This window comes from Dromaius novaehollandiae, chromosome 21 (genome assembly GCF_036370855.1).
Source record: "Dromaius novaehollandiae isolate bDroNov1 chromosome 21, bDroNov1.hap1, whole genome shotgun sequence".
NCBI lineage: Eukaryota > Metazoa > Chordata > Aves > Casuariiformes > Dromaiidae > Dromaius > Dromaius novaehollandiae.
The window spans coordinates 12,914,266-12,985,399 of NC_088118.1; positions in this window are offsets into that span (position 1 = coordinate 12,914,266).

The window sequence follows — 71,134 nt, forward strand, 5'->3', positions numbered from 1 at the left end:
GGCAGAAGAAACGTAAGCCGAAGGATCAGGGCAAATAGCTGCTTGTCTAGGTTTGTTACCTAGCGACGCACTGGCAAAGCTTTTCATGAACACTCCTACTTGATCGAGTGCATATTCATTCCGTGAATATTACTGCCAGAACGCGTACGTCACTGATCCTTTAAAGCAAGTCCGTGGCACTGGGGTAGCACGTGTAGTGGAGACTAAATGCAATAATACCTCATTTTGATGTCGTTCTCTTCTGCGAAAGCACTTGGAGCAGATGACAACATTTATCATACTATTTTGTTTATTGAGTGGACCCTGATACTGGGGAGAAGGTGGTACTGCACCGAAAGGGAGCACGCATGCGCATTGTGTTCCGCCGCGCTCACTGCTGCCATCGCGGGTCTGAAAAGCGGCACTGCACACTCATCGGCGTAGCGCATGCGCACTGCGTTCCGTCCCGCTCACCGCTGTCCTCGCGTGTCGACAAGGCAGCACTGCAGCCGCCGCCGGCCACCGCTGCGTACGAAGAACAGTGCAGGCAGCCGGCGCACACGTGTGCGCTGCCGGTCACCGTGTTCACCGCTACTCTCCGCTCTCTCGGGGAGGGGTAAGCGAAGGCGCTCGTCCACCCCTGCCTGGTGCTCACGGACTGGGAGCGCTTTTCCCGAGAGGGCTTTTCCTTCCCGGTGCTTCCTGGGGGTGCGGGGATGGGCAGTGCCGTCTCAGAGCTGCTCCGCGACCGGGGCAGCCCCAGCGCCTGCTCGCTGATCCCCGCCGCTCTCTCGGGCACGGGCAGAGCAGCCTCGGGGCGCTCGCTGCTCGGCCTGAGCACCGGGCTGGCGCGGCGGGCTGCGGGTCGCCCGCGGGAGCCGGCCGGCTGCAGCGCCGCGCTACGACCACACGAGGGCGCCATTGCGGTCTCGCCTCCCCCCCCCCCCGCTCCCGCTCCCGCTCCCGCTCGCCCCCGCCCCTCCCGCGCTGTCCGTAGCCAGCGCATGCGCGGCGGCGGGGAGCAAGATGGCGGCGAGCAGGGTGGGTGTTTTCGCTCGGGGGCTGCGGGCGAGGGCCGAGGCCGCCTGGAGTCGAGCACGTGGGGATCCCGGTGAGGCGAGCGTGTGCTTTCGGGTGGCCGCGGGCGTCGGGCTGTGTCCTGCCCGCCGGGGCTGTCGCTTCGTGGAGGCGGCGGGGCGGGGGGGCGGGGGGTTCGGACCTGGCGCCGCGCCGCGCCGCGTCTGCCGGAGCGCGGCTCTGACTCTGCCTTTTCCGTGTGTCGCCTGTAGGGCCCCAGTTCCTCCCCAGCGCGGGCCAGGGCGTGCACTCACCGCTGTGGACGCAGCCTGGAGGAGCGGGGCGGGGGGGTGGTGTCTGCGCGGGGGTCTGGATGTGTCCAGCAGTGGCACAGCAGCCTGATGCCTCCTCTCGTCTGGGACGCGGGTTCCTTTGCAGCTTTTCTGGGATGCGGGGCCCTTGGTGAGTTCCCTGCTGCCTTCTCTGGCGTTCTGTGCAAGCTCATAGATCCCTCCTCCTCCCCCCCCGCCACCCTATCTGATGGGGTGGGAGACCAGTGGCTCCTCCCGCCGAGCTGACAGCAACGTGGGGCACCCCTATGTGCTCCCTACACATCTGGGATGGCACCCCTGCCCTGAGGGCCCCGCAGAGTTCCACCCTTCCTGCAACCAGCCCCCCCAAAGCCATTAAACCACCCACAAATCCTGCCCCAACACCCCTACAGGCCCCAAAACATCTCCGAGCCCTGCCTCAACGTTGTCACTGACTCCAGACCTTCCCCTGAACTCTCTCCAAAGCCCCAAACATTCCTAAAACTGCTGCCAGGCCCAGTCCCCGCAGCAGTGAGGCGTTCTAACAAAGATGGGGTGTGATCTGCGTCTCTGCCTTGACTCAGTCCCGCTTTAGAGAAATGGGAGTTTACAGCGCTTCCTGGTGAAGAGTGTTGGCGGGTGGATGCGCTGATGACAAAGAGATTTTTCTCTCTTTTCTTCTGAGCCGCCTCTCAGAAGCCTCTGTACGTACACGATGTGGCTGATCTGGGATAATCGTGCTGTGCACAATGCTTAAGGAGAACATTGCCATGAAATGGCGGGCTAAGGAATAGCCTAAAAAACCTAAAAGGCTCGGGAAAAGCCAAAGAGAACACCGTTGGGCTCTGGGAAGCCCCAGTGATGCTACAGAAAACAGCATGGCTTTTAGGCATCTCCTCAGAGCAGCAGCAATGTCTTGCTCCAGCCTATGGGACAATGGGGACTCTTAATTACCTCCTTGAATTACCACAAGTGTTGCGAAAGCAGAAGGGACTAGGGAGCACACAGAGCAGGTTGTGGACTATATGTCAAGTTTAAACAAGCAACAAGCCCCTCTGCAAATAGGAACAGGTTTAGCCCTAAGTAATAGATGAAGGTAGCTGTGAGTAACGTGAAGCGAAGCGGTTATGTCAATCACCCCAAAAGCCTCAGAGAAGTGGTCCAAACACTGCCCCCAAAGTCTTCATTGCACCCTAGAGGCCTCTGTTTGATGTCTAGTCCCCTTAGGACTGCTCCAATCCCCTCAGAACCTCTCCATTGGACTTCATTGTGCACCAGGGGCTCAGTTGAGCGTGTAGAGTCCTTAGGACCCCTCTCGTACCCTCAGAACCCCTCCTGAGGCCTTTGTAGTGCTCCCAGAGCCCTTTTTTGGTCCACCGGCTCTCGTAGGACTTCTCTAATTCCTTCAATATCCCTCTTTTGGCCTTCATTGTGCAGGAGCCCTCCGTTGTCCTTCTAGCTCTCCAAGCACCTCTCTAGTCCCACCAGGACCCCTCCTTTTGCCTTCGTTGTTCCATATAGCATTTTTTTTCTTCCTTCTAGTCCCTTTACAACCCCCCGGTCTACTCTAGGTGCCTCTTTTGGCCAAAATTGTGCCCTGCAGCCCTCTTTTGGCCCTCTAGAACCAAGAGGACCCCTCTAGTCACCTCTGAATCCCTCTGGAGGCCTTTGTTGTGCCCCAGGGCTGTCTTCTGGCTCTCCTGACGACCCCTTTGGATCCCTCAAATTCCACCTAAGAACCTTTCTGGAGGCTGTCCTTGTTCCCCAGAGTCTTTTTTGGCCTTGTAGACCTGTTAGCACCCCTCCAGTGCACTCTCAAACACTCTCTTGGCCAAAATTGGGCCCCAGAGCTCTTTGGGCTCTCCAGACCCTAGCGAATCTCTCTCGTCCTCTCAGACCACCTCCTGAGCTCATCCCTGCTCCCCAGTTGATATTTTTTCAGCCAGGTAGACCACTTAGGACTCCTCTAGTGCACTTTGGACTACTCTTTCAGTCTCCCTTCTGTCCCAGAGCTGTCTTCTGGCCCTCCGGCCCCTTTAGCACCCCTCTAGTCCCTTCAGAATCCCTCCAGAGGCCTTTGTGGTGCTCCAGAGCCCTCATTTGGCCCTCCAGCCTTCTCAGCAGCCCTCTCGTCTGCTCTGCACTCCTTTTTTTGGCCAAAATGGGGCCCCAGAGGCTTTTTCTTTGTTCATTGGTTCCCTCAGGAAACCCCTAGTGTGCTCTCGACCCCTCTTTTGGCCAAGATTGGGACCGGAGTCTTCTGTGGGCACTCTAGACCCCTGAGGACCCCTCTAGTGTACTCTGGACCACTCTTTTGGCCACAATTGGGCCCCAGAGCTGTCTTCTGGCCCTCCAGCCCCCTTAGGGAACATCTAGTCTCCTCAGAACTCTTCCAGTTTTCTTCCTGGTTCACCAGAGTCATTTTTTGGCCATGTAGACCCCTTAGCAGCCCTCTAAGTGTGCTGTGGACTACTCTTTCAGCCTTTTTTATGCCCCAGAGCTGTGTTTTGGATGTCTAGACCCCTTTAGGACCCTGGTAGAGCCCTCAGAGTCCCTCCGGAGCCCTTCTTCATGCCCTGGAGCCCTCTTTTGGCCCTTTAGCAGCCCTCTATTCTGCTTTGGCTTCATTTTTTGACCTTTTATTTCCCCCCCACAGACCACTCCTGGCCCTCTAGAACCCTTAGCACCCTTCTAGAGGCCTTTGCCATGCTCCAAAGCTGTCTTTTGGGTCTCAAGTTCCCTTAGGACCCCTCTAGTGTGCTCAGAACCCCTCTGGAGGCCTTTGTGTCCCGGAGCCCTCTTTTGGCCATCCACATCCCATAGGAGCCCTCCTGTCCACTCAGAGCACCTCCTGAGGTCGGTCATGTTACCCAGTTTTGATTTTTTTTTTTCCCTGTGCCATTTAGTCCCCTTAGGAGCCCTCTAGTCTGCTCAGAACCTCTCCTGGGGTGCTTGTTGTGCCCCAGAGCTGTCCTCTGGCTCCACAGCCCCCTTTGGAACCCTCTAGTCTCCTCAGAAGCCCTCCAGATTTCTTCCTTGTTCCCCAAAGTCATTCCTTGGCCATGCAGGCCCCTCAGCACCCCTCTAGTGCACTCTGGACCACTCTTTGGGCTTTCCTTGTTCCCTAGAGCTGTCTTTTGGCTCTCTAGCTCCTTTAGAACTTCTGCAGTGTTCTCAGAACTCTTCCTGAGCCCTGTCTTATGCCCTGGAGTGCTCTGTTCATCGTTCAGCTGCCTGAGTACCCCTCTTTTCCTCTGAACCCCTTCAGAGGCTTTGCTTGTTCTCTTCTGGCTTCTTTTAGTTGCTCTCTAGTCTCCGTAAGAGATGTCTAATCTGCTCTGGGTTCCTCTTTAGAGCTTTGTTGTGCTGCATAGACCTCTGCTGGTCCTGTAGAGCCCTGAGGAACCCCTTTATTTCACTCTGGACTACTCTGTCAGCCTTCCTTGTTGTGCCCCCAGAGCCCTGCGTAGGTTCTCCAGCCCTCTTAGCATCCCTCTTCCCTCCTTGTGCCAGTCCTCCACTTAGAAATACAGAGCTAGTACTCCCCTGGGGAACTACCCATTCCACCTACTGACCCCTTTTTCTGAGCACTCTAGGTACTATACAGGAAGTACCCCTCTTCAGAAGTACTCACATTACAGAAGCAGCCTTGTTCCAGGAGTTTATTTTGATATCTTGGTTTGCCCTAGAGGAAATGCTGTCCTGCTACAACAGCTGTATTATATGCAGGTCTGAACCAATTAGAGCACTGTGGTGTAGTGTTCCCTTAACAGGTTATGTTGAATCTTGTAGCTTTCTTTCTAAGCATAAGCAGAACTGATTTTTAGTTTTTAGTGCAAAGGCTAGTGCTAGTTTGGGTAAAAAAGCTTAATAACATACCTCCTGATATTATGGGTTCAGTATATAAGGTTTCAGTAATAAAGAAGATGGTCTGTTTTATCAAAGAGGTCCGTCTGTCCTTTCTGTGCTCTCCCATCCAGATACTGAGTGGAAGCAAAAGGCTTGCTTCTGCTTAGCCCTATGTATTTATGGCTGCCAGTGGTTTGCCCCTCCCCTTCCAAGGGCTTGTGGGTAGGGCAGTGGGTGAGGCTAGGGTTACATAAACCCAGGGTGTTCACACAGTCTCTGCTCTCTTTGGGGGTAGTGCTCTGGAACTGCCTTGGGAAATAACAGCATTTGTGGAAGTGAAACTATCCAGAAAGACTTATTGCTGCATTTAGAGAAGCAAGGGCCATTCCTTAATGTTAGAGCAATGAGATGGCTGAAGGTGGAGTTGTGAGCATGCCAGAAAATTGCTTATAGCAGGCAGTTTTGGTTTTGTGTTGGTATCTTGGTGTGGGGTGTTCAGGGGTGGACGAGGGTTTCTGAGTGTGCAGTTGTATCCTCTGTTAATTGTCAGTATTGTTTTCTGGTGTTTGTGTGTTTACTGTGGAAGGGGCCTAACTTCCTCACTGGGCTCTTTGAACATGCTGATGCTTGAGGCGTTGCTTGTGCCTCTGCTGGACTGCAGACAAGAGAAGAGAGCAGGGGTCCTGGGAAAACATTTCCTTCTACACTTACACCCTAGGTGGTGGTTGTGTGTTTTATCTCCAGTAAGGTGGATCTGTGTGAGGTATTGCTCTCATCAGCTAGTCTGGTTTCTGGCTCGCTGGATGTTTTGCTGCTCCTCAGAAATACTGTCAGCCCTGTTCAGGGAGAAACTGTGTGGGGTTTTTCTGTAGTATGCAGACTTGTAGAAGAGTCCAGATTTTGTATGAAGAGGGAAGGAAGCCTTCTCCCTTCCTGTAACTGCAGTAGGATGAGAAAGGAAGTCACCTCGTCGGAAAGCAAAGCGGACTGTGAGTAAGCCCATGTGCCTGAAGAGCTCAAAAACCAACCTCCCCTCAGCTAATGAACTCACCTCTCTTCTTGCCTAAGCCTCAGTGCTGAGAGAGAAGAAACGGTTGTACTTCTCGGAACCACCAGGAACCAATTTGCAGTCTTGCCTGGCAGCTCCTTTCTTATATCCATGCCTGTGAACCTAGTGCCACCTGCCCTTCTGTGGCTCTGCTTCTGACCCCTACCCTGGCTTCTGGGGCTGCCTACTTTGCTTCTTCAGGTACTATGTCGGCCCTTTGCAGGCATGGCTGAGGATTTCAGGTGAGGTAGAATGGGTGATCAGAATGGTGTTTCAGTTGTTGTAGGGCTGGTCAGCGCTACCTGGCAGCATAGTAACTTTGTCTTGGTTTTCCAGGTGCCATGGGTGTCCCCACAGCAATGATGTTGGAGTCTGGAGTTGGTGCGGCACAGGTGAGCACAACATCGGTGGCGCTTTGGTGGAGGGTGCTCTTCAGCTGGAGCTGGCTGGCATGGGGGTGATCTCCCGTGCTCTGGTTTGGCAGGCAATGAAGGCGAATGTGGTGACCGAAGGAAGATCAGAGAGGATGTGGCTGCCATTGAGGATGCCTCTTGAGGACCAATGGTGTGACGCACAGCACTGCAAAAGCTAAGGTGAGGAGCAAAGTGTCGATGTGTCTTGGGTGTGTGTGCTGACATACAGTGTAGTATGGAGAACTCTTCTGGATGAGTGCTGTGTGTGAGGCAGAGGCAGTGGGGTGTGCATGGCAGAAAGTGAGGGTGTGGTAGGCAGAGCAGCTCCAGCCTGTGTCTGTGTTGTTGAGTAGTTTATGGGGTGTGTGTTGTAGCTGTGGTATCTTTTGCTCAGGTCTTGATGTCGCTCTTGTTTGCGCTCAAGGAGCGTGGCCCATGCTCTGCAGCGCTAGCGCGGCAGGCATCCATTGTCTTTTGCCTGGCCCGACTCATCAGCATTGTGCTAATGGATAGCACCTTGTTCTGTGCAGGCAGCTAAAAGGGGTGGCGTGTCACTCTGGTTTTGCATCGTGGCCATTTGCAGCCATCATTGAGGCCTCCTTGGCCGTTCCTCTTCTGAGGCCGCTCTTGTTTTGCACCTTCCTGGCATCCTTTCAGGATTTTCTTCCCTGCATCGTCAGAGCCTCAGGTCTTCCTTGCTGGCTTCTTCTGCATCACTCTTCCCAGCTTTGCTGGCCCCTTTCCATCACAGGCAGTAGCGTCTGACTCTTCCGTGGGCTCATCTGGAGCATCAGAGCTGTGTGGTTGTGGCATTGTAGGGCTTTTTGGCTGGCAGCATCTTATGCATGGGAATAGTTCTTTTTGCATAGGGCTTTCCTTCATGTTTGTGTCTGTGTGTCTGTTCGGGGCTGGAGCTGCCTTGCCTGTGGGTGTTGGGAATGATAGTGCGTGGAGTGTGTCAGTGATGGGCTGGAACAGTGATTGGTCAGCATCTGTGTGTTCCATTTTACATTGCTTTTTTGCAGATGCGGATTAGTGTTTGGATCTCTTGAGGGAGATGGAGGAAGGAAGGGGAATGCCGTAAGAAGGTGAGCTAGAGATTCCTTGTTGGAAGGAGTGTTGTGGTCAGTGGTTCCCTGGTTAATTTTTGCTTTGTGCTTGTAGGTGTGGAGCCTTGTGGAGAGCAAGTTGCTTGCGTCCGGGAGGAGCAGGGCAAGGTGAGTGTTGGTCTGAGAGAGGACGCAGAGCCCAGTGTAGGGCTGTTGTCTCGTTGGCGCTGTTCTGGTTTTACAGGTGCCTGGTGGGCCTTGGCGTGGCGGCCAATGGCCCAGCAGTCAAGATGGGTGAGCAGAGCAGGCAAAGGTGTTGTAGTGAGGTACTGTTGTGGTGGGGTGTGGTTTTGGCATCACCTCAAGGTGTGGTTGTCTCAGGTTTTGCAGGAAGTTGTGAAGAGGAGAAGTAGAGTGCTGAGAAGAGCCCGAGCAGGTAAGAGGGGGAGCTTGTTGGGTCAGAATCTGATGGCGTGGTAGGGTGATGCCGGGTTGCCTCTTGGTGATGTCTTTTGCTGTGCTTTTTCAGGTATGGTGTGGGCCTTTCCCAAGCGTGGCTGAGGATTTCAGGTGAGCGGATTGGTGTTGGGCATTGTAGGGCTGGTGAGCGCTGCCTGCCAGAAGAGTGGCTTCATTATTTTGTTTTTTCCAGGTGCCATGGGCTTCCCCCCAGCCAGGATGCTGGTGTTTGGAATTGGCGCAGTTCAGGTGAGCGGAGCACCCATGGTGCTTTGGTGGAGAGTGCTCTTGCAGGTGAGGCTGGAGCCAACTGGCACGGGGGTGACTACTTGTGCTCTGGTGTGGCAGGTGAAGGCAAATGTGGCAAGCAAAGGAAGATCGGAGAGGATGGGTCTGCCATTGAGGATGGCTCTTGAGGACCGATGGTGATGCAGAGCACCGGAAGAGCTAAGTTGATGGGCAAAGGGTGTTGGGGTGTCTTGACTGTGTGTGTGTGTGTGTGTGTGTGTGTGCGCGCGCGCAGGTGTGTGCTGACGTTCAGTGTAGAGTGGAGGGTGGTTTGGGATGTGTGTGTGCATGAGGCAGTGGGGTGTGCATGGCAGAAAGTGAGGATGTGCTAGGCAGAGCGGCTCCAGCCTGTGTCTGTGTTGTTGTGCAGTCTGTGGTGTGTGTTGTAGCTGTACTCTCTTTTGCTCAGGTCTTGATGTTGCTCTTGCTCGTTGTGCTCAAGGAGCACAGCCCGTGCTCTGCAGCACTAGCATGGCAGGCATCCACTGTCTTTTTGCCTGGCCTGACTCGTCAGCATTGCTCCAATGGATTGTGTCTTGTTCTGTGCAGGCAGCTAAAAGGGGGTGGTCTGTTGCTCTGACTCCACATCGTGGCCGTTTGCAGTCAGTCATCTTTGCAGCCATCATCGAGGCCTCACTGGCCACACCTCTTCTGAGCCCGCTCTTGTTGTGTGTCTTCCTGGCGCCCTTTCAGGGTGTTCTCCCCAGTGTTGTCACAGCCTCAGGTCTTTCTTGCTGGCCTCTTCTGCATTGCTTTTCCCAGCTTTGCCGGCCCTTTTCCGTCACGGGTGGTGGCATCTGACTCTTTCATGGGCTCGTCCAGGGCATCAGAGCTGCACGGTTGTGGTGTCATAGGTCTTTCTGGCTGGCAGTGTCTTCTGTACTGCCATTTTTTGTGTGTGTTTGTGGGGGGGGGGGGGAAGTTGGGGGGTGTGTAGTAATGGCAGTCACCAGAGCAGAATAATGTATCTATGAAACTTCTTGGGGGGGTTTCAGTAAGAAGTAAAAGTATTCTTTTCTTTAAACTCTTTTTTGATTGAGTGGCCATTTGGGGGGATTCTTATTTAAGCCAGTACAGTGTTACCTTTAAAAAAGGATGGAAGGAGATGGTTCTGTTAGTAGGGGTGATGAATGGCTGGGGTGGGAGTGAGTGGGCAGTTGTTTGGTTGTTGGGTGGGGTTGTTAGTGTGTCTAACCTTGTATGCATGTTCTTTTCTTTTTTCAGGTTCTAGTTAGAATTTCTTAGATTTTTTTTAAAAAAAAAACAAACCAGACAAAAAACCAAAAAAACCCAACCAACCAAACAAAAGACCCACACAGCTGGGGTTCTGCTCCCAGCTGGGTTTCTTTTCCCCCCTGAGTCCCCAATGCTCTGCGAGGTGGTGATCAATCATTGCCTGCGTGGGTGTGGAGCTTCGGCTCGGAGCTGGGTGTTTTCTAGGCAGGGCGGTTTTTGGAGGCGCTTGGTCACCCTGTTACTGGGAGCTGTCCAAAAACCTGGAGGTGCACTTGCCTGTTTCTGCAGGAATGTAGAGTATGTGCTGGCTGATGTATTGGTGAGATTAGAGATGGATGCTGAAGAGTATGTGCAGGTGATGTAGAGTGTGGGCTTGTTTGTTACGTTTTGTGTGTTGTGAGGATAGAAGCCCAAGAGTTGCTGATGATGCAACGACGAGTGTTCTGCTCTGCTCTCTGCTCTGTGCGCTGTGGTCTGTAATCTCTGTGGTCTGCACTTTGTGCTTTGCTCTTTCTGCTCTCCGCTGTGCTCTTTGCTTTTCTTCTTTGCTCTTTAATCTGTGCTTTGCTCTCTGTTTTCTTCTGTCTTCTTTTTCTCTAGCATACCAGCTGGGAGTAAATAATTATTACTCTACAATTAAAATAAAAAAAATTATTTACTCCCAGATAGTATCCTACTCTTGCTAATGAATTCATTAAATAAGCAAATTAAGCCTTCCCATACTTATTTCTTTTTAGACACATATACAAATAATAAAATGTGTATGCACTGTATATATACATACATACAGTCATACACATATACACCTTAGGCTTAGAGAGCTACCCTTAGCAGGTTACATAGCCAGTTTAGGGGTGACAGGGCAAGGAGTAAGGGTGACTACAAATTCAAGGTAGCAGGTCAGAGGTTGGGGTTACGCTCAGAGCCATCAAGGCAGAGTGGGAGGGTTAGGGTTAGAGCCATTTAGGGTTGGGGTTGGGTTTGGGGTTAGGGTTGGGATTAAGAGTTGTTAGGGGTTGGAGTTAGGGTTTTAGGGTTAGGGGGTTTAGAGGGTTGGAGTCAGGGCCATTAAGGGTTTAGGGTTAGAGGGTTAGGGTCTGCCATTTAGGGTTGTGGTTAGGGCTGGTTGGGCTTAGGTTAGGGCCAGTTGGGGGAGGGGGATTGGGGTGGGGTTGGGGGTTAGTTAGTAGGCAAAAAATGTATTGGTAACTGCAATACAGAAAGAAGCACTAGTGTTTCAGAGTGCTGTTGTTGCCTTTTAAATAAGCTATCTCATCTTTCTGGGCTTTCTTATCTGACCTGAAAAATAGGAACAGTACTCCCTTGTATCACAGGTCATTTCAATGTGTAATTAAAGAAGTCTGGTCAGAAGCTATGATGAAAATGCCCCATACTTGTGACTACTGAGAAAATAAATTGTGTGTTGCCAGTTTCCCATTACTTCTAGGGGTTGAATCAGTTTCTTGTTGGGAGATAACACGAGTGTGCTACCAGCATGCCTGAGAGGAATCACTATGAGGCCATTGAGGTTTATCCTCTCTGGACTAACAAAGCCAAGAGGTGAAGGTGACTTGCTTTTTTTTAAGCACATTAATAGGGAATCTTGGAATGATCACGCAGATCAAGGTTGATCCCCCGGCTTCATACACAGCGTACCTTTTCCTCGGTAGCTTGGCTTTTGTGGCTTTCTGTTACTGCTCAGCTATCTCCCCAAGGTTGCTGGTGAACTCTTCAGCAGTGAGGAGAGCCATTTCAATCAGTGCCTGTGTGGCACAGCTATTCACTTTTCTCCTCGGGGCTCGTGCTAAGTGTCTCCTGCTGGCAGTAATGGCATATGACTGCGTGTGGCTGTCTGTAACCTTCTACTTTATGCAACTGTCATGTCCTCAAAAGCCTATACACAGATGGTAATCATCTCCTATTTCATTGGCTTTGTCCATGCACTTGCACAAACTATCTCCACCTTCACACCCTCTTTCTGTGACTCCAGTGTTGTCAGTCATTACTTCAGTGACTTTCCCCCTATGATCCAGCTTTCATGCTCTGACACCTATAGCAACGAGATGGTACTTCATATTTTTGGTACATTTCATGGCATCTTCGCATCTCTGGCAATTCTAATCTCCTGTATCTATCTCATCTCCACCATCTTGAGGATCCACTCCTCCAAGGGCAGATGCAAAGCCTTCTCCACCTGTGCTTCCCATCTGAGAGCTGTCTTGTTGTTTTATGGGACTACCGTTTTTATGTATGTTAGGCCAATGTCCAGCTACTCATTGGACTGAGATAAATGGGCCTCTCTGTTCTATTCAGTGGAGACTGCGGTGCTGAATCCTATAATCTACAGCCTAAGGAATAAGGAGGTGAAGGATGCTCTGAGGAGAGTTTTAGGTCATAGTAGAGAAAATTCAGAAGAATTGTTAGAAAGAGAACTTTGGGGAAAATTTATCAAAAGCTTGATACGAAGAGTAGGACTTCCAAGGAAGACTTGATCAGCTTCTAAGGGTGAGATTTGGAAAGGTACTTAACTGTTAGAAGTGATTTTAGGTAGACTTTTAACTGGTTGTATCTTCAATTTTTATCTTGAAAGATTGTGTTCCTCTGCTACTGAAACCTGGAGGAATCCTTGCTTTCAACTTCCAAGTTCCAAGCACAAACAGGACTCCTGGCTGAGGAGCGTGTGGCACAGCATTTCAGTTCTCTGTTCTATTAGGAACGTTCGCCCTTATAGGAAAACCACCAGTCCATGGAGACGAGAAAAAGCTTTCAAAGATATTCAAGAGGAGAAAAGAAATGTGATTTGAATTTTATGGCCATTTCTGCTACGTCTTCAGTAAATGAAAGGAGTAGCCTCTTCCAGTGTAACACGAAGAACCTGAAGTTCTGGAAAGGAAGTCTTAGAGAATGGACACCTGTGTTTTCACCCCCCCCCCCCCCCCAACACTAGGGAAAGTAACTCTCCCTCTTCTGTCAAATCTCTCTCTTCCGTCAGTCATGACTGCCACCTTTTTTCCTATTCTGCCTGGAAACATGAAAAAATCACAGAAATTCAAGAAAGGTTTACTTCTAATTTTGCTACTATTGTAAAGTAACAGGAACTTATTCCTGCTTTTCACCTCTACGTATCATCAGTTAACTTGAGGCAACTGAGTGAACTGGTAGTTATTTTAAGGACATTGGACATAATTTGAAATTTAATCAAGCTGAAGTGTTCTTTCACTCCAAAAAAAGAATACTGAAATAAGATTGTGACTTACCAACTACACATCTGTCGTCAATGTGGCTTTGAGAATAAATGCCAAATCACTTCTGGCAGTTGAGAAAGTTGGGAAAGGCTTTGGCATCCTTTTATCGATTCAACTAAGCTAGCTCTAGGGATAGGTGTTCTATCACTAATAGATGTTCCATCCCTTCTGGCTGAGTTTATGAATATTGTCCCTCAGTTGGCAGAAGGAGTTTAGATCTTTATTGAGCTGAAAGTGATGGAATGAATCTCAGACAGGTGAGAGGTCCCTGCTTCTGCATGAATGAGGCTTACAGTCAAAGTGGGATGGAAAGAGGTCTTGCAGATTCCCTTTGCATTCCACTGCATGACTGCTAGGGCTTTTATTTCCCCGACTTCCTCTCCCTAAAGCTGTGCATAGAGATAGCAAAGCTTGTGTCCCTATGATCATCTATGGCACACTAAAGAAGGATTTTACAAGTCTCTCTTTGTCAAACTGCTGCCAGCATATTTTACACTGAGAGGTAACGTGACTGAGAAACATAATTGTTTTTGCCCAAAGACACATGGCTAAGGAGAAAACTTATCTTCAGTATGTTATAGTCTGAATTTTGATCAAGTAGTGATGATTAAAGGTCATTGCTATCTCAGAAGCCATTTATCTCAAGAATGCTAAAATTAGAATATGCACAGGGTAGTAAAAACATTTGGACTATGTGCACTATTATCCCACTGGCCTGACAGTCCTAAAAAGTAGGAAAAAGAATGTGACAGTGTAACCTTTTGGTCCTGCTATTTGTCATCCTTCTGTTGCTGCAGAGGCTGAAGCTCAAGGTTTATCTCTTGTTTCTGATTATTAAGTTTCATCAGATATGTGAAGTTCACAGTTTTTATACTTATCAATGTTGCACTGTCCTTATCTTGAACAGAGATGTGAGGTTTTTTTTAAGCCAGATTTCTGAGTTGTCCAAAACTGTCTTTTTCAGTGGACTGCCAGCTCAAAGGAAGGAAATAGCTTGAAAAGAAATCATAGACATCCTTTGGTCATCAAAGAGCTTACCTCCACAGCAGTGAGTCACATCTGCACACCTTCTCTCTCTGTGCTGGTGTTTAAGATATTCAAAGCCATCTAGAGCTAAGCCTCAGCAGAACTGGCAGCATGTTTCAATCAAGAATCAAAATCTCAAACCTAAATATGCTTTCTGACAAATATCATCAAAAAGAACAGATTTTCATAAGCCCTGCATTCATCTATCCCTTAGTCTCCACCTAGAGAAACCCAGACAAAATTAGGGAATTTAAAATGTTAAAGATCTGATGTCTCTTCAAAGCTACAGTTTGCTTTTCTAAGAAAGCCTTATGATCCACCATCTAGAATCCTGTTCTTCTTCTTTCCTTCCCAAAAATTTGAGTTCCAGTAGGAGATTTGGGAAAATTCCTGCCGAATGACTTGTCATGACAGCAATGCTAAAGTCAGTCAATGTGTGGTAGAACAGCATTGCCTAGAGTCAGGAGGTCCTAGGGGCATTTGGGGTTTCCCTGTTGCAAGCAGGTGAGGAAAACTCAATGAATCAAGAACAGTACTATTAAGAATTTTAGGAAAACTGTCAGTGTTCAGCTGGGACTTAGGTTATATTCCAGTATGGAGAGAGATTCAATCCCCGTATTTCTACTGGGATACCTAGTCCTTAGGTTTTTGTAGTGTAAAGCACTGGAGGACCGGCCAAAGTATGAAACTTCATCCAGTCTTTAAACAAAGCTGTGAAAAATATCCCGATAATTAAACTGGATTGTGGCTCCAACATTGATTGGCATGCAATCATGCTTGGATTGCTGCTCTGATAAATTATAAAGCTCAGCTATGCCATAAGGTCAAGGCCTTGGAAAGGTGGTAGCAGTGTAGTTATAGCTCCGTATGGGCTACAAAGTCCATTAACAGGGCAGAGTAGCCCTGATTTCAGCTTTGCTGAAATATGAACATAATGGTTAGGCTGCAGCTGTGCCAACTTGGTAAGACCTGGCCTAGCTCCATGGACCTGCCACCATCCTGACCTTTGTGACTGCAACCTGTAAACATACAAATAACAAATCCAGATCCTGGCAGAAGAAAGTAAGAGAGTTTTCTCTCTTTAATGAAGTGGTGGCAAGCACTTAATGGCAACAGCAGCAGGAAAACTCAGCTTTTCATCTTTCCGGAGAGGAGGAGATACCACCAGATCATCCAGGTTTGGCTGAGAAAGGATTTCTCATTTGCTCGCATCCCTGTTGTGAAGGAAAATTGGCCATTTTCCGCTCAAGAATAAGTTGGGACGATTCACCAAATAAAATACTTTCCCTTTAGAGGGTGAAAAATCTCATGCTGAAAGGGAAGGAATCATGAACAAAAAGGGAATCAGTCATCACTGTAAAGGTTCTGCCATTTTCACCTCCTGTTAAAAATTATTGTTATTCTATTGGAGGTTACCAGTAACCTGGCTGATGCTCTCAAAGCTGAGTTCTTCTCATATGGGTGACTGAACTGAGGTTTCAGTTCTTGCTGAGGTCTGTTTCTAGCATAGGCTTCAAGGTATTGCATATGTACAAAACTATTCTCTCACTGACCTGTTTCATCTAGAAAGATAAGAGTAGGTACCATAGATATCAAGCCAGTTTATTCCCCCCTTGAGCCAGATCTTCAGAAGTACTTGCCCATTTCAAGAAACAGACAACAGGATTAAAAACAGCCTATAATGGTTAGGTACACAAGGAAAATGCTTACCCTGCTTAGATACACAAAAGACCAGACTGCTTTTAGACACTGAGTTATCTTTGAATAGTTGGCTGTTGTTTATCTCCAACCTACCAAACATTTTCTGCCCTATAACACAGCAACTAGCCATGGACTACTTGGGAAACTGAAGAAGGAAATTTCTGTCTCCTGCCCCAACGAGAGTGATCAAAAACTGGATTAGGTGCAAATTTGTAGACTCTCCATCTGTGCTGATACTTAAAATTCAGCTGGATAGGGCCTGAGCAATCTGATCTGCCTGAACCTGCTTTGAGGCGGAGGTTGGACTGGATGACCTCCAGAAATCCTTCCCAACTTAAATTATTCTATGCTTCTATCTGCAGATTGAGAATGATCTTTTTATCTCTTAAATGAGGAAATAGGCCTACCTTCCTTGCATGAAGGTGCGAGATATTTTGTGCACTATCGATCCCAGAAATAAACTCTTATTTTGAAAGCTTCAAACATTTAATGCACCTTCATAATACTGAATAGCTTCCTTCTTCACTCCAAAGATATCTTACTGAAAACAAATCAGAAGATTTATCTAAATAGAAAAACTTCAGGACTTCAGACTTGCAATAGAGCCCCTCACTGCTCCACCTCCCCAGATAAATGTCATTTGCTTAGATGTTCACAGAACTACGCAATTCAGTACTGCCTTTGGAGCAACATCTCATTCTTTTCCCAGTATGCTGCAGCTGGCCTGGAGCCTGTGAAACATATGAATGAAGACCCTTCCCCTGATTCTGGCATGAGTTTAAGGACATCTCTATCTGCCAGAAAAACTAGCTTATTTGTGCTACTTAGAGGGCTTAGAGGTTGTTTGACAAACTGTTGGCCTTCAGAGCAGAGAGCTGAATTGGGTTACTCAGCTGAAGAGTGATCTGCTCTGACCGTCCCTAGCAGGGAAAGTCATCAGTGGAGCTTAGACAGCAGAGATGTCACAGGCAACACAGCCTTAGTTAGACTGTGCTTACGGTGGCTGCTCGTGTCGTGGAGCAGGGGCAACTCCTGGGACAATGCCCATACAGTGCCATGTGTAAGATGATGAGTGAGGGAAGCTAGTCTGTTTGGGCTACGCCATGAAGTCTGCAATGTATCTGCATTGGACTGAGTCCTGTTCTAGCCTGGATTAGACTGACAATGTAATGGATTTCTGAATTGTCATCTAGACTATGTGAAAGCCGTGGTGTTCAGTGGATAGCTGGGTTAAGACTGGATGAACAGCTATTACTCGTCTGGGTTATTTATCTTTCTTTCATTTAGTCTTCTCTCACAATTTAGTCAGAAATATCTGAAACTTCCAGGGTGTTACAGGAAGCATGAAAATGTTTGCTTTCAGAAAATTTGTGCTTCTAGATCCTGCCGGAGTTGCTCTGGAAACTGACTGGTTATTTTTTAATAACACCTGTCAGTCTCAATGATAAATCTAGGGATATGGAATAATGGAACATATTCCTTCCTCATACACTACATTTACACATTAAGGGGTCTGAGTGGTTCAGGATGTGAAGAATGTGTTGCTATGTGTAGCCTTTTATGGGATCTTTACTCGAGGGGGCTAACATGTTCAGCTGGCAGAGTCAGAGTTAGATATCTGTCCATAGTCTAAGCAGCTCATAGTAAGACGTCACACAATGCGCCTTTGCTTTAAATGACCTCCTTCCTCTTTTCTTCCTCTTCCTCTTCTCCTATTAGGAATGAAATGCTGGCTGGCTTCAAAAGCATTGCTTTGCACTTGCAGATCCGAGCCCTTCCCTCAGAGCAGCTCGGAGAGGCAAGGTCAAAGTGGAGTACCATTTGGATACTTGGGTCCCCAAGAGGGGAAAAGACAACCCGCACCACCGTGAACATGCCAGCGCAAACTGCACAACAGGTACGGTGACAGCAGCATGCCCGTTTTTCTGAGTAGGCTTATTCTGCCTGGGAAGGAGGTGTGAGCCGTGCCGGCGGAAGCACAGCCCCCGCCCCCGCCGTGAGCAGGGCTGGGCAGTGGCCGCAGGCTGCGGATGGTGCCCGTCGGGTCCCTGGCGCCAGGAGAGCCCTGTCTCTGCAACGGCCCCGGGTCCTAAAGGGGGGCAGGGCCACGCCACCCCGGTACCTGCCCGTCACAGACACGCTGCGATCCGATTGGCTGCGCCGCATCAGGACCGGCCCACTCGGCTGCTACGAGCCTCCTCATTGGCCGAGCTGCCCGCCATCACAATGGCCCGCAGAGCTGGGGTCACTCTGCGGCAGAGAGGGCGGCGGCGCAGCAGCTCCTCGCGCGCTCTCTGCCCGGGTGCTCGCGGTCGCGCTGGCGGAAGCGAGCGTGGGCTCAGCGAGCCTTCTGGATAACTGGGCTCGTTCCTTTTCCAACTGGAATTGCGTGTGACAGAAATGAAGTCATGCTCTGCAAGTTGCAGTCAGGCCCCATCTGCAGGAGCTGGCCTAGAAAGGAGCTACTCCTGTGAGTAAAGACTTCAAGAGTAAAGGTGAATTTTGTGACTCCCCAAAGGCGCTGGCAGTGGCTAAGGAAAAAGGCCAGCATAATTGGACTATCAGCTGAGCGCCTGGGGATGGAAGGGACTCGGCAACAGTTCCTGAAGGCCGAGTAGTCGTGGTTGCCCATGAGAAAAAGTCAAACAGATGAGTAAACTCTTCTTCCCCAACTGTGCGCTGACCAGCCAACGTGAGTGGCAGCCTTCCTGGGCTGTCTCTACTACGTGCTTGTGTTCTGCAGGGCAGCTGGTTCTTGTGGGGGCTGCTCTCCAGAACGCTGCCTTTGAAACCTCCGTTCCTAAAACAAAGGCCGGCAGTCTCTCTTAGAATCTAATTTCCTTGCAGGCGTTACTGACGGAATTGCTCCGCCACAAAGGATGCATTTCCCACCCGAGAAGATTTCTGTGGCTTGGCGGCAAAGGCAAAGCGTTGGAGCTGGACTCCGCAACCTGGGCAATACGTGTTTCCTCAACTCTGTTCTACAGTGTTTGACCTACACGCCCCCTCTGGCCAATTACCTGCTTTCTGGGGAACACAGCCAGTCGTGTGAGTACTTGTGAACACGTTCCTTGCAAGCTGCTGGACAGCTCTGCAGGTGAAAGGACAGCAGTGACTCTGTGAAGCAGACTCTGGGTTTTCCTAGTGTCCCTGCAGGGGCTCCCTTTTAAGAGCGCATGCACGGCAGGCTCAGGATAGCTGAGGGAGTGCTTGCTTTCCTTTAATGCCCCGTGCTCCGGCGTCGAAGGAGGGTTCTTTCTTCCCTCCTGTGAATGATCAAGGGCATTGGGAAGTAAGGCGCTTCATGAATATTTGGCCTGTGGCTTTCCGGCTGCTCGAAAGATGATAAATTTTCGGAGGAGGGCATCACAGGTTCTCGGTGTTCCTTCCCAGCCGGGTTTCCCTAATGCACGACCGCTGCGAGACCTGATGTGGTCACTGCTGAACCGGAAGAAGAGGAAAACTACCACAGAGCACCGTGAAAGCAATATGAGCTAGTCGGGCTATTCCCGTGCACCTCCCTGCAGAAGAGGGCTTGGCAGTAGTCCTTCAGGTGCTTCGTCAGAAAATGCGTGCTAGTGCAGGCTTACTGGTTAATGCTTATGCGCACAGACTGGGCTGTTGGCACCTTTGGAGAAGAGAGCGTGGAACGGAGAGCAGAGACCGCACTTCCAACTTGGAGATTGTTGGTGCTTAAGGTTTTCCACAGGTACGTAGGTATCTTGCACTAGCCGGAGGTGGTTTCTTCCTTGACTCTTGACAGGTCGTGAGCAAGGCTTCTGCATGCTGTGTACGATGGAAGCTCACGTTAAGCATGTCCTGTTCTGCTCTGACAACGCCGTCGAGCCTACGGCTGTCTTCAGTGACCTTAGACGTAAGTCATTTCAGATGGCGTTCTTTGCAGAAACGTCTGAATTTTCAGAGGGTTATTTCACGGGTGCAAAGGGCTTGGAGAGATTAATTGTTGTAGGAAAGAGAGCTTTTAGAAAAGTAGGTTTCCTGTCCCTTTTGAAGAGATAAGCATTGTGCCCTTTGTGTTTATTAGGAATAGGGGAGCATTTCTGTTTTGGCAGACAGGAAGATGCTCACGAATTCTTATGTTACACCGTGGCTGCTATGCAGACAGCTTGCTTGAATGGAAGCACCAGGTAAGCAGAACCAAGTTAACCTTGAAGTGTTCTCTAGCACTTTTGACGCCTTCCTTTCCTACCCTACGTGAAAACCTTTGCCCAGGGTTTTCGTAGAAAAGAAAAGCTCTTTGAAGAAAGAGCTACCTCTCCGCCTCGGCTCTTCTGAGCGCTGATGATAATTTGTTTCCAGCTTGGACACGTCGTCGCAAGCCACCACGGTCATTCACCAAATATTTGGAGGATTCCTAAGATCCAGAGGTACTTTTGGAAACTGCTACTGTCCTTGGAACTGATCTGTGCCTTTGTGCCCGTTTGTCGCAAAGAGCTTGCGGTGTGCCAAGAAGTAGCGGCTCTCAATAATGTAAACGGGCAAAGTGAGTCTCCTTCCCATTTTGTGAAGTGCTTCTGTTTGGCTTCCAGTAACGTGCTTGAGCTGCCAAGCAGTTTCAGAGTCCTATGAGGCCTTCCTCGATATCCCGTTGGAGATAAAGGTAAGACGTCTTGGAGCGGTGGCTGACGATGCCGTCGAAGGCCCCGAGCTTTCGGGGGCTGTTCTTTCTTTTTGTGGCTTTCTAAACTCGACGGAGTTCACGTAGGCATGTATGCTGTTCACGGCAAAAACGCTTGGTGGAGGCTGGGAGGTGGATTGGACTTGGTCCTCCTCTGGAAGCCCCGTGAATGGTCTCCGTGTGTGGGGGGGTTTAAGCCAGAGAGAGAGCAATTAGCGTATCTCCGCACGCATGCTCGTCCTATGATACTTCCCAGTTTTGGACTACCCCGATACACTTCTGATTGGTACGCGATGGCTTTTTTTGCTCTTGTGATTTACGCAAAGGCATACCACAGATAACTTGATTGTGCGCTACCGCAGACAGGTAGCTCTTGGTACCAAAGTACAGTCCTTTTCAAACAAGGTCAGTGTTCAGCATACTCTGCTTCTGCCTCCTTCTTCGCGGTGTTCGCTGCTTCGCAAGTAGGTCTCCCACGTGTGCACGAGGGAGGCCCTGCGGCAAAAGAGGAGTTGCGGGTTGGCATTTGAGTTTCCAGCAACTCAGTGCCCTCCTTTCTTCCTCCTCCAGGCAGCCTCCTCTGTCCCCGGGGCGCTCGAAGAATTTGTGAGACCTGAGCTGCTGGATGGTGAGAATTGCTACAAATGTAGCAAGTAAGTAGTCTTCCTAATGCCATCGGACTAGGAGATAGTGGCCGAACCCATTGTCCGCCTCGGAGCGGCTTTGGGTTGTGCAGCTAATGAACCCTGAAGTCACCCAAAGCTTGGAAAAGAGTACATTTGCTTCTTAGAGCGGAATCGGTGTCATTCTGTTCAACTAGTTGGAAATCTTTGATAAGAAGCGCAGGCGCTAGCTCGCATTCCGGAACCACGCTCCGGTGAGAGAGTCACGTTCCTGCTGCCTTGCGTGTTGTTGGCAAGCCTTACTTTTGGGCCCAGCAAAGATACGTGCTCAGGCATTTGCTTGGCTACCGAAAGACAACGTTCCCGCTCCTTATCGAGCTGGCCTCCTACATCCTGCCAGGTTCTCTGCAGGAGCAAGGCTGAAATGCAGGGTGTGGCTTTAAGGAAAGAAGCCCCGTCTTAGGCAAGGAAATACCATTCAGCTAGGATGAGCGTGAGAGAGACATGGAAACTTGCTTGACTTTTGGCGTGAGGGGGAGGGGGGAAGATGCCTTGAAACAATTGCCTGTGCTTGCTTTGAAGGTGTGAAAAGATGGTTGCTGCGTCCAAGAGGTTTACAATACATCGCTCTTCCAACGTTCTCACCATAGCCCTGAAAAGATTTGCCAACTTCACTGGTGGAAAGATTAGCAAGGTATCTATGCAAGTGTAATGCCTTCTTGGGAAGGGAGATTTCCCAAGGCGGAACGCTCTGTTCAAAGTTGTTAATGTCGGCCGACTGTAACCATAGCGACAGAAGATGTCTAGGCAAAATCAGCGCAAGAAGTAGGTCTTACTCTTTCTCTTCCGGTAACAGCAAAGCTCCCGTGTGACGATAAGCGTATGCTCCGCTCTGAAAGAGCTGGTTTTGCATTGAGCAGTTCTCTGCAATGGAAGCGATTAAATGTTGTCTCTGGGAAGACCGATTTCTGAGGAGGCAAAACATGTCTGTCTAAGCTTCCAGCCCACATTCTTAGCAGTGTTCTTCCCCGGCTCTTTCACGAAGTGTTCCCAGATGAGTTTTGAATCCTCTTGCTCTGTCTTCAGGATGTGGAATATCCAGAGTATTTGGACCTGCGAGCATACATGTCTCAGCCAGTTGGAGAACCAGTCCTCTACGCCTTATATGCAGTCCTGGTGCACAGAGGTGCCAGCGGTCGTGCAGGACACTATTTCTGCTTCACCAAGGTAAGCATCAGCTTCATTTCTTGCAGGGCAGAATCTGTGCTGGTGAAGAGAAACTTGTCCCAGCATGTTACTGACAACCATTGTTTTGAAGGGGAAAGAGCTCGTTACATGTCTCCTTTGACTAGTCTTGGTGTCTCCTTTGTCTGCTAGTGTTCTGTCTGGGTTTTCCTGTAGAGAGCACGCTCTAGAGTTGCTCTAAAGGCATCGTTGCCTTTCTTTGCAGGCCAGTAATGGACTGTGGTATGAGATGAATGATGCCTCGGTAGTCCTTTGCGACCTCCAAACCGTTCTCAGTCAGCAGGCGTATTTACTTTTTTATATCAGGTAAGAGCGAGTATTCAGATGGGTTTGGGGTACCTTTCCCTTTCGCGCTGCTGAAACCTCTCTTCTGCTCCTCTGACGTGTTTTTCCTTCTGTCCTGGGCGGAAAGGACTATTGGTAGAATTGCGTTCTGTCCAGTCTGGAATTCCCCATGTCACGCAGTGTCTTTCATTGCTTGGCCTTCACCTGCTGCACTTGCGTAACTTGCTACGTACGTGCTCTGTGGAGCTGGCGAATGCCATAAAGGAGGAGAAATTCAGGCCAGAGGTGGTGTAAGGATGAGTTCTTGCTCTGCAAGGGACGGCCGTGGTAGGAAGAGCAGCATCTAATTTTCAGCTTGTAGTCTTGGTTACGTTCTCAGTATGACGTATCAGCTGCTCCTAGATGATGGCAGGATGGGATTCAGCCCAAGAGGAGGCTGACAGGGCATGTCTCAACTGAGATCACTGTTGTTTCCCAAGGTGTGATGGTGAGACACTTGGAGAATGCACTTCTGACGCGCCCGTGCCATCTTATCCCCCTTCATGCCTTGGTCAGCCGGGGGCTAATAAGAAGGGGGCTGGATTTCTGAGACCGCAGCTTGCTCCTCATATGCTGAAGGTAACGGGGAGGGGGGAAGAGAGGGAAGGAGAGAGGCACCAAATGGGTAGTGGGAATTGTCTTTTTCTTCCTTTTTCTTTTTTTTTTTTTCCTTTTTTGGTAGCGTCTGCATTGTATTTTCCCTCCCACCCTGCAGCTTTCTTCACAGCTCTCCTGCTGCAGCCGGAATCACTCAAACAGTGGCTGCTGCTGAATTGCGTGCAGCCCTGCTGCTTCTTTACTTGCAGCTCCGCTTCCTGAAGCACAGCGAGACATTGGAAGTAGAGCCTAGTCATGCTCAAATCCTGGGAAAAAAAAGGGAAAGACTGCTTGGTTTATTTTTAGTGCTGTCACTTGAGCTGAGACAGCAAAACCAGAATGGCTTATTCCTGAGCACTGGAACAAGTATGCTGGGGGTTTCAGGGAAAGTTGAAAGGGGAAAAATGGACGCAGGTACATAGCTAGAGACAGAGAGAGAGAGAGAGAGAGAGAGCGCGCGATTTGGGGCCATCCTTAATCCGTGCTCAGCTCTTTGGATGGGCTTTCAAAAATGATGCTCATTTGCTTCCAGTCGGCCAAAAACCAAAAGTAGGAATGAACAACACTTGCTGGCCTTGCACTTCGAATTAAAGCAGAGTGGGGCATTTTTTGTTGTTGTTTTTTTCCTCTTCATCTCCTGAGGCAATCTGTGGGACTCCCTGGTAGGAGGGGTTTGTGTTTGGGGCTTCTCCAAGCTGTGTGTTTGCACATAGCCATCTCACGATCTCTTCTTTTGAAATACAGAGCTCAAGTCATTTAAAGAGAAATGGAGCCCTGAAAGAGGATCCCAGTACCATTGGCATCACAGAAATGGGCGGTGATTCCCACAAGAGGAGGTGCTCTCGCAGGCTGGAAAGAAACAAGCGAAACTGCCACCTGCAGCAGTATTGCCCTGGAAGCAGGCGCACATCTTCCCATAGTGACAGAAACTGCCCGGATAAGGGCAGAAGCTCCGGAAAATGTCCTCCTTACCGATCCCGAAGCAGAGGACGAACAGAGCAAGAGAGGTCACACGAGCATTCTTGCAAAAGCAGGTGGCTCCACCTGTCATCACACGCCAGAGGGGAAGGCGGGCATCACTTCAGCAGCCACCAAGCAGACGCGTGCCGCTGTCCAGTCCCGGAGCAGCAGTCTGAAAACTATTCTCCTCAACGACGAGCACCTTCAGCTGTGTCAGTTCCTTCCGGTTTTGAGGGCTCTTCCCGGAAGACTGAAAAGCAAAGAAACAGAAAAAGAGGACATCCCCACGCCAGAGGGAGCGACAACAAAATAGAAGGGAAACGGAGAAAGACCGAGAAAAGAGATTTCCGCAGTTCCTCTTGTTCTTCTCTGGCTGTTTCTCCTGTCCGCCCAGTTGGCTTTAAAGAGCTCTCAATAGTGCGGCGTCTGTCTGGAGATCACGTGGGTAGGTCGATCAAGTGAAGGCAGGAAAGATACTGCTGAGCTGTGCTAGCACTTCAGAAGGGGACTGCTAACGGTGCTGACTGCTGCTTGGAATACGCAGGGGTAGAAGACACCGCTCTGGAATAAAGCTATTAGATGTTTATTACCTTGAAATCCCCAAACCACAAGGGGAATCCCAGGAACCTTGCAGGCAGGTGACCGGGCTGCCCCAGGCACCATAGAGCATCGGCCCCTGGCGACGTTCGGGGGGTGGGGGGTGGGGGTTGAAGGCGAAAGAATAGGCTACAATGTGGCGTAGTGTGCACGCGCTGCAGATAACAAGGAGAGCGGTAATTCTTTAGATGTACAGATAACAAGGGAAGCAATAATTCTTTAGGAATACGTGAGTCCAGGTTGATGCCTGTGTGGTGCACCTAAGGGTCGCGACCTGCCGTTCCCCTTGGAGTCTGAACACCAAGTGTTTTGGCAGCTGCACTAGTTGGCCGGTCAACATGCTTCTGTCTCCTCGCCAATATTCCACTTTTATTTACCCACTAACGAGACCAATTTACCCACTAACCGGACCATACAGTTAGAGGCACATGTGCACACGGTTCTGGATCAGGCTACGAGAATGATTGCTTTCTTTGGCACCTCTTCCAGAACTAGCCTCAATTAATGATGTGTGTACAAGCCAAGACCTAATGTCCGCTCGACCTCTGAGGGTGTGCGTTTCTTAGTAAGGCAGACGTTCAGAAATTACCGCAGAGCAGCTGCAAATCATCCCCTGCAGTAGACTTGATAAAATACAGTCCCATGTAGGCATCGAGTGCCACATCTGTTTTTTCTGTTCTTAACTTGCCCCTTTCCTTCCGACAGTATGATTTGGATTTCTCTGCACTCCACATGGACAGTCACAAGCGTAAGAGCAAGAAGAAAAAGAGCAGACCCATCAAGAAGCTGGAAAGCTGCTTGGAATGCTCAGATCCTCCTTTCCAGAAGTACCCACGGGAGGAGAAGGGAGACGGCCATCCTCCAGACGGCTCTTTATGGGAACAATACAGCAACCATGGCAGTAAACAACTCCACGGGGCGGGCAGCCTTCAAGGGCTTGCGTCAGGAAGGCTGTGCAGTATGCCCTGGCTTCCAAATATTCTGCCTCAATTGAAAAAGACGCAAGTTTTCCTCGTGTGTGTGTTTGTTTCCAGTTTTGAATGGTCACTAGGAAAGAAGGCAAAACTGCCACCAAATGTCACGTCCCTAAGGTCTACCGTGGGTCAGGAGAGCAGGTAGCTGTGTCCTGCTCTTCTGCACAGTACGCCCGTCCTAGCACGCAACGGACAGGCGGTGGCTTTTCCTGGGAGGCTTTTGGAAGCCTCCCTCTCGAGGTCGCTCCAGTCCCGGAGTCACAGCGCACGTCAAGCTGCGGGCAGGCTCAGGTCTTTGCTGTTTAGAAAGCAAACCGCTGAGCAGATGGGTTTGTGCTGAATGTCATGACAGGGAGTGAGCCTGCTTCCTTTTGTCGTTCAGCTGCAGAGCTTGAGGACGGGAGCCGTCAAGACTGACTAAGCTTACCATCTACACCACCACTTACCATCCAACCCAACAGAGAGCCGTTCTCCAAACAATGCTAACCAATCCGAGCTTGAAGAGTGTTCTCAGAGCAATAAAGTTGCCGTCAAAACAAAACCCAGTCCTTGGCAGTGCTTCAGATTTCTGTGCGGAATTTCACCATGAAAAGCAGAAATGCTTTTTTCCCAGTCCTTTTCCCTTAGGCGTCCTTTTCTAACAGGTGCCGGTAATGCCGACGGGCGGCAGAGATCGCGCTGGCACACGGGGCCTGGCAGTAGCCAAGGCGCGAATGGGGCGCCGCAGGAGCGCCCGGCAGCAGTGCGGCAAGCAAGTCGCTCTGTTGCTCGGGCAGGTGAAGTGTCAGCACGGCTGCTCAGAAGCTGCTAGCGCTTCCCTGGGCCTGGGTGGCGGGAGCGAGGCTGAAGGGAACTAGTGATGTCTAGCAACTGCCTAAGGTAAAGGGAAATCGGCGGAGGCCCAGCTGGAGAATGACAGGGTGTGTTGGGGTGCAGGGCCACTCACAGGCAGCTGGTGCTGACAACACAGCCCCGTGCGGCCATCGCAGCCAAAGCAGAGGTGCCAGACACACCAAAGTGGGGAAGGGATGCAGCGAAGCGGGGCCCAGCGGGGACAGAGGGGCTGTGCCACGGCCAGAGTGAATGGCAATGTTCGGGGGAAGGCGATTTCTGTCAGCTTATGCCTGATAGAGCGTGCTTCCCTTGTTAAAGAATAGCGAACTGAAACTGTCTAGAGTATGTTCTAAGTATGCCAAAAAAAAAAGGTTTGAAAGTCTTAAAAAAAAAAAAAAATGCTCAGTGATATCAGTCCGCACCACCTGAAATACAAGTGCCTGGTATACAGCCTGGGGACGAAGTGTTAGTTAAAGTATTTCCACAAAAATCCAAGTTAAAACCTGAATGGAACAGTCCATATACTGTCATACTATGTTCTTCTTTTGCTGTGAAAGTTGAACTGTACTTGTATATGTTGAAAAAGGATGTGTCTGTGTAAGAACACTTTGTAATCTTACAGAGAGCAGTGTTGTAGATACAAGTAATCACTCAAACATTTGTATTTGTAGCTTTACCCCAAATTATGGGATGCAACTGTTACAATCTAATTATACATTGAGCCAAAATTTACTCCCTATCCCCATTGGAATGAATCTTATGCTAGTAAAGAAACTACTACAATGCGATGATTTGCGTTGACTGCTAGAATGCACCCGGAACAATGGACAAAAAACTCTAATCACCATTCATTGTGATGCGGAAGAGATACACCACGTCTTGGAAAGGGTAAAGAGGGACGGAGAACATCATGGCTGGGAAACTCTTCTAGGATGGTCACCGACTGCAACAGGGATTTATAATCACGTGTTGCACCCGGTAGTAGTTGTGTTCAGTTTAACTGTGTTATGCCTATTACTTACAATTATATTATACATAAGATTATGGAAAGCGATAGTACGCCTCGAAAGGCTTTGAGAACTCTGTTTAAAAGATTAACGGATGCTTCATAAAAACAAAGGGGGGGACTGTTAAAGAATAGCGAACTGAAACTGTCTCGAGGTAGCTGCTTAGCACAACTTCTGTAAAACTTGCTTAGCATGAGTAGGTAAATTTGCTGAAGCCTTAGGCCGCACTTAGATAAAATAATGAACTTTTACTTAGTCCAGTAAGAAAAGGGCCTCAGAGCTGGTTCAAGCTGGGAAGATAAGGAAGGTACAAGCAGTCTGCATTCCTGTGTCTCACACTCCGAAAGGGAGGATGTCAAGGCTTTGAAATAAGACCAGCGCAGGGCATTAGGACCTTGAGGGGCAAAGCCTTAGCTCACTGCTGGGGCAGTGTTAATTGTTATGATTTGGAATCACCTCCTCCTTCTCAGGACCTTGAGAGACAATGGTAAGACGCAAGGAGAAACGAAGGTACAACCGTCAGCAGAAACCACAACAGTAAAGCTAAGGGAGAAAAACAGCCTGCCTAGGAGCAACGATGAGAGCCAATAAGGAGCAGGAGACCCCAGACCAAAAAAATTACTGTTGGTCTAACTACCGCGTGAGGGGTGGGAAACTTAATTGGAAAAAGCTATAATTGCCCAGGGATTTCTTTGTTTGGGCTCCCTCTTCGGAGGCACCCAGCTCGAGCTGTAATTACTGCATGTGCATCATTAAAATTTAATTATTTAATTTGCTTTGATTTGGCTCTGAACTTTCTTGCAGGAACCTAGGGTCAGACCCTGTTATGGTGCCCGGCGAGCCTCATTTCCATAGCAGTGACCTCACAAGCACAGCGAGCATCCATGGGCATTCCACTGGCCAATCAGGCCCTGAGGCTGCTGTGACCTCACTAGCACAGCCTGCAGCCATGGGCCTGACACTGGACTATGAGGCACAGGGACTGCTCTGACCTCATATGCACAGCCAGCAGCCATAGGCCTACCACTAGCCCATGAGGCACGGATGCTGCTGTGACGTCACAAGCACAGCTGGAAGCCATGTGCCTGCCACTTGCCTATCAGGCACCGATGATGCTGTGATCTCACAAGCACAGCCAGCAGCCATAGGCCTGCCACTGGCCTATGAGGCTCTGAGGCTGCTGTGGCCTCACAAGCAAGCACAGCCAGCAGCCGTGCCCTGATGCTGGCCTATGAGGCAAGGAGGCTGCTGTGACCTCGCAAGCACAGCTGGAAGCCATGTGCCTGTCACTGGCCTATCAGGCACTGATGATGCTGTGACCTCACAAGGAAGCCAAGGCAGCAGCCATGGGCCTGTCCCTGGCCTATGAGGCATTGGGACTGCTGTGATCTCACATGCATGCACAACCAGCAGTCATGCCCTGCTGCTGGTCTATGAGGCACGGAGGCTGCTGTGAGCTCACAAGCACAGCCAGCAGCCATGGGCCTGCCACTGCCCTATCAGTCACTGAGGCTGCTGTGACCTCACAAGCACAGCCAGCAGCCAGGGGCCTGCCACTGCCCTATCAGGCCCTGAGGCTGCTGTGACCTCACAACAACAGTGAGTAGCCATGGGCCTGACACTGGACTATGAGGCACGGAGACTGCTGTGACCTCAGAAGCACAGCTGGAAGCCATGTGCCTGCCATTGGCCTATCAGGCAATGAGACAAATGTCACCTCACAAGTACAGCCAGCAGCCTTAGACCTGCCACTGCCCTATCAAGCTCTGAGGCTGCTGTGACCTCACAAGCACAGCCAGGAGCTGTGGGTCTGCCCTCGCCTATCAGTCACTGGGACTGTTGCGACCTTACAAGCACAGCCAGCAGCCAGGGGCCTGCCACTGGCGTATCAGGCTCTGAGGCTGCTGTGACCTCACAAGCAAGCACAGCCAGCAGCCATTGGCCTTTCCCTGGCCTGTCAGCCACTGAGAGAAATGAGACCTCACAAGCACAGCGTCCATCCATGGGACTGCCACTGGCCTATGAGGCACTGCGTCTGCTGTGATCTCACATGCACAGCCAGCAGTCATGGGTCTGCTGCTGGCCTATAAGGCACTGGGACTGCTGTGACCTCACAAGAACAGCCAGCAGCCAAGGGCCTGACACTGGCCAATCAGGCACTGTGTCTGCTGTGATCTCATATGCACAGCCAGCAGTCATGGGTCTGCTGCTGGCCTATCAGGCTCTGAGGCTGTTGCGACCTCACAAGAACAGCCAGCAGCCAAGGGCCTGACACTGCACTATCAGGCACTAATGATGCTGTGACCTCACAAGCACAGCCAGCAGCCTTAGTCCTGCCACTGGCCTAGCCAGCTCTGAGGCTGCTGTGACCTCACAAGCATAGCCAGCAGTCTTTGGCCTTTCCCTGGCCTGTCAGCCACTGAGAGAAATGTGACCTCACAAGCACAGCCAGCAGCCAGGGGCCTGCCACTGGCCAATCAGGCACTGCGTCTGCTGTGATCTCACATGCACAGCCAGCAGTCATGGGTCTGCTGCTGGCCTATAAGGCACTGGGACTGCTGTGACCTCACAAGCACAGCCAGCAGCCTTAGTCCTGCCACTGGCCTAGCCAGCTCTCAGGCTGCTGTGACCTCACAAGCACAGCCTGGAGCTGTGGGTCTGCTGCTGGCCTATCAGGCTCTGAGGCTCTTGTGGCCTCAGAAGCATAGCCAGCAGCCATAGGCCTGTCCCTGGCCTATAGGACACTGAGGCTGTTGCGACCTCACGAGTACAGCCAGCAGCCAGGGGCCTGCCACTGGCCTATGAAGCACTGAGGGTGCTGTGACCTCACAAGCACAGCCAGCAGCCAGGGGCCTGCCACTGGCCTATGAAGCACTGAGGGTGCTGTGACCTCACAAGCACAGCCAGCAGCTGTGGGCCTGCCACTACCCTATCAGGCACTGAGGCTGCTGTGACCTCAGAAGCACAGCCAGCAACCAGGGGCCTCCCTCTGGCCTATGAGGCACTGAGGCTGCTGTGACCTCACAAGCACAGCCAGCAGTCACTGGCCTGCCACTGCCCTATCAGGCACTGAGGCTGCTGTGACCTCACAAGCACAGCCAGCAGCCAGGCGCCTGCCATTGGCCTGTGAAGCAGTGAGGCTGCTGTGACTTCACAAGCACAGCCAGCACCCAGGGGCCTGCCACTGGCCTGTAGGGCACAGAGGTCGATGTGACCTCACAAGCACAGCCAGCAGTCATTGGCCTCCCACTGGCCTATGAGGCACTGGTACTTCTTCCACCCCACAAGCACAACTTGCAGCCAGGGGCCTCCCACTGCCCTGTGAACCACTGAGACAAATGTGACCTCACAAGCACAGCCAGCAGCTGTGGGCCTGCCACTGACCTGTGAAGCACTGAGGCTGCTGTGACCTCAGAAGCACAGCCAGCAGCCAGGAGCCTCCCTCCAGCCTATGAGGCACTGAGGCTGCTGTGACCTCACAAGCACAGCCAGCAGCCATGGCCCTGCCACTGGCCTTTCAGGCAATGGCACTAGTAAATATCTGCATATATATATCTCATACACAGACACACATATATATCATACATATATATATATATATATCAAATATACATCATATATATCATATATGTATATCATATATGCATAGCATATATATATCATACATATATATATAAAATAGTAAATATCTACATCCAAGCTAATCATATTATGCCCTTTTTATGCACAGTAAAAGACTGAAGTAATTTTAAGTTGCTGCTTATCTGACCTGTTTTAAACCTCTACTTTGGGATAAGATGAACTGAGCCAGCGAAAGTCCTTTTGCTCTTTTCTGAATATAAAGGGAGCCTAAGACGACTAGACCAGATCTAGACACCTATGTTTCATCAAATACATCCTCCTTATAATAGCTGAAAAAGATGCTTGACAAAGAATGAAAACATGCATATAGGCAAACAGGTTGGAGCAGGAAAAGTTCATGTACCCATCAGGTGGCAACACCAGTCTGGCAATGTCAACCACCACACTTGGATATTCACAGTCAGAAGACGAAATAGCAGTGGTGCAATGATGACCAGATAGCCTGTAATATGTAACGCCAACCCTGGGACATAAAACATAGAGGACATTGTGTGGATGTTCTCTCAGGGGATCAAAGAGATGCACAAGATATTCATTAACACAGAAGCCGTAAAAATAAAACAGAGTGAATGATATTGCCTAGGTCCAAAGCCTAATTAATCCATCTTCTTCTTCTATTTTTACAATAAGAAAGGATCTCTGTCTACTCACCATACGATATTTTTCTAAGGTAACCACTTGGTATTTAAAAAAAAAAGATATCCAAGAAAAAAAAAGAATCATTGATATATTCTTGGCAAAAGTGAACAGGAGAAGACATAAAATTTCCATAGGCCATTAACCAGTTAACAGGTGACATGAAAGCAAACACTTCGTTATCCTGCTACGCAGCATCTCTGAAATAAGCAGAAAAGAAGAATCCCTGTATTTACATTTGATTCTAACAAAAAGTTAACTAGGTATATTGATACAGGTTATTAGCTACTAGATGCCATTATAAGTCACACCAAAGATACACAGCTAATTTCCAGGGTAATACAGAAAATGATTAGAAAATAGTTTTGTGTGTAATCAAGACTCTAGTGCCCCTGAGTGACATAGCAGGTTAACTGTTCACAGCAGACTGTGGACAACATTTTTGAATTGAAAGGCTGATGACGTCCTTCCCTTCCTCCATTGCTCTGTCAGAAACATTGGTAAAGACTATGGTAAATATTCAACTTTTAACGTGCGCTTCAGAAATAATGACGGCAGCAAATGTGTTTACAGGACAATGCTGAAGAAGATCAGCTATTTAAAGCATTCCTTTTCCACATACATAGCCACGCTTTCCCCCCTCTCCCATACAGTCACACTAGGAAGATTGAAACAGTAAGGGCAAGAGTGCTCTCTTGATATTAAGGCATAAACCGGGCAGAGGGAAGGGTAAGATCATAACTTTTTGTAATAAATTAAAATGGACCCATTTCCTACCATTCCAGTCCCCACTTTTTATATGCAAATAAGGCAGAAAAGTGGCAATATTCCAAATGTTCTATTTCCTGTCCTACATTGACCTTGCTAGTGTTTTAATTTGGAAAGGATGACCTGGCTGCTCATTTTCCACAGCTCATTGGAGCCATAAATAACGAGGTCAAGACAAAGGACAATGCACTGAGCTAAAGAATCAGTGCAAGCATCAAAGCAAGACAACACATGGCTGCAATTTATACAATATTTTGAGGCATCATATTCTGAGCATATTATGAATCTCTATTCGTGATAAAGGCTATACCAAGGAAAAAAGATTAAAAGATGAGAGCCGTGGTTATAACAATGTAGAATGGAAGACGAGAGAAATCTGAATCCTAACATTTTTAAGATTACCATTGCGTGGTGCTTCTTTGATGATGTTTCTGAACTTAATGCAATTAATATGTAATTACAGAATACCAACGGGATCAAAAAAATCATTGGCCCATGAAAATACAGGAATTAAAGAAGAAACATAATACTGCCTTTTGATATTCAAAGCTGAATACGTAATGTCATTATGCTAAATAATCCTGCTGAACAGAAGAGGATTTTCGGCTGACAACATCTCTTTGCACTTCTGAATCTTAAAATACAAAACTCTTCCTATTACGATGCATAAGGAAACATTCCTGTGGTACTGTATTCACGCATGGAGTTCTCTGGAATTTCAACAAGGATATGGACCTATGTAAATCACGTGCACACACATAAGCAGTGTTAATCGTCTATATTCTCTTCTTGTTTCTTTAAATAGAAAAACTACCAAGTAGAACTCCAAGTGTGGGATTCATCTCAGACAATTCTCACAGAATTACTGAGGTTGGAAGGGACCTCAGGAGATCATCTAGTCCAACACCCTTCCCCTCTCCACCACCCAGCTCAGAGCAAGGTCAACTAGAGCAAGTTGCCCAGGATCATGTCCAGTTGGATTTTGAATATCTTGAAGGATGGAGACTGCACTGTATTTGTCTTCTGATGATACAAATAGTCTTGCTAACAAGGCCTACTTTGGCATTGTACCACAAATATGTACATCACCACACACTGAGGAAGTCAGTGGTATGTCACTCGGGGCTCTATCAGAAAGAACAACACCTGTTTAAAGAGCCAGTCCTGGAGACCAGGGGGCAAAAGTTGCTTATAGCTGCCATCATTTAAGGACACTGCAACTAGACAGGCAAAGTGGTGCTGGTAAGAGGAGTGTAAATACAAGATATGTTCTGGGTCTTTCTGGTTGATGACATTCTCTAAAAAACCTTCTACACATGCTGTAATCTAACACCCTCCCATCAGCTACTTATAAACCTAAAGGAACGGCATCTCCCGAGGGTCAAACCTCCCCTAGCGCTGCGGGGGGGGGGCGGGAGTTGGCGGCCTGGCATGCGGGGAGCCGTAGTTTTCACCGCCGCATGCCGGGAGCAGTAGTCTTCCAGCACTGGGCTTCCGGGCCGCCATTTTCACGTGCACGGTATGCTGGGAGGTGTAGTCTTCTCAGACGGGGCTACTGGGTGACCATGCTGCGCCTCTCGAGGTGGCGGGGGCGGGCAGGTCTCTGCCAGCGGCGTTCCCACCAGCCAGCCGCATCGTGCTCTGTGGCAGGCCAGGAGCTGTGGTTCCAGGTGCCGGTGCCTTCTCAGCCCTGCAGCAGTGGCCCGCTGGGTCTGTTCCTTACTGGACGTGTGTCACTCACGCCTGAGTCCCCACAGGTCACGGGGGACAGTGGAATGCCCCTGTTTTTCCCCGGTACAGGGCAGGAAGCATTTTCCATCTCTGGTGGTGTTGCAAGACAATCTTGGAAGCTCAGAAAGAGTGTTCATGCTCTTTAAACTAGGCAGATGAGGAGAACCTCTCTATTTCCTGGGAGGAAATAATTCTTTAATCAAGGCCGTCCTAGAACTGCTAAAGCCTTAAAGAAACTGTAAATCAAGATGCTTTGTTTTCTATGCATACATTGCCAATTTAGCAAAAGAATTCGAGGTATCCCCTAACTGACCTGTCCTCATTATAATACAAGAAAATCACGCTGATAGGTCAGAAAGACCCACGCCCGGGTGAAGACCCCTCCCCTGAGCATGTGTAGTAGTAAAATGGTGTGTAAGCAATATTACAGTTGTAGGTAAATCACTAACCAACCGGTGTAAAAGGGAAAGTTGCAAACCTTGCAATTTGTTTGTGTAAATGCTACTTGGAAAGCCGGGGGGGGTGGGGGTGCGCTTGATTTGTGGGAAACCACCGAGCAGCCAGGCTTGCGCAACTCTGAAATAAATAAGCAAATGTCTCTCCTGAGCGTGTAATTATTGGCTTAGTGCACACGGGGCAACGAATCCGCTTTTTGGACAGCAGTGTGACCGGGCAGGGTTGTCCCCAGGGGCTGGGGCTGTCCCTCTTGGAAATGGGGAGGGCAGGGAGAGAAGGAGGGGTGCTGCGGGCTCCTGGGAGTCGTAGCTTTGCTCAGGATTGGGGCCAGTTAGGCAACTGCTGGGAGGAGCGGCAGTGCTGGGAGGGCACGGTGCGGAGCTGTCCTGCTGTGCAGCACAAGGGAAAGTCGACCAGCACCGTTGCTGTCCGAGGACCCTGGAACAGCCCGAGAGACCCTGGAACAGCCACCCCACGGACACCGTGTCACTGCCTCGCAAGGCCATTGCGTTCAGGTACGTTAGACTACATCCGGCAGAAGAAACGTAAGCCGAAGGATCAGGGCAAATAGCTGCTTGTCTAGGTTTGTTACCTAGCGACGCACTGGCAAAGCTTTTCATGAACACTCCTACTTGATCGAGTGCATATTCATTCCGTGAATATTACTGCCAGAACGCGTACGTCACTGATCCTTTAAAGCAAGTCCGTGGCACTGGGGTAGCACGTGTAGTGGAGACTAAATGCAATAATACCTCATTTTGATGTCGTTCTCTTCTGCGAAAGCACTTGGAGCAGATGACAACATTTATCATACTATTTTGTTTATTGAGTGGACCCTGATACTGGGGAGAAGGTGGTACTGCACCGAAAGGGAGCACGCATGCGCATTGTGTTCCGCCGCGCTCACTGCTGCCATCGCGGGTCTGAAAAGCGGCACTGCACACTCATCGGCGTAGCGCATGCGCACTGCGTTCCGTCCCGCTCACCGCTGTCCTCGCGTGTCGACAAGGCAGCACTGCAGCCGCCGCCGGCCACCGCTGCGTACGAAGAACAGTGCAGGCAGCCGGCGCACACGTGTGCGCTGCCGGTCACCGTGTTCACCGCTACTCTCCGCTCTCTCGGGGACGGGTAAGCGAAGGCGCTCGTCCACCCCTGCCTGGTGCTCACGGACTGGGAGCGCTTTTCCCGAGAGGGCTTTTCCTTCCCGGTGCTTCCTGGGGGTGCGGGGATGGGCAGTGCCGTCTCAGAGCTGCTCCGCGACCGGGGCAGCCCCAGCGCCTGCTCGCTGATCCCCGCCGCTCTCTCGGGCACGGGCAGAGCAGCCTCGGGGCGCTCGCTGCTCGGCCTGAGCACCGGGCTGGCGCGGCGGGCTGCGGGTCGCCCGCGGGAGCCGGCCGGCTGCAGCGCCGCGCTACGACCACACGAGGGCGCCATTGCGGTCTCGCCTCCCCCCCCCCCGCTCCCGCTCCCGCTCCCGCTCGCCCCCGCCCCTCCCGCGCTGTCCGTAGCCAGCGCATGCGCGGCGGCGGGGAGCAAGATGGCGGCGAGCAGGGTGGGTGTTTTCGCTCGGGGGCTGCGGGCGAGGGCCGAGGCCGCCTGGAGTCGAGCACGTGGGGATCCCGGTGAGGCGAGCGTGTGCTTTCGGGTGGCCGCGGGCGTCGGGCTGTGTCCTGCCCGCCGGGGCTGTCGCTTCGTGGAGGCGGCGGGGCGGGGGGGCGGGGGGTTCGGACCTGGCGCCGCGCCGCGCCGCGTCTGCCGGAGCGCGGCTCTGACTCTGCCTTTTCCGTGTGTCGCCTGTAGGGCCCCAGTTCCTCCCCAGCGCGGGCCAGGGCGTGCACTCACCGCTGTGGACGCAGCCTGGAGGAGCGGGGCGGGGGGGTGGTGTCTGCGCGGGGGTCTGGATGTGTCCAGCAGTGGCACAGCAGCCTGATGCCTCCTCTCGTCTGGGACGCGGGTTCCTTTGCAGCTTTTCTGGGATGCGGGGCCCTTGGTGAGTTCCCTGCTGCCTTCTCTGGCGTTCTGTGCAAGCTCATAGATCCCTCCTCCTCCCCCCCCGCCACCCTATCTGATGGGGTGGGAGACCAGTGGCTCCTCCCGCCGAGCTGACAGCAACGTGGGGCACCCCTATGTGCTCCCTACACATCTGGGATGGCACCCCTGCCCTGAGGGCCCCGCAGAGTTCCACCCTTCCTGCAACCAGCCCCCCCAAAGCCATTAAACCACCCACAAATCCTGCCCCAACACCCCTACAGGCCCCAAAACATCTCCGAGCCCTGCCTCAACGTTGTCACTGACTCCAGACCTTCCCCTGAACTCTCTCCAAAGCCCCAAACATTCCTAAAACTGCTGCCAGGCCCAGTCCCCGCAGCAGTGAGGCGTTCTAACAAAGATGGGGTGTGATCTGCGTCTCTGCCTTGACTCAGTCCCGCTTTAGAGAAATGGGAGTTTACAGCGCTTCCTGGTGAAGAGTGTTGGCGGGTGGATGCGCTGATGACAAAGAGATTTTTCTCTCTTTTCTTCTGAGCCACCTCTCAGAAGCCTCTGTACGTACACGATGTGGCTGATCTGGGATAATCGTGCTGTGCACAATGCTTAAGGAGAACATTGCCATGAAATGGCGGGCTAAGGAATAGCCTAAAAAACCTAAAAGGCTCGGGAAAAGCCAAAGAGAACACCGTTGGGCTCTGGGAAGCCCCAGTGATGCTACAGAAAACAGCATGGCTTTTAGGCATCTCCTCAGAGCAGCAGCAATGTCTTGCTCCAGCCTATGGGACAATGGGGACTCTTAATTACCTCCTTGAATTACCACAAGTGTTGCGAAAGCAGAAGGGACTAGGGAGCACACAGAGCAGGTTGTGGACTATATGTCAAGTTTAAACAAGCAACAAGCCCCTCTGCAAATAGGAACAGGTTTAGCCCTAAGTAATAGATGAAGGTAGCTGTGAGTAACGTGAAGCGAAGCGGTTATGTCAATCACCCCAAAAGCCTCAGAGAAGTGGTCCAAACACTGCCCCCAAAGTCTTCATTGCACCCTAGAGGCCTCTGTTTGATGTCTAGTCCCCTTAGGACTGCTCCAATCCCCTCAGAACCTCTCCATTGGACTTCATTGTGCACCAGGGGCTCAGTTGAGCGTGTAGAGTCCTTAGGACCCCTCTCGTACCCTCAGAACCCCTCCTGAGGCCTTTGTAGTGCTCCCAGAGCCCTTTTTTGGTCCACCGGCTCTCGTAGGACTTCTCTAATTCCTTCAATATCCCTCTTTTGGCCTTCATTGTGCAGGAGCCCTCCGTTGTCCTTCTAGCTCTCCAAGCACCTCTCTAGTCCCACCAGGACCCCTCCTTTTGCCTTCGTTGTTCCATATAGCATTTTTTTTCTTCCTTCTAGTCCCTTTACAACCCCCCGGTCTACTCTAGGTGCCTCTTTTGGCCAAAATTGTGCCCTGCAGCCCTCTTTTGGCCCTCTAGAACCAAGAGGACCCCTCTAGTCACCTCTGAATCCCTCTGGAGGCCTTTGTTGTGCCCCAGGGCTGTCTTCTGGCTCTCCTGACGACCCCTTTGGATCCCTCAAATTCCACCTAAGAACCTTTCTGGAGGCTGTCCTTGTTCCCCAGAGTCTTTTTTGGCCTTGTAGACCTGTTAGCACCCCTCCAGTGCACTCTCAAACACTCTCTTGGCCAAAATTGGGCCCCAGAGCTCTTTGGGCTCTCCAGACCCTAGCGAATCTCTCTCGTCCTCTCAGACCACCTCCTGAGCTCATCCCTGCTCCCCAGTTGATATTTTTTCAGCCAGGTAGACCACTTAGGACTCCTCTAGTGCACTTTGGACTACTCTTTCAGTCTCCCTTCTGTCCCAGAGCTGTCTTCTGGCCCTCCGGCCCCTTTAGCACCCCTCTAGTCCCTTCAGAATCCCTCCAGAGGCCTTTGTGGTGCTCCAGAGCCCTCATTTGGCCCTCCAGCCTTCTCAGCAGCCCTCTCGTCTGCTCTGCACTCCTTTTTTTGGCCAAAATGGGGCCCCAGAGGCTTTTTCTTTGTTCATTGGTTCCCTCAGGAAACCCCTAGTGTGCTCTCGACCCCTCTTTTGGCCAAGATTGGGACCGGAGTCTTCTGTGGGCACTCTAGACCCCTGAGGACCCCTCTAGTGTACTCTGGACCACTCTTTTGGCCACAATTGGGCCCCAGAGCTGTCTTCTGGCCCTCCAGCCCCCTTAGGGAACATCTAGTCTCCTCAGAACTCTTCCAGTTTTCTTCCTGGTTCACCAGAGTCATTTTTTGGCCATGTAGACCCCTTAGCAGCCCTCTAAGTGTGCTGTGGACTACTCTTTCAGCCTTTTTTATGCCCCAGAGCTGTGTTTTGGATGTCTAGACCCCTTTAGGACCCTGGTAGAGCCCTCAGAGTCCCTCCGGAGCCCTTCTTCATGCCCTGGAGCCCTCTTTTGGCCCTTTAGCAGCCCTCTATTCTGCTTTGGCTTCATTTTTTGACCTTTTATTTCCCCCCCACAGACCACTCCTGGCCCTCTAGAACCCTTAGCACCCTTCTAGAGGCCTTTGCCATGCTCCAAAGCTGTCTTTTGGGTCTCAAGTTCCCTTAGGACCCCTCTAGTGTGCTCAGAACCCCTCTGGAGGCCTTTGTGTCCCGGAGCCCTCTTTTGGCCATCCACATCCCATAGGAGCCCTCCTGTCCACTCAGAGCACCTCCTGAGGTCGGTCATGTTACCCAGTTTTGATTTTTTTTTTTCCCTGTGCCATTTAGTCCCCTTAGGAGCCCTCTAGTCTGCTCAGAACCTCTCCTGGGGTGCTTGTTGTGCCCCAGAGCTGTCCTCTGGCTCCACAGCCCCCTTTGGAACCCTCTAGTCTCCTCAGAAGCCCTCCAGATTTCTTCCTTGTTCCCCAAAGTCATTCCTTGGCCATGCAGGCCCCTCAGCACCCCTCTAGTGCACTCTGGACCACTCTTTGGGCTTTCCTTGTTCCCTAGAGCTGTCTTTTGGCTCTCTAGCTCCTTTAGAACTTCTGCAGTGTTCTCAGAACTCTTCCTGAGCCCTGTCTTATGCCCTGGAGTGCTCTGTTCATCGTTCAGCTGCCTGAGTACCCCTCTTTTCCTCTGAACCCCTTCAGAGGCTTTGCTTGTTCTCTTCTGGCTTCTTTTAGTTGCTCTCTAGTCTCCGTAAGAGATGTCTAATCTGCTCTGGGTTCCTCTTTAGAGCTTTGTTGTGCTGCATAGACCTCTGCTGGTCCTGTAGAGCCCTGAGGAACCCCTTTATTTCACTCTGGACTACTCTGTCAGCCTTCCTTGTTGTGCCCCCAGAGCCCTGCGTAGGTTCTCCAGCCCTCTTAGCATCCCTCTTCCCTCCTTGTGCCAGTCCTCCACTTAGAAATACAGAGCTAGTACTCCCCTGGGGAACTACCCATTCCACCTACTGACCCCTTTTTCTGAGCACTCTAGGTACTATACAGGAAGTACCCCTCTTCAGAAGTACTCACATTACAGAAGCAGCCTTGTTCCAGGAGTTTATTTTGATATCTTGGTTTGCCCTAGAGGAAATGCTGTCCTGCTACAACAGCTGTATTATATGCAGGTCTGAACCAATTAGAGCACTGTGGTGTAGTGTTCCCTTAACAGGTTATGTTGAATCTTGTAGCTTTCTTTCTAAGCATAAGCAGAACTGATTTTTAGTTTTTAGTGCAAAGGCTAGTGCTAGTTTGGGTAAAAAAGCTTAATAACATACCTCCTGATATTATGGGTTCAGTATATAAGGTTTCAGTAATAAAGAAGATGGTCTGTTTTATCAAAGAGGTCCGTCTGTCCTTTCTGTGCTCTCCCATCCAGATACTGAGTGGAAGCAAAAGGCTTGCTTCTGCTTAGCCCTATGTATTTATGGCTGCCAGTGGTTTGCCCCTCCCCTTCCAAGGGCTTGTGGGTAGGGCAGTGGGTGAGGCTAGGGTTACATAAACCCAGGGTGTTCACACAGTCTCTGCTCTCTTTGGGGGTAGTGCTCTGGAACTGCCTTGGGAAATAACAGCATTTGTGGAAGTGAAACTATCCAGAAAGACTTATTGCTGCATTTAGAGAAGCAAGGGCCATTCCTTAATGTTAGAGCAATGAGATGGCTGAAGGTGGAGTTGTGAGCATGCCAGAAAATTGCTTATAGCAGGCAGTTTTGGTTTTGTGTTGGTATCTTGGTGTGGGGTGTTCAGGGGTGGACGAGGGTTTCTGAGTGTGCAGTTGTATCCTCTGTTAATTGTCAGTATTGTTTTCTGGTGTTTGTGTGTTTACTGTGGAAGGGGCCTAACTTCCTCACTGGGCTCTTTGAACATGCTGATGCTTGAGGCGTTGCTTGTGCCTCTGCTGGACTGCAGACAAGAGAAGAGAGCAGGGGTCCTGGGAAAACATTTCCTTCTACACTTACACCCTAGGTGGTGGTTGTGTGTTTTATCTCCAGTAAGGTGGATCTGTGTGAGGTATTGCTCTCATCAGCTAGTCTGGTTTCTGGCTCGCTGGATGTTTTGCTGCTCCTCAGAAATACTGTCAGCCCTGTTCAGGGAGAAACTGTGTGGGGTTTTTCTGTAGTATGCAGACTTGTAGAAGAGTCCAGATTTTGTATGAAGAGGGAAGGAAGCCTTCTCCCTTCCTGTAACTGCAGTAGGATGAGAAAGGAAGTCACCTCGTCGGAAAGCAAAGCGGACTGTGAGTAAGCCCATGTGCCTGAAGAGCTCAAAAACCAACCTCCCCTCAGCTAATGAACTCACCTCTCTTCTTGCCTAAGCCTCAGTGCTGAGAGAGAAGAAACGGTTGTACTTCTCGGAACCACCAGGAACCAATTTGCAGTCTTGCCTGGCAGCTCCTTTCTTATATCCATGCCTGTGAACCTAGTGCCACCTGCCCTTCTGTGGCTCTGCTTCTGACCCCTACCCTGGCTTCTGGGGCTGCCTACTTTGCTTCTTCAGGTACTATGTCGGCCCTTTGCAGGCATGGCTGAGGATTTCAGGTGAGGTAGAATGGGTGATCAGAATGGTGTTTCAGTTGTTGTAGGGCTGGTCAGCGCTACCTGGCAGCATAGTAACTTTGTCTTGGTTTTCCAGGTGCCATGGGTGTCCCCACAGCAATGATGTTGGAGTCTGGAGTTGGTGCGGCACAGGTGAGCACAACATCGGTGGCGCTTTGGTGGAGGGTGCTCTTCAGCTGGAGCTGGCTGGCATGGGGGTGATCTCCCGTGCTCTGGTTTGGCAGGCAATGAAGGCGAATGTGGTGACCGAAGGAAGATCAGAGAGGATGTGGCTGCCATTGAGGATGCCTCTTGAGGACCAATGGTGTGACGCACAGCACTGCAAAAGCTAAGGTGAGGAGCAAAGTGTCGATGTGTCTTGGGTGTGTGTGCTGACATACAGTGTAGTATGGAGAACTCTTCTGGATGAGTGCTGTGTGTGAGGCAGAGGCAGTGGGGTGTGCATGGCAGAAAGTGAGGGTGTGGTAGGCAGAGCAGCTCCAGCCTGTGTCTGTGTTGTTGAGTAGTTTATGGGGTGTGTGTTGTAGCTGTGGTATCTTTTGCTCAGGTCTTGATGTCGCTCTTGTTTGCGCTCAAGGAGCGTGGCCCATGCTCTGCAGCGCTAGCGCGGCAGGCATCCATTGTCTTTTGCCTGGCCCGACTCATCAGCATTGTGCTAATGGATAGCACCTTGTTCTGTGCAGGCAGCTAAAAGGGGTGGCGTGTCACTCTGGTTTTGCATCGTGGCCATTTGCAGCCATCATTGAGGCCTCCTTGGCCGTTCCTCTTCTGAGGCCGCTCTTGTTTTGCACCTTCCTGGCATCCTTTCAGGATTTTCTTCCCTGCATCGTCAGAGCCTCAGGTCTGCCTTGCTGGCTTCTTCTGCATCACTCTTCCCAGCTTTGCTGGCCCCTTTCCATCACAGGCAGTAGCGTCTGACTCTTCTGTGGGCTCATCTGGAGCATCAGAGCTGTGTGGTTGTGGCATTGTAGGGCTTTTTGGCTGGCAGCATCTTATGCATGGGAATAGTTCTTTTTGCATAGGGCTTTCCTTCATGTTTGTGTCTGTGTGTCTGTTCGGGGCTGGAGCTGCCTTGCCTGTGGGTGTTGGGAATGATAGTGCGTGGAGTGTGTCAGTGATGGGCTGGAACAGTGATTGGTCAGCATCTGTGTGTTCCATTTTACATTGCTTTTTTGCAGATGCGGATTAGTGTTTGGATCTCTTGAGGGAGATGGAGGAAGGAAGGGGAATGCCGTAAGAAGGTGAGCTAGAGATTCCTTGTTGGAAGGAGTGTTGTGGTCAGTGGTTCCCTGGTTAATTTTTGCTTTGTGCTTGTAGGTGTGGAGCCTTGTGGAGAGCAAGTTGCTTGCGTCCGGGAGGAGCAGGGCAAGGTGAGTGTTGGTCTGAGAGAGGACGCAGAGCCCAGTGTAGGGCTGTTGTCTCGTTGGCGCTGTTCTGGTTTTACAGGTGCCTGGTGGGCCTTGGCGTGGCGGCCAATGGCCCAGCAGTCAAGATGGGTGAGCAGAGCAGGCAAAGGTGTTGTAGTGAGGTACTGTTGTGGTGGGGTGTGGTTTTGGCATCACCTCAAGGTGTGGTTGTCTCAGGTTTTGCAGGAAGTTGTGAAGAGGAGAAGTAGAGTGCTGAGAAGAGCCCGAGCAGGTAAGAGGGGGAGCTTGTTGGGTCAGAATCTGATGGCGTGGTAGGGTGATGCCGGGTTGCCTCTTGGTGATGTCTTTTGCTGTGCTTTTTCAGGTATGGTGTGGGCCTTTCCCAAGCGTGGCTGAGGATTTCAGGTGAGCGGATTGGTGTTGGGCATTGTAGGGCTGGTGAGCGCTGCCTGCCAGAAGAGTGGCTTCATTATTTTGTTTTTTCCAGGTGCCATGGGCTTCCCCCCAGCCAGGATGCTGGTGTTTGGAATTGGCGCAGTTCAGGTGAGCGGAGCACCCATGGTGCTTTGGTGGAGAGTGCTCTTGCAGGTGAGGCTGGAGCCAACTGGCACGGGGGTGACTACTTGTGCTCTGGTGTGGCAGGTGAAGGCAAATGTGGCAAGCAAAGGAAGATCGGAGAGGATGGGTCTGCCATTGAGGATGGCTCTTGAGGACCGATGGTGATGCAGAGCACCGGAAGAGCTAAGTTGATGGGCAAAGGGTGTTGGGGTGTCTTGACTGTGTGTGTGTGTGTGTGTGTGTGTGTGTGCGCGCGCGCAGGTGTGTGCTGACGTTCAGTGTAGAGTGGAGGGTGGTTTGGGATGTGTGTGTGCATGAGGCAGTGGGGTGTGCATGGCAGAAAGTGAGGATGTGCTAGGCAGAGCGGCTCCAGCCTGTGTCTGTGTTGTTGTGCAGTCTGTGGTGTGTGTTGTAGCTGTACTCTCTTTTGCTCAGGTCTTGATGTTGCTCTTGCTCGTTGTGCTCAAGGAGCACAGCCCGTGCTCTGCAGCACTAGCATGGCAGGCATCCACTGTCTTTTTGCCTGGCCTGACTCGTCAGCATTGCTCCAATGGATTGTGTCTTGTTCTGTGCAGGCAGCTAAAAGGGGGTGGTCTGTTGCTCTGACTCCACATCGTGGCCGTTTGCAGTCAGTCATCTTTGCAGCCATCATCGAGGCCTCACTGGCCACACCTCTTCTGAGCCCGCTCTTGTTGTGTGTCTTCCTGGCGCCCTTTCAGGGTGTTCTCCCCAGTGTTGTCACAGCCTCAGGTCTTTCTTGCTGGCCTCTTCTGCATTGCTTTTCCCAGCTTTGCCGGCCCTTTTCCGTCACGGGTGGTGGCATCTGACTCTTTCATGGGCTCGTCCAGGGCATCAGAGCTGCACGGTTGTGGTGTCATAGGTCTTTCTGGCTGGCAGTGTCTTCTGTACTGCCATTTTTTGTGTGTGTTTGTGGGGGGGGGGGGAAGTTGGGGGGTGTGTAGTAATGGCAGTCACCAGAGCAGAATAATGTATCTATGAAACTTCTTGGGGGGGTTTCAGTAAGAAGTAAAAGTATTCTTTTCTTTAAACTCTTTTTTGATTGAGTGGCCATTTGGGGGGATTCTTATTTAAGCCAGTACAGTGTTACCTTTAAAAAAGGATGGAAGGAGATGGTTCTGTTAGTAGGGGTGATGAATGGCTGGGGTGGGAGTGAGTGGGCAGTTGTTTGGTTGTTGGGTGGGGTTGTTAGTGTGTCTAACCTTGTATGCATGTTCTTTTCTTTTTTCAGGTTCTAGTTAGAATTTCTTAGATTTTTTTTAAAAAAAAACAAACCAGACAAAAAACCAAAAAAACCCAACCAACCAAACAAAAGACCCACACAGCTGGGGTTCTGCTCCCAGCTGGGTTTCTTTTCCCCCCTGAGTCCCCAATGCTCTGCGAGGTGGTGATCAATCATTGCCTGCGTGGGTGTGGAGCTTCGGCTCGGAGCTGGGTGTTTTCTAGGCAGGGCGGTTTTTGGAGGCGCTTGGTCACCCTGTTACTGGGAGCTGTCCAAAAACCTGGAGGTGCACTTGCCTGTTTCTGCAGGAATGTAGAGTATGTGCTGGCTGATGTATTGGTGAGATTAGAGATGGATGCTGAAGAGTATGTGCAGGTGATGTAGAGTGTGGGCTTGTTTGTTACGTTTTGTGTGTTGTGAGGATAGAAGCCCAAGAGTTGCTGATGATGCAACGACGAGTGTTCTGCTCTGCTCTCTGCTCTGTGCGCTGTGGTCTGTAATCTCTGTGGTCTGCACTTTGTGCTTTGCTCTTTCTGCTCTCCGCTGTGCTCTTTGCTTTTCTTCTTTGCTCTTTAATCTGTGCTTTGCTCTCTGTTTTCTTCTGTCTTCTTTTTCTCTAGCATACCAGCTGGGAGTAAATAATTATTACTCTACAATTAAAATAAAAAAAATTATTTACTCCCAGATAGTATCCTACTCTTGCTAATGAATTCATTAAATATGCAAATTAAGCCTTCCCATACTTATTTCTTTTTAGACACATATACAAATAATAAAATGTGTATGCACTGTATATATACATACATACAGTCATACACATATACACCTTAGGCTTAGAGAGCTACCCTTAGCAGGTTACATAGCCAGTTTAGGGGTGACAGGGCAAGGAGTAAGGGTGACTACAAGTTCAAGGTAGCAGGTCAGAGGTTGGGGTTACGCTCAGAGCCATCAAGGCAGAGTGGGAGGGTTAGGGTTAGAGCCATTTAGGGTTGGGGTTGGGTTTGGGGTTAGGGTTGGGATTAAGAGTTGTTAGGGGTTGGAGTTAGGGTTTTAGGGTTAGGGGGTTTAGAGGGTTGGAGTCAGGGCCATTAAGGGTTTAGGGTTAGAGGGTTAGGGTCTGCCATTTAGGGTTGTGGTTAGGGCTGGTTGGGCTTAGGTTAGGGCCAGTTGGGGGAGGGGGATTGGGGTGGGGTTGGGGGTTAGTTAGTAGGCAAAAAATGTATTGGTAACTGCAATACAGAAAGAAGCACTAGTGTTTCAGAGTGCTGTTGTTGCCTTTTAAATAAGCTATCTCATCTTTCTGGGCTTTCTTATCTGACCTGAAAAATAGGAACAGTACTCCCTTGTATCACAGGTCATTTCAATGTGTAATTAAAGAAGTCTGGTCAGAAGCTATGATGAAAATGCCCCATACTTGTGACTACTGAGAAAATAAATTGTGTGTTGCCAGTTTCCCATTACTTCTAGGGGTTGAATCAGTTTCTTGTTGGGAGATAACACGAGTGTGCTACCAGCATGCCTGAGAGGAATCACTATGAGGCCATTGAGGTTTATCCTCTCTGGACTAACAAAGCCAAGAGGTGAAGGTGACTTGCTTTTTTTTAAGCACATTAATAGGGAATCTTGGAATGATCACGCAGATCAAGGTTGATCCCCCGGCTTCATACACAGCGTACCTTTTCCTCGGTAGCTTGGCTTTTGTGGCTTTCTGTTACTGCTCAGCTATCTCCCCAAGGTTGCTGGTGAACTCTTCAGCAGTGAGGAGAGCCATTTCAATCAGTGCCTGTGTGGCACAGCTATTCACTTTTCTCCTCGGGGCTCGTGCTAAGTGTCTCCTGCTGGCAGTAATGGCATATGACTGCGTGTGGCTGTCTGTAACCTTCTACTTTATGCAACTGTCATGTCCTCAAAAGCCTATACACAGATGGTAATCATCTCCTATTTCATTGGCTTTGTCCATGCACTTGCACAAACTATCTCCACCTTCACACCCTCTTTCTGTGACTCCAGTGTTGTCAGTCATTACTTCAGTGACTTTCCCCCTATGATCCAGCTTTCATGCTCTGACACCTATAGCAACGAGATGGTACTTCATATTTTTGGTACATTTCATGGCATCTTCGCATCTCTGGCAATTCTAATCTCCTGTATCTATCTCATCTCCACCATCTTGAGGATCCACTCCTCCAAGGGCAGATGCAAAGCCTTCTCCACCTGTGCTTCCCATCTGAGAGCTGTCTTGTTGTTTTATGGGACTACCGTTTTTATGTATGTTAGGCCAATGTCCAGCTACTCATTGGACTGAGATAAATGGGCCTCTCTGTTCTATTCAGTGGAGACTGTGGTGCTGAATCCTATAATCTACAGCCTAAGGAATAAGGAGGTGAAGGATGCTCTGAGGAGAGTTTTAGGTCATAGTAGAGAAAATTCAGAAGAATTGTTAGAAAGAGAACTTTGGGGAAAATTTATCAAAAGCTTGATACGAAGAGTAGGACTTCCAAGGAAGACTTGATCAGCTTCTAAGGGTGAGATTTGGAAAGGTACTTAACTGTTAGAAGTGATTTTAGGTAGACTTTTAACTGGTTGTATCTTCAATTTTTATCTTGAAAGATTGTGTTCCTCTGCTACTGAAACCTGGAGGAATCCTTGCTTTCAACTTCCAAGTTCCAAGCACAAACAGGACTCCTGGCTGAGGAGCGTGTGGCACAGCATTTCAGTTCTCTGTTCTATTAGGAACGTTCGCCCTTATAGGAAAACCACCAGTCCATGGAGACGAGAAAAAGCTTTCAAAGATATTCAAGAGGAGAAAAGAAATGTGATTTGAATTTTATGGCCATTTCTGCTACGTCTTCAGTAAATGAAAGGAGTAGCCTCTTCCAGTGTAACACGAAGAACCTGAAGTTCTGGAAAGGAAGTCTTAGAGAATGGACACCTGTGTTTTCACACCCCCCCCCCCCCCAACACTAGGGAAAGTAACTCTCCCTCTTCTGTCAAATCTCTCTCTTCCGTCAGTCATGACTGCCACCTTTTTTCCTATTCTGCCTGGAAACATGAAAAAATCACAGAAATTCAAGAAAGGTTTACTTCTAATTTTGCTACTATTGTAAAGTAACAGGAACTTATTCCTGCTTTTCACCTCTACGTATCATCAGTTAACTTGAGGCAACTGAGTGAACTGGTAGTTATTTTAAGGACATTGGACATAATTTGAAATTTAATCAAGCTGAAGTGTTCTTTCACTCCAAAAAAAGAATACTGAAATAAGATTGTGACTTACCAACTACACATCTGTCGTCAATGTGGCTTTGAGAATAAATGCCAAATCACTTCTGGCAGTTGAGAAAGTTGGGAAAGGCTTTGGCATCCTTTTATCGATTCAACTAAGCTAGCTCTAGGGATAGGTGTTCTATCACTAATAGATGTTCCATCCCTTCTGGCTGAGTTTATGAATATTGTCCCTCAGTTGGCAGAAGGAGTTTAGATCTTTATTGAGCTGAAAGTGATGGAATGAATCTCAGACAGGTGAGAGGTCCCTGCTTCTGCATGAATGAGGCTTACAGTCAAAGTGGGATGGAAAGAGGTCTTGCAGATTCCCTTTGCATTCCACTGCATGACTGCTAGGGCTTTTATTTCCCCGACTTCCTCTCCCTAAAGCTGTGCATAGAGATAGCAAAGCTTGTGTCCCTATGATCATCTATGGCACACTAAAGAAGGATTTTACAAGTCTCTCTTTGTCAAACTGCTGCCAGCATATTTTACACTGAGAGGTAACGTGACTGAGAAACATAATTGTTTTTGCCCAAAGACACATGGCTAAGGAGAAAACTTATCTTCAGTATGTTATAGTCTGAATTTTGATCAAGTAGTGATGATTAAAGGTCATTGCTATCTCAGAAGCCATTTATCTCAAGAATGCTAAAATTAGAATATGCACAGGGTAGTAAAAACATTTGGACTATGTGCACTATTATCCCACTGGCCTGACAGTCCTAAAAAGTAGGAAAAAGAATGTGACAGTGTAACCTTTTGGTCCTGCTATTTGTCATCCTTCTGTTGCTGCAGAGGCTGAAGCTCAAGGTTTATCTCTTGTTTCTGATTATTAAGTTTCATCAGATATGTGAAGTTCACAGTTTTTATACTTATCAATGTTGCACTGTCCTTATCTTGAACAGAGATGTGAGGTTTTTTTTAAGCCAGATTTCTGAGTTGTCCAAAACTGTCTTTTTCAGTGGACTGCCAGCTCAAAGGAAGGAAATAGCTTGAAAAGAAATCATAGACATCCTTTGGTCATCAAAGAGCTTACCTCCACAGCAGTGAGTCACATCTGCACACCTTCTCTCTCTGTGCTGGTGTTTAAGATATTCAAAGCCATCTAGAGCTAAGCCTCAGCAGAACTGGCAGCATGTTTCAATCAAGAATCAAAATCTCAAACCTAAATATGCTTTCTGACAAATATCATCAAAAAGAACAGATTTTCATAAGCCCTGCATTCATCTATCCCTTAGTCTCCACCTAGAGAAACCCAGACAAAATTAGGGAATTTAAAATGTTAAAGATCTGATGTCTCTTCAAAGCTACAGTTTGCTTTTCTAAGAAAGCCTTATGATCCACCATCTAGAATCCTGTTCTTCTTCTTTCCTTCCCAAAAATTTGAGTTCCAGTAGGAGATTTGGGAAAATTCCTGCCGAATGACTTGTCATGACAGCAATGCTAAAGTCAGTCAATGTGTGGTAGAACAGCATTGCCTAGAGTCAGGAGGTCCTAGGGGCATTTGGGGTTTCCCTGTTGCAAGCAGGTGAGGAAAACTCAATGAATCAAGAACAGTACTATTAAGAATTTTAGGAAAACTGTCAGTGTTCAGCTGGGACTTAGGTTATATTCCAGTATGGAGAGAGATTCAATCCCCGTATTTCTACTGGGATACCTAGTCCTTAGGTTTTTGTAGTGTAAAGCACTGGAGGACCGGCCAAAGTATGAAACTTCATCCAGTCTTTAAACAAAGCTGTGAAAAATATCCCGATAATTAAACTGGATTGTGGCTCCAACATTGATTGGCATGCAATCATGCTTGGATTGCTGCTCTGATAAATTATAAAGCTCAGCTATGCCATAAGGTCAAGGCCTTGGAAAGGTGGTAGCAGTGTAGTTATAGCTCCGTATGGGCTACAAAGTCCATTAACAGGGCAGAGTAGCCCTGATTTCAGCTTTGCTGAAATATGAACATAATGGTTAGGCTGCAGCTGTGCCAACTTGGTAAGACCTGGCCTAGCTCCATGGACCTGCCACCATCCTGACCTTTGTGACTGCAACCTGTAAACATACAAATAACAAATCCAGATCCTGGCAGAAGAAAGTAAGAGAGTTTTCTCTCTTTAATGAAGTGGTGGCAAGCACTTAATGGCAACAGCAGCAGGAAAACTCAGCTTTTCATCTTTCCGGAGAGGAGGAGATACCACCAGATCATCCAGGTTTGGCTGAGAAAGGATTTCTCATTTGCTCGCATCCCTGTTGTGAAGGAAAATTGGCCATTTTCCGCTCAAGAATAAGTTGGGACGATTCACCAAATAAAATACTTTCCCTTTAGAGGGTGAAAAATCTCATGCTGAAAGGGAAGGAATCATGAACAAAAAGGGAATCAGTCATCACTGTAAAGGTTCTGCCATTTTCACCTCCTGTTAAAAATTATTGTTATTCTATTGGAGGTTACCAGTAACCTGGCTGATGCTCTCAAAGCTGAGTTCTTCTCATATGGGTGACTGAACTGAGGTTTCAGTTCTTGCTGAGGTCTGTTTCTAGCATAGGCTTCAAGGTATTGCATATGTACAAAACTATTCTCTCACTGACCTGTTTCATCTAGAAAGATAAGAGTAGGTACCATAGATATCAAGCCAGTTTATTCCCCCCTTGAGCCAGATCTTCAGAAGTACTTGCCCATTTCAAGAAACAGACAACAGGATTAAAAACAGCCTATAATGGTTAGGTACACAAGGAAAATGCTTACCCTGCTTAGATACACAAAAGACCAGACTGCTTTTAGACACTGAGTTATCTTTGAATAGTTGGCTGTTGTTTATCTCCAACCTACCAAACATTTTCTGCCCTATAACACAGCAACTAGCCATGGACTACTTGGGAAACTGAAGAAGGAAATTTCTGTCTCCTGCCCCAACGAGAGTGATCAAAAACTGGATTAGGTGCAAATTTGTAGACTCTCCATCTGTGCTGATACTTAAAATTCAGCTGGATAGGGCCTGAGCAATCTGATCTGCCTGAACCTGCTTTGAGGCGGAGGTTGGACTGGATGACCTCCAGAAATCCTTCCCAACTTAAATTATTCTATGCTTCTATCTGCAGATTGAGAATGATCTTTTTATCTCTTAAATGAGGAAATAGGCCTACCTTCCTTGCATGAAGGTGCGAGATATTTTGTGCACTATCGATCCCAGAAATAAACTCTTATTTTGAAAGCTTCAAACATTTAATGCACCTTCATAATACTGAATAGCTTCCTTCTTCACTCCAAAGATATCTTACTGAAAACAAATCAGAAGATTTATCTAAATAGAAAAACTTCAGGACTTCAGACTTGCAATAGAGCCCCTCCCTGCTCCACCTCCCCAGATAAATGTCATTTGCTTAGATGTTCACAGAACTACGCAATTCAGTACTGCCTTTGGAGCAACATCTCATTCTTTTCCCAGTATGCTGCAGCTGGCCTGGAGCCTGTGAAACATATGAATGAAGACCCTTCCCCTGATTCTGGCATGAGTTTAAGGACATCTCTATCTGCCAGAAAAACTAGCTTATTTGTGCTACTTAGAGGGCTTAGAGGTTGTTTGACAAACTGTTGGCCTTCAGAGCAGAGAGCTGAATTGGGTTACTCAGCTGAAGAGTGATCTGCTCTGACCGTCCCTAGCAGGGAAAGTCATCAGTGGAGCTTAGACAGCAGAGATGTCACAGGCAACGCAGCCTTAGTTAGACTGTGCTTACGGTGGCTGCTCGTGTCGTGGAGCAGGGGCAACTCCTGGGACAATGCCCATACAGTGCCATGTGTAAGATGATGAGTGAGGGAAGCTAGTCTGTTTGGGCTACGCCATGAAGTCTGCAATGTATCTGCATTGGACTGAGTCCTGTTCTAGCCTGGATTAGACTGACAATGTAATGGATTTCTGAATTGTCATCTAGACTATGTGAAAGCCGTGGTGTTCAGTGGATAGCTGGGTTAAGACTGGATGAACAGCTATTACTCGTCTGGGTTATTTATCTTTCTTTCATTTAGTCTTCTCTCACAATTTAGTCAGAAATATCTGAAACTTCCAGGGTGTTACAGGAAGCATGAAAATGTTTGCTTTCAGAAAATTTGTGCTTCTAGATCCTGCCAGAGTTGCTCTGGAAACTGACTGGTTATTTTTTAATAACACCTGTCAGTCTCAATGATAAATCTAGGGATATGGAATAATGGAACATATTCCTTCCTCATACACTACATTTACACATTAAGGGGTCTGAGTGGTTCAGGATGTGAAGAATGTGTTGCTATGAGCGATGAACCCCAGCGAGAGGGAGTGTAGCCTTTTATGGGATCTTTACTCGAGGGGGCTAACATGTTCAGCTGGCAGAGTCAGAGTTAGATATCTGTCCATAGTCTAAGCAGCTCATAGTAAGACGTCACACAATGCGCCTTTGCTTTAAATGACCTCCTTCCTCTTTTCTTCCTCTTCCTCTTCTCCTATTAGGAATGAAATGCTGGCTGGCTTCAAAAGCATTGCTTTGCACTTGCAGATCCGAGCCCTTCCCTCAGAGCAGCTCGGAGAGGCAAGGTCAAAGTGGAGTACCATTTGGATACTTGGGTCCCCAAGAGGGGAAAAGACAACCCGCACCACCGTGAACATGCCAGCGCAAACTGCACAACAGGTACGGTGACAGCAGCATGCCCGTTTTTCTGAGTAGGCTTATTCTGCCTGGGAAGGAGGTGTGAGCCGTGCCGGCGGAAGCACAGCCCCCGCCCCCGCCGTGAGCAGGGCTGGGCAGTGGCCGCAGGCTGCGGATGGTGCCCGTCGGGTCCCTGGCGCCAGGAGAGCCCTGTCTCTGCAACGGCCCCGGGTCCTAAAGGGGGGCAGGGCCACGCCACCCCGGTACCTGCCCGTCACAGACACGCTGCGATCCGATTGGCTGCGCCGCATCAGGACCGGCCCACTCGGCTGCTACGAGCCTCCTCATTGGCCGAGCTGCCCGCCGTCACAATGGCCCGCAGAGCTGGGGTCACTCTGCGGCAGAGAGGGCGGCGGCGCAGCAGCTCCTCGCGCGCTCTCTGCCCGGGTGCTCGCGGTCGCGCTGGCGGAAGCGAGCGTGGGCTCAGCGAGCCTTCTGGATAACTGGGCTCGTTCCTTTTCCAACTGGAATTGCGTGTGACAGAAATGAAGTCATGCTCTGCAAGTTGCAGTCAGGCCCCATCTGCAGGAGCTGGCCTAGAAAGGAGCTACTCCTGTGAGTAAAGACTTCAAGAGTAAAGGTGAATTTTGTGACTCCCCAAAGGCGCTGGCAGTGGCTAAGGAAAAAGGCCAGCATAATTGGACTATCAGCTGAGCGCCTGGGGATGGAAGGGACTCGGCAACAGTTCCTGAAGGCCGAGTAGTCGTGGTTGCCCATGAGAAAAAGTCAAACAGATGAGTAAACTCTTCTTCCCCAACTGTGCGCTGACCAGCCAACGTGAGTGGCAGCCTTCCTGGGCTGTCTCTACTACGTGCTTGTGTTCTGCAGGGCAGCTGGTTCTTGTGGGGGCTGCTCTCCAGAACGCTGCCTTTGAAACCTCCGTTCCTAAAACAAAGGCCGGCAGTCTCTCTTAGAATCTAATTTCCTTGCAGGCGTTACTGACGGAATTGCTCCGCCACAAAGGATGCATTTCCCACCCGAGAAGATTTCTGTGGCTTGGCGGCAAAGGCAAAGCGTTGGAGCTGGACTCCGCAACCTGGGCAATACGTGTTTCCTCAACTCTGTTCTACAGTGTTTGACCTACACGCCCCCTCTGGCCAATTACCTGCTTTCTGGGGAACACAGCCAGTCGTGTGAGTACTTGTGAACACGTTCCTTGCAAGCTGCTGGACAGCTCTGCAGGTGAAAGGACAGCAGTGACTCTGTGAAGCAGACTCTGGGTTTTCCTAGTGTCCCTGCAGGGGCTCCCTTTTAAGAGCGCATGCACGGCAGGCTCAGGATAGCTGAGGGAGTGCTTGCTTTCCTTTAATGCCCCGTGCTCCGGCGTCGAAGGAGGGTTCTTTCTTCCCTCCTGTGAATGATCAAGGGCATTGGGAAGTAAGGCGCTTCATGAATATTTGGCCTGTGGCTTTCCGGCTGCTCGAAAGATGATAAATTTTCGGAGGAGGGCATCACAGGTTCTCGGTGTTCCTTCCCAGCCGGGTTTCCCTAATGCACGACCGCTGCGAGACCTGATGTGGTCACTGCTGAACCGGAAGAAGAGGAAAACTACCACAGAGCACCGTGAAAGCAATATGAGCTAGTCGGGCTATTCCCGTGCACCTCCCTGCAGAAGAGGGCTTGGCAGTAGTCCTTCAGGTGCTTCGTCAGAAAATGCGTGCTAGTGCAGGCTTACTGGTTAATGCTTATGCGCACAGACTGGGCTGTTGGCACCTTTGGAGAAGAGAGCGTGGAACGGAGAGCAGAGACCGCACTTCCAACTTGGAGATTGTTGGTGCTTAAGGTTTTCCACAGGTACGTAGGTATCTTGCACTAGCCGGAGGTGGTTTCTTCCTTGACTCTTGACAGGTCGTGAGCAAGGCTTCTGCATGCTGTGTACGATGGAAGCTCACGTTAAGCATGTCCTGTTCTGCTCTGACAACGCCGTCGAGCCTACGGCTGTCTTCAGTGACCTTAGACGTAAGTCATTTCAGATGGCGTTCTTTGCAGAAACGTCTGAATTTTCAGAGGGTTATTTCACGGGTGCAAAGGGCTTGGAGAGATTAATTGTTGTAGGAAAGAGAGCTTTTAGAAAAGTAGGTTTCCTGTCCCTTTTGAAGAGATAAGCATTGTGCCCTTTGTGTTTATTAGGAATAGGGGAGCATTTCTGTTTTGGCAGACAGGAAGATGCTCACGAATTCTTATGTTACACCGTGGCTGCTATGCAGACAGCTTGCTTGAATGGAAGCACCAGGTAAGCAGAACCAAGTTAACCTTGAAGTGTTCTCTAGCACTTTTGACGCCTTCCTTTCCTACCCTACGTGAAAACCTTTGCCCAGGGTTTTCGTAGAAAAGAAAAGCTCTTTGAAGAAAGAGCTACCTCTCCGCCTTGGCTCTTCTGAGCGCTGATGATAATTTGTTTCCAGCTTGGACACGTCGTCGCAAGCCACCACGGTCATTCACCAAATATTTGGAGGATTCCTAAGATCCAGAGGTACTTTTGGAAACTGCTACTGTCCTTGGAACTGATCTGTGCCTTTGTGCCCGTTTGTCGCAAAGAGCTTGCGGTGTGCCAAGAAGTAGCGGCTCTCAATAATGTAAACGGGCAAAGTGAGTCTCCTTCCCATTTTGTGAAGTGCTTCTGTTTGGCTTCCAGTAACGTGCTTGAGCTGCCAAGCAGTTTCAGAGTCCTATGAGGCCTTCCTCGATATCCCGTTGGAGATAAAGGTAAGACGTCTTGGAGCGGTGGCTGACGATGCCGTCGAAGGCCCCGAGCTTTCGGGGGCTGTTCTTTCTTTTTGTGGCTTTCTAAACTCGACGGAGTTCACGTAGGCATGTATGCTGTTCACGGCAAAAACGCTTGGTGGAGGCTGGGAGGTGGATTGGACTTGGTCCTCCTCTGGAAGCCCCGTGAATGGTCTCCGTGTGTGTGGGGGTTTAAGCCAGAGAGAGAGCAATTAGCGTATCTCCGCACGCATGCTCGTCCTATGATACTTCCCAGTTTTGGACTACCCCGATACACTTCTGATTGGTACGCGATGGCTTTTTTTGCTCTTGTGATTTACGCAAAGGCATACCACAGATAACTTGATTGTGCGCTACCGCAGACAGGTAGCTCTTGGTACCAAAGTACAGTCCTTTTCAAACAAGGTCAGTGTTCAGCATACTCTGCTTCTGCCTCCTTCTTCGCGGTGTTCGCTGCTTCGCAAGTAGGTCTCCCACGTGTGCACGAGGGAGGCCCTGCGGCAAAAGAGGAGTTGCGGGTTGGCATTTGAGTTTCCAGCAACTCAGTGCCCTCCTTTCTTCCTCCTCCAGGCAGCCTCCTCTGTCCCCGGGGCGCTCGAAGAATTTGTGAGACCTGAGCTGCTGGATGGTGAGAATTGCTACAAATGTAGCAAGTAAGTAGTCTTCCTAATGCCATCGGACTAGGAGATAGTGGCCGAACCCATTGTCCGCCTCGGAGCGGCTTTGGGTTGTGCAGCTAATGAACCCTGAAGTCACCCAAAGCTTGGAAAAGAGTACATTTGCTTCTTAGAGCGGAATCGGTGTCATTCTGTTCAACTAGTTGGAAATCTTTGATAAGAAGCGCAGGCGCTAGCTCGCATTCCGGAACCACGCTCCGGTGAGAGAGTCACGTTCCTGCTGCCTTGCGTGTTGTTGGCAAGCCTTACTTTTGGGCCCAGCAAAGATACGTGCTCAGGCATTTGCTTGGCTACCGAAAGACAACGTTCCCGCTCCTTATCGAGCTGGCCTCCTACATCCTGCCAGGTTCTCTGCAGGAGCAAGGCTGAAATGCAGGGTGTGGCTTTAAGGAAAGAAGCCCCGTCTTAGGCAAGGAAATACCATTCAGCTAGGATGAGCGTGAGAGAGACATGGAAACTTGCTTGACTTTTGGCGTGAGGGGGAGGGGGGAAGATGCCTTGAAACAATTGCCTGTGCTTGCTTTGAAGGTGTGAAAAGATGGTTGCTGCGTCCAAGAGGTTTACAATACATCGCTCTTCCAACGTTCTCACCATAGCCCTGAAAAGATTTGCCAACTTCACTGGTGGAAAGATTAGCAAGGTATCTATGCAAGTGTAATGCCTTCTTGGGAAGGGAGATTTCCCAAGGCGGAACGCTCTGTTCAAAGTTGTTAATGTCGGCCGACTGTAACCATAGCGACAGAAGATGTCTAGGCAAAATCAGCGCAAGAAGTAGGTCTTACTCTTTCTCTTCCGGTAACAGCAAAGCTCCCGTGTGACGATAAGCGTATGCTCCGCTCTGAAAGAGCTGGTTTTGCATTGAGCAGTTCTCTGCAATGGAAGCGATTAAATGTTGTCTCTGGGAAGACCGATTTCTGAGGAGGCAAAACATGTCTGTCTAAGCTTCCAGCCCACATTCTTAGCAGTGTTCTTCCCCGGCTCTTTCACGAAGTGTTCCCAGATGAGTTTTGAATCCTCTTGCTCTGTCTTCAGGATGTGGAATATCCAGAGTATTTGGACCTGCGAGCATACATGTCTCAGCCAGTTGGAGAACCAGTCCTCTACGCCTTATATGCAGTCCTGGTGCACAGAGGTGCCAGCGGTCGTGCAGGACACTATTTCTGCTTCACCAAGGTAAGCATCAGCTTCATTTCTTGCAGGGCAGAATCTGTGCTGGTGAAGAGAAACTTGTCCCAGCATGTTACTGACAACCATTGTTTTGAAGGGGAAAGAGCTCGTTACATGTCTCCTTTGACTAGTCTTGGTGTCTCCTTTGTCTGCTAGTGTTCTGTCTGGGTTTTCCTGTAGAGAGCACGCTCTAGAGTTGCTCTAAAGGCATCGTTGCCTTTCTTTGCAGGCCAGTAATGGACTGTGGTATGAGATGAATGATGCCTCGGTAGTCCTTTGCGACCTCCAAACCGTTCTCAGTCAGCAGGCGTATTTACTTTTTTATATCAGGTAAGAGCGAGTATTCAGATGGGTTTGGGGTACCTTTCCCTTTCGCGCTGCTGAAACCTCTCTTCTGCTCCTCTGACGTGTTTTTCCTTCTGTCCTGGGCGGAAAGGACTATTGGTAGAATTGCGTTCTGTCCAGTCTGGAATTCCCCATGTCACGCAGTGTCTTTCATTGCTTGGCCTTCACCTGCTGCACTTGCGTAACTTGCTACGTACGTGCTCTGTGGAGCTGGCGAATGCCATAAAGGAGGAGAAATTCAGGCCAGAGGTGGTGTAAGGATGAGTTCTTGCTCTGCAAGGGACGGCCGTGGTAGGAAGAGCAGCATCTAATTTTCAGCTTGTAGTCTTGGTTACGTTCTCAGTATGACGTATCAGCTGCTCCTAGATGATGGCAGGATGGGATTCAGCCCAAGAGGAGGCTGACAGGGCATGTCTCAACTGAGATCACTGTTGTTTCCCAAGGTGTGATGGTGAGACACTTGGAGAATGCACTTCTGACGCGCCCGTGCCATCTTATCCCCCTTCGTGCCTTGGTCAGCCGGGGGCTAATAAGAAGGGGGCTGGATTTCTGAGACCGCAGCTTGCTCCTCATATGCTGAAGGTAACGGGGAGGGGGGAAGAGAGGGAAGGAGAGAGGCACCAAATGGGTAGTGGGAATTGTCTTTTTCTTCCTTTTTCTTTTTTTTTTTTTCCTTTTTTGGTAGCGTCTGCATTGTATTTTCCCTCCCACCCTGCAGCTTTCTTCACAGCTCTCCTGCTGCAGCCGGAATCACTCAAACAGTGGCTGCTGCTGAATTGCGTGCAGCCCTGCTGCTTCTTTACTTGCAGCTCCGCTTCCTGAAGCACAGCGAGACATTGGAAGTAGAGCCTAGTCATGCTCAAATCCTGGGAAAAAAAAGGGAAAGACTGCTTGGTTTATTTTTAGTGCTGTCACTTGAGCTGAGACAGCAAAACCAGAATGGCTTATTCCTGAGCACTGGAACAAGTATGCTGGGGGTTTCAGGGAAAGTTGAAAGGGGAAAAATGGACGCAGGTACATAGCTAGAGACAGAGAGAGAGAGAGAGAGAGAGCGCGCGCGATTTGGGGCCATCCTTAATCCGTGCTCAGCTCTTTGGATGGGCTTTCAAAAATGATGCTCATTTGCTTCCAGTCGGCCAAAAACCAAAAGTAGGAATGAACAACACTTGCTGGCCTTGCACTTCAAATTAAAGCAGAGTGGGGCATTTTTTGTTGTTGTTTTTTTCCTCTTCATCTCCTGAGGCAATCTGTGGGACTCCCTGGTAGGAGGGGTTTGTGTTTGGGGCTTCTCCAAGCTGTGTGTTTGCACATAGCCATCTCACGATCTCTTCTTTTGAAATACAGAGCTCAAGTCATTTAAAGAGAAATGGAGCCCTGAAAGAGGATCCCAGTACCATTGGCATCACAGAAATGGGCGGTGATTCCCACAAGAGGAGGTGCTCTCGCAGGCTGGAAAGAAACAAGCGAAACTGCCACCTGCAGCAGTATTGCCCTGGAAGCAGGCGCACATCTTCCCATAGTGACAGAAACTGCCCGGATAAGGGCAGAAGCTCCGGAAAATGTCCTCCTTACCGATCCCGAAGCAGAGGACGAACAGAGCAAGAGAGGTCACACGAGCATTCTTGCAAAAGCAGGTGGCTCCACCTGTCATCACACGCCAGAGGGGAAGGCGGGCATCACTTCAGCAGCCACCAAGCAGACGCGTGCCGCTGTCCAGTCCCGGAGCAGCAGTCTGAAAACTATTCTCCTCAACGACGAGCACCTTCAGCTGTGTCAGTTCCTTCCGGTTTTGAGGGCTCTTCCCGGAAGACTGAAAAGCAAAGAAACAGAAAAAGAGGACATCCCCACGCCAGAGGGAGCGACAACAAAATAGAAGGGAAACGGAGAAAGACCGAGAAAAGAGATTTCCGCAGTTCCTCTTGTTCTTCTCTGGCTGTTTCTCCTGTCCGCCCAGTTGGCTTTAAAGAGCTCTCAATAGTGCGGCGTCTGTCTGGAGATCACGTGGGTAGGTCGATCAAGTGAAGGCAGGAAAGATACTGCTGAGCTGTGCTAGCACTTCAGAAGGGGACTGCTAACGGTGCTGACTGCTGCTTGGAATACGCAGGGGTAGAAGACACCGCTCTGGAATAAAGTTATTAGATGTTTATTACCTTGAAATCCCCAAACCACAAGGGGAATCCCAGGAACCTTGCAGGCAGGTGACCGGGCTGCCCCAGGCACCATAGAGCATCGGCCCCTGGCGACGTTCGGGGGGTGGGGGGTGGGGGTTGAAGGCGAAAGAATAGGCTACAATGTGGCGTAGTGTGCACGCGCTGCAGATAACAAGGAGAGCGGTAATTCTTTAGATGTACAGATAACAAGGGAAGCAATAATTCTTTAGGAATACGTGAGTCCAGGTTGATGCCTGTGTGGTGCACCTAAGGGTCGCGACCTGCCGTTCCCCTTGGAGTCTGAACACCAAGTGTTTTGGCAGCTGCACTAGTTGGCCGGTCAACATGCTCCTGTCTCCTCGCCAATATTCCACTTTTATTTACCCACTAACGAGACCAATTTACCCACTAACCGGACCATACAGTTAGAGGCACATGTGCACACGGTTCTGGATCAGGCTACGAGAATGATTGTTTTCTTTGGCACCTCTTCCAGAACTAGCCTCAATTAATGATGTGTGTACAAGCCAAGACCTAATGTCCGCTCGACCTCTGAGGGTGTGCGTTTCTTAGTAAGGCAGACGTTCAGAAATTACCGCAGAGCAGCTGCAAATCATCCCCTGCAGTAGACTTGATAAAATACAGTCCCATGTAGGCATCGAGTGCCACATCTGTTTTTTCTGTTCTTAACTTGCCCCTTTCCTTCCGACAGTATGATTTGGATTTCTCTGCACTCCACATGGACAGTCACAAGCGTAAGAGCAAGAAGAAAAAGAGCAGACCCATCAAGAAGCTGGAAAGCTGCTTGGAATGCTCAGATCCTCCTTTCCAGAAGTACCCACGGGAGGAGAAGGGAGACGGCCATCCTCCAGACGGCTCTTTATGGGAACAATACAGCAACCATGGCAGTAAACAACTCCACGGGGCGGGCAGCCTTCAAGGGCTTGCGTCAGGAAGGCTGTGCAGTATGCCCTGGCTTCCAAATATTCTGCCTCAATTGAAAAAGACGCAAGTTTTCCTCGTGTGTGTGTTTGTTTCCAGTTTTGAATGGTCACTAGGAAAGAAGGCAAAACTGCCACCAAATGTCACGTCCCTAAGGTCTACCGTGGGTCAGGAGAGCAGGTAGCTGTGTCCTGCTCTTCTGCACAGTACGCCCGTCCTAGCACGCAACGGACAGGCGGTGGCTTTTCCTGGGAGGCTTTTGGAAGCCTCCCTCTCGAGGTCGCTCCAGTCCCGGAGTCACAGCGCACGTCAAGCTGCGGGCAGGCTCAGGTCTTTGCTGTTTAGAAAGCAAACCGCTGAGCAGATGGGTTTGTGCTGAATGTCATGACAGGGAGTGAGCCTGCTTCCTTTTGTCGTTCAGCTGCAGAGCTTGAGGACGGGAGCCGTCAAGACTGACTAAGCTTACCATCTACACCACCACTTACCATCCAACCCAACAGAGAGCCGTTCTCCAAACAATGCTAACCAATCCGAGCTTGAAGAGTGTTCTCAGAGCAATAAAGTTGCCGTCAAAACAAAACCCAGTCCTTGGCAGTGCTTCAGATTTCTGTGCGGAATTTCACCATGAAAAGCAGAAATGCTTTTTTCCCAGTCCTTTTCCCTTAGGCGTCCTTTTCTAACAGGTGCCGGTAATGCCGACGGGCGGCAGAGATCGCGCTGGCACACGGGGCCTGGCAGTAGCCAAGGCGCGAATGGGGCGCCGCAGGAGCGCCCGGCAGCAGTGCGGCAAGCAAGTCGCTCTGTTGCTCGGGCAGGTGAAGTGTCAGCACGGCTGCTCAGAAGCTGCTAGCGCTTCCCTGGGCCTGGGTGGCGGGAGCGAGGCTGAAGGGAACTAGTGATGTCTAGCAACTGCCTAAGGTAAAGGGAAATCGGCGGAGGCCCAGCTGGAGAATGACGGGGTGTGTTGGGGTGCAGGGCCACTCACAGGCAGCTGGTGCTGACAACACAGCCCCGTGCGGCCATCGCAGCCAAAGCAGAGGTGCCAGACACACCAAAGTGGGGAAGGGATGCAGCGAAGCGGGGCCCAGCGGGGACAGAGGGGCTGTGCCACGGCCAGAGTGAATGGCAATGTTCGGGGGAAGGCGATTTCTGTCAGCTTATGCCTGATAGAGCGTGCTTCCCTTGTTAAAGAATAGCGAACTGAAACTGTCTAGAGTATGTTCTAAGTATGCCAAAAAAAAAAAGGTTTGAAAGTCTTAAAAAAAAAAAAAATGCTCAGTGATATCAGTCCGCACCACCTGAAATACAAGTGCCTGGTATACAGCCTGGGGACGAAGTGTTAGTTAAAGTATTTCCACAAAAATCCAAGTTAAAACCTGAATGGAACAGTCCATATACTGTCATACTATGTTCTTCTTTTGCTGTGAAAGTTGAACTGTACTTGTATATGTTGAAAAAGGATGTGTCTGTGTAAGAACACTTTGTAATCTTACAGAGAGCAGTGTTGTAGATACAAGTAATCACTCAAACATTTGTATTTGTAGCTTTACCCCAAATTATGGGATGCAACTGTTACAATCTAATTATACATTGAGCCAAAATTTACTCCCTATCCCCATTGGAATGAATCTTATGCTAGTAAAGAAACTACTACAATGCGATGATTTGCGTTGACTGCTAGAATGCACCCGGAACAATGGACAAAAAACTCTAATCACCATTCATTGTGATGCGGAAGAGATACACCACGTCTTGGAAAGGGTAAAGAGGGACGGAGAACATCATGGCTGGGAAACTCTTCTAGGATGGTCACCAACTGCAACAGGGATTTATAATCACGTGTTGCACCCGGTAGTAGTTGTGTTCAGTTTAACTGTGTTGTGCCTATTACTTACAATTATATTATACATAAGATTATGGAAAGCGATAGTACGCCTCGAAAGGCTTTGAGAACTCTGTTTAAAAGATTAACAGGGATGCTTCATAAAAACAAAGGGGGGGACTGTTAAAGAATAGCGAACTGAAACTGTCTCGAGGTAGCCACTTAGCACAACTTCTGTAAAACTTGCTTAGCATGAGTAGGTAAATTTGCTGAAGCCTTAGGCCGCACTTAGATAAAATAATGAACTTTTACTTAGTCCAGTAAGAAAAGGGCCTCAGAGCTGGTTCAAGCTGGGAAGATAAGGAAGGTACAAGCAGTCTGCATTCCTGTGTCTCACACTCCGAAAGGGAGGATGTCAAGGCTTTGAAATAAGACCAGCGCAGGGCATTAGGACCTTGAGGGGCAAAGCCTTAGCTCACTGCTGGGGCAGTGTTAATTGTTATGATTTGGAATCACCTCCTCCTTCTCAGGACCTTGAGAGACAATGGTAAGACGCAAGGAGAAACGAAGGTACAACCGTCAGCAGAAACCACAACAGTAAAGCTAAGGGAGAAAAACAGCCTGCCTAGGAGCAACGATGAGAGCCAATAAGGAGCAGGAGACCCCAGACCAAAAAAATTACTGTTGGTCTAACTACCGCGTGAGGGGTGGGAAACTTAATTGGAAAAAGCTATAATTGCCCAGGGATTTCTTTGTTTGGGCTCCCTCTTCGGAGGCACCCAGCTCGAGCTGTAATTACTGCATGTGCATCATTAAAATTTAATTATTTAATTTGCTTTGATTTGGCTCTGAACTTTCTTGCAGGAACCTAGGGTCAGACCCTGTTATGGTGCCCGGCGAGCCTCATTTCCATAGCAGTGACCTCACAAGCACAGCGAGCATCCATGGGCATTCCACTGGCCAATCAGGCCCTGAGGCTGCTGTGACCTCACTAGCACAGCCTGCAGCCATGGGCCTGACACTGGACTATGAGGCACAGGGACTGCTCTGACCTCATATGCACAGCCAGCAGCCATGGGCCTACCACTAGCCCATGAGGCACGGATGCTGCTGTGACGTCACAAGCACAGCTGGAAGCCATGTGCCTGCCACTCGCCTATCAGGCACCGATGATGCTGTGATCTCACAAGCACAGCCAGCAGCCATAGGCCTGCCACTGGCCTATGAGGCTCTGAGGCTGCTGTGGCCTCACAAGCAAGCACAGCCAGCAGCCGTGCCCTGATGCTGGCCTATGAGGCAAGGAGGCTGCTGTGACCTCGCAAGCACAGCTGGAAGCCATGTGCCTGTCACTGGCCTATCAGGCACTGATGATGCTGTGACCTCACAAGGAAGCCAAGGCAGCAGCCATGGGCCTGTCCCTGGCCTATGAGGCATTGGGACTGCTGTGATCTCACATGCATGCACAACCAGCAGCCATGCCCTGCTGCTGGTCTATGAGGCACGGAGGCTGCTGTGAGCTCACAAGCACAGCCAGCAGCCATGGGCCTGCCACTGCCCTATCAGTCACTGAGGCTGCTGTGACCTCACAAGCACAGCCAGCAGCCAGGGGCCTGCCACTGCCCTATCAGGCCCTGAGGCTGCTGTGACCTCACAACAACAGTAAGTAGCCATGGGCCTGACACTGGACTATGAGGCACGGAGACTGCTGTGACCTCAGAAGCACAGCTGGAAGCCATGTGCCTGCCATTGGCCTATCAGGCAATGAGACAAATGTCACCTCACAAGTACAGCCAGCAGCCTTAGACCTGCCACTGCCCTATCAAGCTCTGAGGCTGCTGTGACCTCACAAGCACAGCCAGGAGCTGTGGGTCTGCCCTCGCCTATCAGTCACTGGGACTGTTGCGACCTTACAAGCACAGCCAGCAGCCAGGGGCCTGCCACTGGCGTATCAGGCTCTGAGGCTGCTGTGACCTCACAAGCAAGCACAGCCAGCAGCCATTGGCCTTTCCCTGGCCTGTCAGCCACTGAGAGAAATGAGACCTCACAAGCACAGCGTCCATCCATGGGACTGCCACTGGCCTATGAGGCACTGCGTCTGCTGTGATCTCACATGCACAGCCAGCAGTCATGGGTCTGCTGCTGGCCTATAAGGCACTGGGACTGCTGTGACCTCACAAGAACAGCCAGCAGCCAAGGGCCTGACACTGGCCAATCAGGCACTGTGTCTGCTGTGATCTCATATGCACAGCCAGCAGTCATGGGTCTGCTGCTGGCCTATCAGGCTCTGAGGCTGTTGCGACCTCACAAGAACAGCCAGCAGCCAAGGGCCTGACACTGCACTATCAGGCACTAATGATGCTGTGACCTCACAAGCACAGCCAGCAGCCTTAGTCCTGCCACTGGCCTAGCCAGCTCTGAGGCTGCTGTGACCTCACAAGCATAGCCAGCAGTCTTTGGCCTTTCCCTGGCCTGTCAGCCACTGAGAGAAATGTGACCTCACAAGCACAGCCAGCAGCCAGGGGCCTGCCACTGGCCAATCAGGCACTGCGTCTGCTGTGATCTCACATGCACAGCCAGCAGTCATGGGTCTGCTGCTGGCCTATAAGGCACTGGGACTGCTGTGACCTCACAAGCACAGCCAGCAGCCTTAGTCCTGCCACTGGCCTAGCCAGCTCTCAGGCTGCTGTGACCTCACAAGCACAGCCTGGAGCTGTGGGTCTGCCACTGGCCTATCAGGCTCTGAGGCTCTTGTGGCCTCAGAAGCATAGCCAGCAGCCATAGGCCTGTCCCTGGCCTATAGGACACTGAGGCTGTTGCGACCTCACGAGTACAGCCAGCAGCCAGGGGCCTGCCACTGGCCTATGAAGCACTGAGGGTGCTGTGACCTCACAAGCACAGCCAGCAGCTGTGGGCCTGCCACTACCCTATCAGGCACTGAGGCTGCTGTGACCTCAGAAGCACAGCCAGCAACCAGGGGCCTCCCTCTGGCCTATGAGGCACTGAGGCTGCTGTGACCTCAGAAGCACAGCCAGCAACCAGGGGCCTCCCTCTGGCCTATGAGGCACTGAGGCTGCTGTGACCTCACAAGCACAGCCAGCAGTCACTGGCCTGCCACTGCCCTATCAGGCACTGAGGCTGCTGTGACCTCACAAGCACAGCCAGCAGCCAGGCGCCTGCCATTGGCCTGTGAAGCAGTGAGGCTGCTGTGACTTCACAAGCACAGCCAGCACCCAGGGGCCTGCCACTGGCCTGTAGGGCACAGAGGTCGATGTGACCTCACAAGCACAGCCAGCAGTCATTGGCCTCCCACTGGCCTATGAGGCACTGGTACTTCTTCCACCCCACAAGCACAACTTGCAGCCAGGGGCCTCCCACTGCCCTGTGAACCACTGAGACAAATGTGACCTCACAAGCACAGCCAGCAGCTGTGGGCCTGCCACTGACCTGTGAAGCACTGAGGCTGCTGTGACCTCAGAAGCACAGCCAGCAGCCAGGAGCCTCCCTCCAGCCTATGAGGCACTGAGGCTGCTGTGACCTCACAAGCACAGCCAGCAGCCATGGCCCTGCCACTGGCCTTTCAGGCAATGGCACTAGTAAATATCTGCATATATATATCTCATACACAGACACACATATATATCATACATATATATATATATATATATATCAAATATACATCATATATATCATATATGTATATCATATATGCATAGCATATATATATCATACATATATATATAAAATAGTAAATATCTACATCCAAGCTAATCATATTATGCCCTTTTTATGCACAGTAAAAGACTGAAGTAATTTTAAGTTGCTGCTTATCTGACCTGTTTTAAACCTCTACTTTGGGATAAGATGAACTGAGCCAGCGAAAGTCCTTTTGCTCTTTTCTGAATATAAAGGGAGCCTAAGACGACTAGACCAGATCTAGACACCTATGTTTCATCAAATACATCCTCCTTATAATAGCTGAAAAAGATGCTTGACAAAGAATGAAAACATGCATATAGGCAAACAGGTTGGAGCAGGAAAAGTTCATGTACCCATCAGGTGGCAACACCAGTCTGGCAATGTCAACCACCACACTTGGATATTCACAGTCAGAAGACGAAATAGCAGTGGTGCAATGATGACCAGATAGCCTGTAATATGTAACGCCAACCCTGGGACATAAAACATAGAGGACATTGTGTGGATGTTCTCTCAGGGGATCAAAGAGATGCACAAGATATTCATTAACACAGAAGCCGTAAAAATAAAACAGAGTGAATGATATTGCCTAGGTCCAAAGCCTAATTAATCCATCTTCTTCTTCTATTTTTACAATAAGAAAGGATCTCTGTCTACTCACCATACGATATTTTTCTAAGGTAACCACTTGGTATTTAAAAAAAAAAGATATCCAAGAAAAAAAAAGAATCATTGATATATTCTTGGCAAAAGTGAACAGGAGAAGACATAAAATTTCCATAGGCCATTAACCAGTTAACAGGTGACATGAAAGCAAACACTTCGTTATTCTGCTACGCAGCATCTCTGAAATAAGCAGAAAAGAAGAATCCCTGTATTTACATTTGATTCTAACAAAAAGTTAACTAGGTATATTGATACAGGTTATTAGCTACTAGATGCCATTATAAGTCACACCAAAGATACACAGCTAATTTCCAGGGTAATACAGAAAATGATTAGAAAATAGTTTTGTGTGTAATCAAGACTCTAGTGCCCCTGAGTGACATAGCAGGTTAACTGTTCACAGCAGACTGTGGACAACATTTTTGAATTGAAAGGCTGATGACGTCCTTCCCTTCCTCCATTGCTCTGTCAGAAACATTGGTAAAGACTATGGTAAATATTCAACTTTTAACGTGCGCTTCAGAAATAATGACGGCAGCAAATGTGTTTACAGGACAATGCTGAAGAAGATCAGCTATTTAAAGCATTCCTTTTCCACATACATAGCCACGCTTTCCCCCCTCTCCCATACAGTCACACTAGGAAGATTGAAACAGTAAGGGCAAGAGTGCTCTCTTGATATTAAGGCATAAACCGGGCAGAGGGAAGGGTAAGATCATAACTTTTTGTAATAAATTAAAATGGACCCATTTCCTACCATTCCAGTCCCCACTTTTTATATGCAAATAAGGCAGAAAAGTGGCAATATTCCAAATGTTCTATTTCCTGTCCTACATTGACCTTGCTAGTGTTTTAATTTGGAAAGGATGACCTGGCTGCTCATTTTCCACAGCTCATTGGAGCCATAAATAACGAGGTCAAGACAAAGGACAATGCACTGAGCTAAAGAATCAGTGCAAGCATCAAAGCAAGACAACACATGGCTGCAATTTATACAATATTTTGAGGCATCATATTCTGAGCATATTATGAATCTCTATTCGTGATAAAGGCTATACCAAGGAAAAAAGATTAAAAGATGAGAGCCGTGGTTATAACAATGTAGAATGGAAGACGAGAGAAATCTGAATCCTAACATTTTTAAGATTACCATTGCGTGGTGCTTCTTTGATGATGTTTCTGAACTTAATGCAATTAATATGTAATTACAGAATACCAACGGGATCAAAAAAATCATTGGCCCATGAAAATACAGGAATTAAAGAAGAAACATAATACTGCCTTTTGATATTCAAAGCTGAATACGTAATGTCATTATGCTAAATAATCCTGCTGAACAGAAGAGGATTTTCGGCTGACAACATCTCTTTGCACTTCTGAATCTTAAAATACAAAACTCTTCCTATTACGATGCATAAGGAAACATTCCTGTGGTACTGTATTCACGCATGGAGTTCTCTGGAATTTCAACAAGGATATGGACCTATGTAAATCACGTGCACACACATAAGCAGTGTTAATCGTCTATATTCTCTTCTTGTTTCTTTAAATAGAAAAACTACCAAGTAGAACTCCAAGTGTGGGATTCATCTCAGACAATTCTCACAGAATTACTGAGGTTGGAAGGGACCTCAGGAGATCATCTAGTCCAACACCCTTCCCCTCTCCACCACCCAGCTCAGAGCAAGGTCAACTAGAGCAAGTTGCCCAGGATCATGTCCAGTTGGATTTTGAATATCTTGAAGGATGGAGACTGCACTGTATTTGTCTTCTGATGATACAAATAGTCTTGCTAACAAGGCCTACTTTGGCATTGTACCACAAATATGTACATCACCACACACTGAGGAAGTCAGTGGTATGTCACTCGGGGCTCTATCAGAAAGAACAACACCTGTTTAAAGAGCCAGTCCTGGAGACCAGGGGGCAAAAGTTGCTTATAGCTGCCATCATTTAAGGACACTGCAACTAGACAGGCAAAGTGGTGCTGGTAAGAGGAGTGTAAATACAAGATATGTTCTGGGTCTTTCTGGTTGATGACATTCTCTAAAAAACCTTCTACACATGCTGTAATCTAACACCCTCCCATCAGCTACTTATAAACCTAAAGGAACGGCATCTCCCGAGGCTCAAACCTCCCCTAGCGCTGCGGGGGGGGGGGCGGGAGTTGGCGGCCTGGCATGCGGGGAGCCGTAGTTTTCACCGCCGCATGCCGGGAGCAGTAGTCTTCCAGCACTGGGCTTCCGGGCCGCCATTTTCACGTGCACGGTATGCTGGGAGGTGTAGTCTTCTCAGACGGGGCTACTGGGTGACCATGCTGCGCCTCTCGAGGTGGCGGGGGCGGGCAGGTCTCTGCCAGCGGCGTTCCCACCAGCCAGCCGCATCGTGCTCTGTGGCAGGCCAGGAGCTGTGGTTCCAGGTGCCGGTGCCTTCTCAGCCCTGCAGCAGTGGCCCGCTGGGTCTGTTCCTTACTGGACGTGTGTCACTCACGCCTGAGTCCCCACAGGTCACGGGGGACAGTGGAATGCCCCTGTTTTTCCCCGGTACAGGGCAGGAAGCATTTTCCATCTCTGGTGGTGTTGCAAGACAATCTTGGAAGCTCAGAAAGAGTGTTCATGCTCTTTAAACTAGGCAGATGAGGAGAACCTCTCTATTTCCTGGGAGGAAATAATTCTTTAATCAAGGCCGTCCTAGAACTGCTAAAGCCTTAAAGAAACTGTAAATCAAGATGCTTTGTTTTCTATGCATACATTGCCAATTTAGCAAAAGAATTCGAGGTATCCCCTAACTGACCTGTCCTCATTATAATACAAGAAAATCACGCTGATAGGTCAGAAAGACCCACGCCCGGGTGAAGACCCCTCCCCTGAGCATGTGTAGTAGTAAAATGGTGTGTAAGCAATATTACAGTTGTAGGTAAATCACTAACCAACCGGTGTAAAAGGGAAAGTTGCAAACCTTGCAATTTGTTTGTGTAAATGCTACTTGGAAAGCCGGGGGGGGTGGGGGTGCGCTTGATTTGTGGGAAACCACCGAGCAGCCAGGCTTGCGCAACTCTGAAATAAATAAGCAAATGTCTCTCCTGAGCGTGTAATTATTGGCTTAGTGCACACGGGGCAACGAATCCGCTTTTTGGACAGCAGTGTGACCGGGCAGGGTTGTCCCCAGGGGCTGGGGCTGTCCCTCTTGGAAATGGGGAGGGCAGGGAGAGAAGGAGGGGTGCTGCGGGCTCCTGGGAGTCGTAGCTTTGCTCAGGATTGGGGCCAGTTAGGCAACTGCTGGGAGGAGCGGCAGTGCTGGGAGGGCACGGTGCGGAGCTGTCCTGCTGTGCAGCACAAGGGAAAGTCGACCAGCACCGTTGCTGTCCGAGGACCCTGGAACAGCCCGAGAGACCCTGGAACAGCCACCCCACGGACACCGTGTCACTGCCTCGCAAGGCCATTGCGTTCAGGTACGTTAGACTACATCCGGCAGAAGAAACGTAAGCCGAAGGATCAGGGCAAATAGCTGCTTGTCTAGGTTTGTTACCTAGCGACGCACTGGCAAAGCTTTTCATGAACACTCCTACTTGATCGAGTGCATATTCATTCCGTGAATATTACTGCCAGAACGCGTACGTCACTGATCCTTTAAAGCAAGTCCGTGGCACTGGGGTAGCACGTGTAGTGGAGACTAAATGCAATAATACCTCATTTTGATGTCGTTCTCTTCTGCGAAAGCACTTGGAGCAGATGACAACATTTATCATACTATTTTGTTTATTGAGTGGACCCTGAAACTGGGGAGAAGGTGGTACTGCACCGAAAGGGAGCACGCATGCGCATTGCGTTCCGCCGCGCTCACTGCTGCCATCGCGGGTCTGAAAAGCGGCACTGCACACTCATCGGCGTAGCGCATGCGCACTGCGTTCCGTCCCGCTCACCGCTGTCCTCGCGTGTCGACAAGGCAGCACTGCAGCCGCCGCCGGCCACCGCTGCGTACGAAGAACAGTGCAGGCAGCCGGCGCACACGTGTGCGCTGCCGGTCACCGTGTTCACCGCTACTCTCCGCTCTCTCGGGGACGGGTAAGCGAAGGCGCTCGTCCACCCCTGCCTGGTGCTCACGGACTGGGAGCGCTTTTCCCGAGAGGGCTTTTCCTTCCCGGTGCTTCCTGGGGGTGCGGGGATGGGCAGTGCCGTCTCAGAGCTGCTCCGCGACC